This window comes from Diceros bicornis, chromosome 26, assembly GCF_020826845.1.
Source record: "Diceros bicornis minor isolate mBicDic1 chromosome 26, mDicBic1.mat.cur, whole genome shotgun sequence".
NCBI classification, from domain to species: Eukaryota; Metazoa; Chordata; class Mammalia; order Perissodactyla; family Rhinocerotidae; genus Diceros; species Diceros bicornis.
In genome coordinates, this window is record NC_080765.1 from 4,803,600 (window position 1) to 4,873,671 (window position 70,072).

General features: G+C 49.0%; 3 protein-coding genes and 1 pseudogene across 3 annotated transcripts in view; all 4 read right to left on the reverse strand.

Moving 5' to 3' along the window:
* Window positions 1-1,819: 1,819 nt before the first annotated feature.
* Window positions 1,820-7,849, reverse strand: SERPINE1 (serpin family E member 1). Its single transcript, XM_058569102.1, has 9 exons — window positions 7,666-7,849; window positions 6,733-7,004; window positions 5,860-6,093; window positions 5,125-5,319; window positions 4,320-4,518; window positions 3,184-3,284; window positions 2,980-3,066; window positions 2,529-2,612; window positions 1,820-2,209 (listed from the first exon to the last, which is right to left on the reverse strand). The coding sequence occupies exons 2-9, from the start codon at window positions 7,001-7,003 to the stop codon at window positions 2,172-2,174; spliced, it is 1,209 nt and encodes a 402-aa protein (XP_058425085.1). The 5' UTR covers window position 7,004; window positions 7,666-7,849; the 3' UTR covers window positions 1,820-2,171.
* A 21,572-nt stretch (window positions 7,850-29,421) lies between these two features.
* On the reverse strand, window positions 29,422-32,898 carry TRIM56 (tripartite motif containing 56). Its single transcript, XM_058569096.1, has 3 exons — window positions 32,798-32,898; window positions 31,861-31,955; window positions 29,422-31,752 (listed from the first exon to the last, which is right to left on the reverse strand). Exon 3 carries the CDS (start codon window positions 31,749-31,751, stop codon window positions 29,436-29,438), a length of 2,316 nt encoding a protein of 771 aa, XP_058425079.1. The 5' UTR covers window position 31,752; window positions 31,861-31,955; window positions 32,798-32,898; the 3' UTR covers window positions 29,422-29,435.
* Window positions 32,899-44,024: 11,126 nt separating this feature from the next.
* Window positions 44,025-46,854, reverse strand: LOC131422892 (small ubiquitin-related modifier 2-like; annotated as a pseudogene).
* Window positions 46,855-58,612: 11,758 nt separating this feature from the next.
* The window catches only part of MUC17 (mucin 17, cell surface associated), a 13,028-nt gene continuing 1,568 nt past the window's right edge, over window positions 58,613-70,072 (reverse strand). Inside the window, exons 4-10 of the mRNA XM_058570529.1 lie at window positions 69,918-69,976; window positions 66,741-66,892; window positions 65,892-66,054; window positions 64,699-64,860; window positions 64,416-64,513; window positions 60,482-60,561; window positions 58,613-59,105 (exon numbers count right to left, since the gene is read on the reverse strand). Coding sequence (XP_058426512.1) covers window positions 59,064-59,105; window positions 60,482-60,561; window positions 64,416-64,513; window positions 64,699-64,860; window positions 65,892-66,054; window positions 66,741-66,892; window positions 69,918-69,976 — 756 coding nt within the window. The 3' untranslated portion in view covers window positions 58,613-59,063. The remainder of the gene's footprint in view (window positions 59,106-60,481; window positions 60,562-64,415; window positions 64,514-64,698; window positions 64,861-65,891; window positions 66,055-66,740; window positions 66,893-69,917; window positions 69,977-70,072) is intronic.

A 70,072-nucleotide genomic window follows, 5' to 3' on the forward strand; every position in this document is an offset into this window, starting at 1 on the left:
TGAATACAAGCTTGTTACATACTAGGAAAAAGAAAAACTGGTAAATACCATGTAGAGACAGAAGATGTTGACTGGCTCCCTGGGGAATGTTAGGTGGGGGAACTGGACTTGGTCTGGGTTTTGAGAAGTGGGGAGTGGGGGTAGATGCAGGGCATGGGGGCAGTTGGTGGTGGAAGGGAATGTCATGAACAGAGATGGGGACCGACAGGGACAGTGAGCGTGAAGCAGCCCATCTGGGCGGGTGGAAGGTGTTTGGGGGAACCCTCTTTCCTTTGTAAGGATGATGCCCAGGGGGAGAATCATGCCCCACACAGCATGTCCCAGGGGCCTGCTTGCAGAGCCCTGGTGGCCAGTCCTGTGGACTCGCCTGTGGCAGGTCAGCGTGCCTGGGCCCGTGGGTGTATGTTTCCTAAAGATCTCTTTCACCCTAGAGGGTCTATGAACTGACAGGATTTTGCTTTTGTACTATGTGAAACGTGGAAAGTAAAGGCAGGGACTGTTTTGGAATATTCTTTTTATTTATTTATTTATTTTTTTAACGTTTTTACTTGTTTATCTATCAAAAGTGAAAAAGCACATAATGAACATGATTTTAAGAATGGCGGATCCCACACTGGGTCTCCTTGTGGGTACTGTGTGGCCGTCACTGTCCAATGCATGATGAAAAAAGAAACAAACACAAAGAACGAAGATTTTTCACTGAAGAGCACAGTAGGGGAGTAGGGTTCTGCTAGATTACATTCATTTGACATCTATGTGCAATTCTTCAATAAATTAGTCTGCATGCCATACCCCCAGCTACTTGGTTTTCAGAAAGATTATCTAACTAGGGTAGTTGAGCCCGAGTTTGCTGTCTCTCTCCTTCTTTCATTTTTTTTTCCTCTCTTTCTCTCGCTCTCTCACGTGTCCACTACTCACACACAGCAGCCGGAAATGACACATTGAAGTGAGTCACCAATGCGGCTGTGAGTCACCCAGTAATTGGGGAAAGTTCTGTCCTGCTAGGTCGTGCAGCCCCTTGCACTCCTGCTCCTAAATATATTGGAAAATTTTGAAACCACTCTGTCCCCACTCAAGTCCCTCTCACCCACCACATCCTTTTGGTCCCTAAAGTGGGCTGAAGTTGGATAATCTTAGCAGGGGTCCTAATCCATCAAGTGGAAAGGCAGGAAAAGGAGAGAGTGTTGGGGTTCTGGCAGCCACAAGGTGGCAGTGTGGGCCCCTCATGCTCCCCGCCCGGAGGGGCATGACAGTCAAGTTGGCTGACTCCTGAGATGCAATGACACAGACCACAAAGGAACACTATAAGCAAGTTTAAATAATACATTTTTCTTGATAGTCTTCTTTCTCTCTAACAAGCACACAAGGACAAGGATATGATAAATATTCAAGCACACCCTTGGCATCCCCCCTCCCCAACAGGAGATGGGAGCCAAGAACCAGGCACACATCTCACCTTTCTTCCTGTCTTCCTGCAAAATAAAGTTTGTGGGAAGCAAAACCTGCTTCTATGAGTAAACAAGTCACCTACACTCCAAAATAATATATGCACACTGTTTCTGGGGAGGGAGACGGCCAGGCGAGGGTGTGTCTCTGCACTGAGCGGGCAGTTGCTCTGCCAGTCCCCACCGCCTCTGAGCTGGGGAAGGACGGCCCTGGACATGAAAGTGTGTCTCTCCCATTGGCCTTCTTTGGCCTGCTGCCAGCCTCCTCAGCAGCGGCAGACAGTGCAAGAATGACGGCCATGTGACTGGAACACAAATAGTCTCTACCAGGCACACAAAAGCTCCTGTAAGCCTTGCAGTGCCACCCTGCCAGGGTCTCAATGGGGTCCGGGAAGACCTGGATGGGCAGAGCCACGAGCAGAAGCAGCTGCACAAGTGATTCTGCGAGTTTTACAGTCTGGTTTGGAGACCTTTAGGGAGTTGTGCTTTGGAGGTCTCTCCTGGGGTCTCCACACGGTGAGGGTTTTTCTTGAAGGTCCTCTTACCCACTCCTGGGAGAGGCTGAGGTCTGGGAGGCAGATTGAAAAGATTTACCATTTAAAAAAAAGCAAATGTCTTCTCTTTCTCCAAAAATATTAATTAAAATAAATTTTTTTTTTCTCCAGAGTTTCTTCTTTTCTAATACATCTGCAGTTCTGTCCAAGATGAGGCCTTCTTTTCCCACAGTCAGGGTTCCATCACTTGGCCCATGAAAAGGACTGTTCCTGAGGATGGAAGAATCATGGTAGATGAGAATTGGAAGGAACAGCACAGCTCACCAAGCTCGATGTTTACGGGTGAACTGAGATGCGAGATGTCTGGAGTCCCAGCTGCTTTAGCGACTAAGCTGGGACTGGGGTCCTGGCATGGTGCTCTGTCTATGATAGAGCGCTGCCTCTGGGGAGAGGAAGGGGAGCCGAGTCATGGATTCCTTGCCTGGAGTCCTCCTGGGGTTAGAGGGGGTGTCTATACCTGTCCGGACTGGTGCCCAGGGCGAGGAGATTTGGGGGGAGGGCGGTGGAGCATCACGGGTCTCCAGCTCACCTGTGGGGTTGTGCCGCACCACAAAGAGGAAGGGTCTGTCCATGATGATCTCCTCAGGGGCCATTCGGGCTGAGACTACAAAGGCTGGAAGAGAAGGGACAACGTCTTAGAACAGACGGACGTTGGCACTGGGGCCTGGATGGATCACAAGTGATCATGACACCAGCCTTCGTCTGGCAGCAGCCCTGGGGCAGTTTTTAGGAGGCTCGGTGGCTCTCCTGAAGATGAGCCTTAAAAATTTAGGGGAGTCCACGGAGGCCCGGTTTCCTCAGGAGTCTGGTCTCACTCACAAACATAGATTTATCTAAACCCTTTTAGGCATGTTGATAGCAGGTTCCTGAAGTTGACTAGCCTGTGAGAACGACCTGGGCTTGCCCTTGAGGGGCCTTTTCACGTCCGTCCTGGAAGCCTTGGGCTGAGCCTCGAGGGGCCCCATCTGAGCCTGACTCACCTGTAGAGGAGGACGCCACCGTGCCGCTCTCGGTCACCTTGATCTTCACTTTTTGCAGGGCCTGAGATACGTAGAGAAGCTCTTGATCTGAAACAACGGCGGATACAAGAGTAGATCAGCCGTGATTCTCCAGAAAAAGCTCCTCTGTCCTCTTCGGAGCCCCACAGTCCACCAGTATAAGGAAGTGAAAGGACAGTCTGTTACCTGAAAGTCTCGTGAAGTCCGCCTGGTTTGGCCTAAACATGTCGGTCATCCCCAAATTCTCCAGGGGCCTCCTGAGGTCAACTTCACTCTCCAGGGAGAACCTGTGGGCAGGAGCAGGAGGCAGCGCAAGCTCAGGGCACCTCTCCCAGCCCATACCAGCTATCCCCCGGCAGCCTGACAGGGTGGGGACTGGGATGAAAGTGGAAGAGGGTGGCTTGCCGTTTCAGATCTGTTTGCAAGGTGTCTCTCGCTGCTGGAGGTTTCTAATATTAATGAACATTCTTTTGCAATATCCCCACCCCTTGAACCTATGACTAATTATGTTCCTCAAATAAGGCATTAGTTGCAGCATAATTTTATCCAGTCTGGCTGGGGGGTGGGGGGCAAAGGCAAATTCTCCTGCAAGGATATTTGAACAAAAATCTGGTCTATAGACTCTGTTTCTGAGAGCTAACCCTGAAGAGGACTCAAACAGCGAGGCTTTGGGGCTCTCTGCTTCCCATCAGGGCATGACTAATTACCTCGATGTTTGAGAGAGAGAGAGGGTGCTAACCCACTAAATTCTCCTCTTTCCCAGAGCCTGGCATTATAGCATCTGGAAATTTGGGGTAAGTGTGGTGGGAGGCTTCCCTACAATTCTGGAATTACTCAGCCTCAGCCTAGTCTACCCTCTTTGCCTCTGCAGAAGGATTTAAAAATCTGCTTTGTTGGAAGCCCAGCTGGAAGCTGCTCCATCTGCAGACGTGAGTCCTATTGTCTCTATTGTTTGGATGTTGACTTGAGGAGGTGGGGGTGGGAGTGGAGAGCGTTCCATTCGTAAAAGGGTGTAGACCGGTTTAGCCACTTCCATCATTTCTCTGGCTCTTCTTTTGGTGGCTTTTGTTGCATATTCTGAGGGTGGGAAATGTGGGGGCATGGTCTGGAAAAGCCCCCACCTTCCTTCCAGCAGAAACAGGAGGAGGGTTGATGAGAGGGATCGTAATCAAACCCAGGCCAGGGTATTTCCCGTCAGCCTCCCACACATGTCCCTGCCCTGTATACGTCACGTTTGGGAAACTCAACATGGGGGTGGTCTATTCAGGGGAGAGGGGAGAGAGAGATGGAGGCAAGAGTGGCAAGAGCAAGGGGTGGCTTACTTGGGCAGAACCAGGAGGCGGACCACTCTGGTCATATTCCCTTTCCACTGGCTGATGAGCTGGGCATCCAGAATGTTGGTGAGGGCAGAGAGAGGCACCTCTTTTTCATAGGGAGCAGCAATGAACATGCTGAGGGTGTCCCCATGGTAGGGCAATTCCAGGATGTCGTAGTAATGGCCATCAGGGGTGGAAAACTCAGCTGTGAAGATCCAAAGATGGTGCATTGCGAATGGCTCCCAGCTCTTGTTGATTCTAACCCAGCACTGGGTTTTCAACTAGTCCCGTCCCCTCCACTCTTTCTGGAAGCCAGCTGTTCATCCTGGCTTTTGAGGCTCCCCCATCCACCACTCCTCTATTCAATGTTTTTATTCCCATTTCTTTTCTCTTCTGCCAATTCACAATGTCTTCTTGTTTCTCTGTCTCTTTCTGTCCTTCTTTACCTTCTCTCCCCTCTCCCCCACTCCCAGCCACTAATTCATTCCAATCCTCATCTCCTTAATCTCAACTTCCACACAGCCCTTCCCCTAGCAGGGTTTGTGGACCCCAGGTCATCATACTAGAAACACCTGAGGATGAGAGACAGGGGTCAGGTGGTCAAATGTGAGCCTGAGGGAATTTCTGGATTTCAGCTTCATCTTTCATGGGCTGCATGCAACTTTATGCTGCTCCAGCTGTCCCAGAGTCTCCTACTTGGGAAGTTCTGTCAAAGCTGGGGTGTGTTCTAGGGTTTCCCTCCCTGAGAGGGGAACATCCTGGGGTTGAGGTGCAGTAGTTGTGAGTCTTGGGGAAGGGGTCTTGCACTTACCGTAGTTGAACTTGTTGGTCTGAGCCATCATGGACACAGAGACGGTGCTGCCGTCGGACTTGTGGAAAAGGCCGTGGTGGGTGCCCGACTCTGGGAAGGGCGTCTTCCACTGGCCGTTGAAGTAGAGGGCATTCACCAGCACCAGGCGCGTCAGCTGGTCCACGGCCCCTTCGCCAAGTAAGTCACTGATCATGCCTATGGGAAAGCCAGGTGATCAGGAGGCTAGATACTTTTTAATCCCCTAGATGGTTCCCTTCAGCTCCCAGTCCTCAAATGGATGTGTGTCTGTTGAAGGGATCCAGTTGGAAGACAGACTAGTGGTTGCGTGAACCAATCGATCTGCTTTCAACCTGTTCCATCTTCCTAAGAGTCTCAGAAAGCCTTCCAGCTCAGCATACTTTCTTGGCCCTGGAATCTTGTCCAGGATCAGACCCAGAAACTTCAATCTTCTGTTCCTTTGTTCTCTAAACTGTAAGTCTTGAAGGATTGTGTGTGCTCCTTGTCATAGTTACTACTGTTATAAAACCTCACAACACTTTTTAGGGGTGTCTTTAGAGTTGGCTCATGAGAAGGCCTGATTATGAAAAACATGACAGTTGGATTCTTAAAGCACTTGACCTTCTGTCTGCAGAAAAGAGAATGCTGAAGGGGAGAGCCTGGGATTCATAGAATTTGTGTTTACGTCCCCTTTCTCGGCAGGCCCTTGGGATGGGCCTGCTTTCCCTGCCTGCTCACCTTTTGTGTGTTTCTTCACCCAGTCATTGACGATGAACCTGGCTCTCTCCACCTCTGAAAAGTCCACCTGCTTGACTGTGGTCTGGAACAGCCTGAAGAAGTGGGGCATGAAGCCCTGGACCAGCTTCAGATCCCGCTGGACGAAGATGGCGTCGGCGGTGCTGATCTCGTCCTTGTTCCATGGGCCCATGAGTTCCTTGTACAGTTGGCGGAGGGCAGGGGCCATGCCCTTCTCTGTGCCAAAACGGGGAGGAAAAGACACATTAAGCTCGTGTTGAGCCAAGGGCTCCCAGCCGGGATAACTTCCCCCATGAGAGGCCCAACCCTCCCACATGGATGGGACTCTTCTGCTCCCTCAGGGGTTTCTGGAGGGAGATTTCATTCCAAACCTTAATCTCTTCTGCTTTTCCCTCTTTTCCTCAAAACTCTCAGGTCCTAACCCTTTCTTTGGATTAGAATATTTTTCTCTGTTTATAAGTTATGAATCCTAAACTTTTTCTTATAGTAATAATAGGTATGCTAAGGATTTCACATGCATAAATCTATTTAATCCTTCCAGCAGCCCTTGTGGTAGGTACTTTGATTGTCCCCACTTTGTAGCTGAGGAGACTGAGGTTCAGAGGAGCTAAGGTTACACAGTTAATAAGTGGTGAGGCAAGGCTGTGTTACACCACATCCATTGGCCTGTATACCTTGTGACTGGTCAGGAGCCCAGTGACATGGGGTGTGGTGGGGAGGAGATGTAGCGGTCTCTAAGGCATGGTGGTACAGGAGTTGGCTTGGCTAAGCTGGAGTCAGCCTTTCCCCTGCCTCTGGTTGGTTACACCCCTGTCCTGTAAGTCTGACCGCCTCCCACTCTGCCCTGTCTCTCACCTTCAAGCTTGAATTGCATTGCTGCTTGGATCTGCTGCCGGGTTTCTCCTCCCGTTGTCAGCTGCAACATAGCCAGCACCGAGGCCACCCCATAGGGCGAGAAGACCACATTGCGGTCCTTGGAGGCCTGCACCACCTGCTGAAACACCTTCACTCCGAAGTCTGTGGCCAGTTGGGCTACCTGGGACTGGCGGTTGTACGAGGCAGACCCCTCACCAAAGATGAGGGTTAGGCCCAGGGCTAGGCAGGCAAAGACTGGAGACATCCCCATCCTGGAGCAAGTGAAAAAGGAACTCGTGAGGGAATAGTTCTGGAAGACTGGTGAGTGGGGAGGGGAGATGGCACCCCAGCCACGGGCCAGGCTCCCCTGCTGCTGGCGGGTGATAAATGAACTCGAGGACAAGATTCAGTAAGAAACCACGATGGGTTCAGATTCTGAGCCTTTTCCCCTCTGTCTCAGCCCCAGGGCATCTTAAGCCCGTTGTCACCTGTGGGAATCTTGGAAACTGCTGGCACCACCCTCCTGTACATCTCCCTTCCCCTCCAGGAGGCTGAAAGGCTAAATTATAATAACATCTCTGGTTTGCATGATGCTTAAATTCTCTTATAATGCTTTCACAACTGTTGTTTCATTCAAGTTAGCAGGCCTGAAAAACCCCTTTCCTGAGGCGGGAAAGGGGGGAGCATCTTGATGGAGAGGGACGGGACGGTCGAGGCCCTTGTTTCTGGTGGCGGGGTTGTTGGTGGGGCCTGACCTCCTTCCCGGCTCCCCTCTGATCATTCCTAAGGCCGAGACAACTCGAGGCTGCAGGTCTCCAGTAGGGGTGGGGAAACAGAGGAAAAGTGGGGATCTAGGGTGGAGGAGATGCTGGGGAGAGGTGCTCTCCACCTTAACCTGAGCCAAGAGGTGGAGAGAGTTTGCTCTTCTCTTACCTGAAGTTCTCAAGGTGCCTTGTGACTGGAGGTCTGTCCTGCTGCTGGGACGATTGTGGCGATCTGGCTGCTGGAGGAGTAGCTGTGGCTCCCGACAGTGCTCTGGGGCCTGCAGCCAGGAGCAGCTGTGCTCCTCAGGAGGCTGCAGCCTCCTTTTATACCAGATGTGAGCAGGAAATAGATGAACTCATGGTTCAGCCCCACCCACTTTCTGGCTCTAGAAGTCTGAACAGCCGGCCGGGCCCCTCAGCACCTCCCTCCCTCCGCAGACTTGCTGTGGCGTGTGTGTGCGTGCTGCTCTGTGTGTACGTGTGAGAGGGCTCAGGGACAATTGGGCAAACCCCCATTGTCTTCACCCAGGGGCCTTCCCTGATTTCACCGCCCTCTGCCTGTGTCCCTCTCTGTTATGCCAGCTTGACCCCCGGCAGCACCAGACGGCCAAAAATGCCCAATGTCTGGAATTACCTTCCCCAGTGCTCAGCTTGGGGAAGAACGGTTCACATTTTCTCCTTTTCCTTTGAGGAAACAGATCACCACAGAGTTATCAAAGACACGAACGATCTTGTGGACTTTTTTCCGCCAGCGCCGTCTATCCTGTGTGACAGCCACCCTGGGAAGAACACCCCTCCCTCCTCTTGGCCATGTCCCAGCAGCCAGAGGACAGGGAGCGTGCCATGTGGGTGTCTGGGTTAGACTGTCTAGGACATGATCCTGGCAGAGGACTCCCTTCCGTCTTTCCCTCTTCCCTGCCGAGTGCCTGCCAGTCCTCAGGTGATGCAGGGCTGACTCCCCGACGTGTCCAGACTCTTGAGGTGCCCCCAGGCCTCTGTTTTATGTCAACAGCCCTGTCTGGCTGGGGTTTGAGGTGTGCTGCCTGGGGTGGTGGAGGCTGAAAGGGACTGGGGTTAGCAGGGCAAAGCTTTGGCAAGCAATCGGAGGCCCATGTGTAAGTTGCATTTTTTTGAGCTGCAAGCTGTGATGGGGAGAACTATGCCTTATCCTTTTCCTCCGGACACAGGTACTTGGAGGGCTGGAGCAGAGGGAGTAGGGATAGAAGTGAGGGCCTCAGTTCGTGGCGGGTTTGTGGGATATGCTTCTAGGGCATTGGTTAGGGGGGAAGAATGACCCAAGAATTCTATAGAGGGTGGAAATCAGCTAGAGGTGAGTGCGTAGGACCAGTCTAGTGCATTTCGGGGCTTGGTGAGCTCGGGCACCCTTGGCCATGAGGCCAGGATGTTGTGGACCGAGGGGTGACTGGGGTGGTGCCAGAGGAGTCCTGCAGTGGTGGAGGGGGGGAGATGGTGCACTTGACCTGGGGGTCCACACACTGTCACGCTCTGTGTCGGTGGGGGGGGCTAGGCTGGGAGTATCCATGGAGACAGCCGAGGGCAGAGTCACAGGATGTTTAAGTGGGTGGAAGTGTCGGGATATTTGTTTTGGATATTTTCAGTAAACAGATACCAAGGGCAACCACAGCTGGATGGCTGTCCCGATTTTACTCTGCCTCTGCCTTTGTTTTCTCGGTTGCCCCTGGGAGTCAGGTGGGGATGCGGGGTGGCAGGGAAAGAGGGGGAGACCTGGGTTGGAAAGTTAAGATCACCGACCCTTACGGGGGTAAGTCACTGTTCCCATGTGACTCTTCTTGTTTATGTCCTTTTCCCTTTCCTAGTTGTGGTTTGGAGTCCCTGAGAATGTTAGCTGTGGGGAGGAGGCGCTGACCCTGACCTGTCTCAGGCGGACAGGACCGAGTGCAGCCCCCAACCATCTCCTACGCCCAGAAATCCCCCAGTGCCTTGCCCGCCACCCTTGGGAGTCAGAAGGGGATAGGGACCTGGGAGTCCAGGTTGGGAGAGCCCAGCCCCGAGTTGAAAAAGCAGCGGGTGGAGATGCGGCCAGAATCGACTCCCTCGAGGCGCCCTGCTGCGGACCTCTCCAGCCACTTCAGCGGAGCCTCCTTCCCTTCCTCCATGGCTATTCCAGGAGCCGCTGTCCCTCTCCTTGCCAGGCCTCAGCTGTAAAAGCCTCTGCTGTTTTCTCTGGATGTCCTGGGCCCTGCCAGGGCGGTGACCAATTCCATCCCCGCTCCTGGACCTCATGGATGATCCTGAGGCCGTTCCAGAAAGGACGCTCAGTTCCCGGGCACGGGAGGGCTCTGTGTCCTGTTGGGGAGAGGGAGGTGTGCTTTACTTTGGAAACAGAAGGGCTGACTTACTAAGGGGTCTTTTCCCAAACTGGAGGGGACCTGTAGGCATCTGGTGGGTGTGTATTAGACACTGAGGCACAGCCTAGTGTAACTGGGGCCTTCACTGGGGTTTCTGACTCTCCCTCTGACTTTCTGATGAGCTGGGGCCACTAGATGATCAAAACTCAGACTTGACTGCGGCCCCTGCCCCTCCTTTCCGTGAAATGGCCTTGCCTCTACCTTGTCTGCCCTCTGGAGACCTCCCACACACCAGGGTGCAGGCCGATGGCCTGCTGCCCTCCAGCAGACCTCCTGTAACACCCTTCTCAGAAGCTGGCCTGACTCAGGGGCTGTCACTTTCCCTCCTTCCCCTGAACCCCAAACTAACAGCCTTGACCCAATCACCTCTTTCAAGCCTGGGCTCTTTTGTAAGGGGTCAAATGGACAGAAAGAGAAAAGTCCCTGGTGTTGAAATAGCTGGATCTCTGATTCTGGGAGCGTCAGAGATAAGAGGATGAGTTACAGGGCTGTGGATTTCTGGGGGAAGTTCCAGTTGGAGCCAACTGGGAAAGATGTTTCCATCTGCCCCTCCGCAGGTGGTTCGTGACTAGACCAGACTCACGCTTTCCGTGACTGTCCCCCACCCCTGCCTGCAGCCCCGTAACCCTGGTTCCTTTTGGGTCTCGGCGTGGCCTCCAGCCCTTCACTTCCTGCCCTCCAGCTGCCCTCTTGCCCTCTGCTCTTCCTCCTTGCTTCTCCGTTGCTCTCCAGCAACAGCCACCGCTCTCTGTTTCACTCTCCCTTTCTCTGCGACTCCCTCCTCTGGATCTCTTCTGTGCAGCCCTCGGTCTCCGGGTCATCTCACACTCCTTCCCTGCCGCTCCCTAGTCGTGGCCACGTGAGCTCTTTCCCTGTTTTCTCATTCTCTCTCTTTTCCGCTCTCTATGACTCAATCCCTCTTTCCCTCTCCTCTCTTCTTCCAGAAACCCTTTTACAGTCAAATGCTCTGCTCCAAGGCTTCCTGTGGGAAGAGAGTGCCGCCTGCTATCAGTTACACAGGCTCCTGGAATGTTGGAGCAGGCCTCTTGATTCTGGGTGATTTCACTGGGAGAGCCGGGGGTGGGAGAAGGACAGGGTCCTGCTCACTCACAGCACTATTTCTGGCCTGGTTACTCTCCAAACAACACAACACCAAAAATAGCCTGTATTTGGGCTGGACGGGCTCTGTCCCTCTTAAGAGTGAGCTGGGGAGAGTGTTCTGAGTCGTAGCCTCCTCTTGTTTAAGATCATGGCTCTGGGACAGCCTGCGCAGGGTCCTTCCTCACATGGCGCCATCCTGACTTCCCCCTCCTCTGCCTCCGTAACCCCTCTCTTCTGCCTTCTCCAGCCCTCGCCAGCCACCTCTCCTTCAACTCCTATAACACTAAAACCTGCATCCCCCGACGTAGCCCGCTTGTCCACAGTGGCTTTTTTCTGCAATTATATCATAGAGTTTCAGAGCAGAAAGGCTCTAAGAACCATTTAATCCAGTCCTTTGAATTTGCAGGTGAGGGCCCTGAGGTCCAGAGAGGCTACGTGATGTGTCTAAGGACACACGGTGACATACCATAAATGGGAGAACAGTGCTCATTAGAGCAGACAGACCAGCCTGGTCAGGGGTCTGACACGTAGATGGTTATGTGTCTTTAGGCAAAACGTAACCTTCGTGAGCCCCAGTGTTATTTTTAGATAGGAATTTACAGATAGGTAGATGATGGTTTCCATCCTTCAGGGTTGTTGTGAGGATTAAATGAAATATTGTCTGTAAATGTCTGGCATATTCTAGGCTCTCACTAAATGGCAGCCACTCTTGGTTGGGGCAAAGCCAGGAGAGGAACCCAGACAGTCCCAGAATGGACCCCACCGACATTCGATATGTGTCTTGATCCCTCCAGCATACCAGGAAGCAGGGGGTTTGTTTTACTTGACCTGCTCTTCAGTCTCAGCCCTCTTGACCCATTCTCGGCCACTCACCTCTCCTAGCTCTTGTTGATTCCCCTATAAAACCTCATCACACTTGAACCACTTTTATGCACATCCCTTGTCTTAGTCATTTCTGTACTTATGCTTAAACTTAGTGGGCCATCCAGCACCATGTCTCATTTACCCTTATTTCCCAGGGGGAGATAAGGGGATGGTATCCCCTCGGGAGGCCTTTCATAATGTCAGAGTTCAATGAGCACCGAAGACCCGCATGGCACCCAGGCAAGAATGAGCCTCCTCTATTGGAGGAAAGAGGCAGAGGGAGCGAATGTGGCCCAGTGTGGCCACAAAGGGAAGTCTGATGGTCAGGGAAGGGTGGAGTGTGCGATTTCTGGGGTAGATGTGACCACAGAGCCTGATGGTGTCAGCCAGAATGAGGCGGCACAGGCCTGCAGGGCACCCCCGGGGCACGCTGTCTGGCTTCTCTTTCTCCTTCCACTTCTCTTTACCCGCGTATGTGGTCCACTTCTCTTTACCCGCGTATGTGGATTGTCTAACTCTGATTCACTTCTTTCCTCTTTAGCAGAACTTGTTCCTCATTCTCTACATTCCTGAATCTCCCTTTATAACTTTCTCTGGACACATCCTGTTTTATTTTACCCTGGTAGTTCTGTGAATCTTGCCTTCCCCAGGATGGCCAAATATTTATTGACCATCAATGCCCAGTGGTGTGATTCAGAGAAATACAAACTTCTCCCTTCCCTGAAGGAACGAACACACTGAGACAGAAGATTAACGTACATGCAATAATTACATAAAAACATAAAACTGTCTGTATGCTAAGTTGTAAGACTTCAGCTACTGGAGTATTGGCTCGAACGTGGAAGGAAGGCTTCCTGGAGAAAGAGGGACCGGTGCTAGGTTAGGAGGGAGAGGCAGAGAAACAGGGCATATAGATGGGGTGGGTCAGGGAGGCACAGAGCCCTGTAGGGGAAGGGACTAAAACGCTCCCATCCTCTCTCCACATGTCTTCATCTCCAGGGAGCCATCTTTTCCCTTTCTGCCTGAAGCAGCCCGTCTCTGTCCTGCTCTCCTTGTGGGCTTTCGGGTTATAGGTCTCTGCTCTTTCTGTGTCCTGTTCCCATCTCCTTGAAATAGACGTTCTTGTTCTAGGCTGCATCCGGGCTCTGGACATGACTGTTTTACTGAGCAGATTCCCAGAGAGACAATGGGGAACATGTGGGTGGCGGAGGACCCAGCGACACAGCAGCGTGGGTGATATAGCATAGATGGAATTTGTTGCTGGAGAGCCAAGGACGTCCCGCGTCACTGGCCATTCCTTCTGCCTTATCCCCCGCTGTATGGAGGCAGACCCTCTCTGCGTGTCTTCGTCTGAGTCACCCTGAGGTAGCTGGGCTGCCTCAGTGGCTTGGCGGACAGCAACGCGGTCGGGCTGCTGGCTTGCTTGGGTCGACGGGGCCCAGAGCCCTTCCTGCCCGCATGGAGATTTTTGGCTGTCAGGGCTGGGGAGAGTGGGCGCAGTGTGTGAAGGAGAGGGAGCAGACCTCCTGGTCAGGGAGGTCCTGGGGACGGCTGCCTTCCCCGCGTCCTCCAGCACAGCTGTTCATCAAGCAGCTTCTGTGGATTTCTTCCAGGATGGGTTAGATGTGACATTCACAGACGTCGAGGGTGAGCACTGTCATGTCTCCAAGGAGCCTACAATGTGGTCACTGTCCTGAGCAGCACCCTCTACCCCTGTGCAGGCTGGAGGCCACACGGAAGGAGTTTCCCCACACCCACCTCCTCATCCCCTGTTTCTCACACCCATTCCCTTCTCCAGAGCGCCTTGATCCTCCTTGCCACTGCCCCCAACCCTCACGTCCCCTCGGAGCCCTGCGTTCCTTCTCCAGATCCCCACTGCTGCCTCCTTCTCCTAACCTCAGCGAGCCCACCCTGGTTAGGAAAGGCAGCCCGAGGAGACCCACCACCACCAGGAGATTCCTTCCCTCCCTGTGAAGTGTTCAGTCAGACTTGCTTCCTGACCCAGGCGTGTGTGCTCTCGACACAGGATTCCTTGATGGTCACCACTGTGACCAGGCAGTCCTGGCTCCAATTATCCGGGTGGTCGTGAGCAAATCATTTTCCCTTCCTAGAGCCTCAGTCTCCTCAGACACCACGGGTCCCAACGAGATGCTTTCCTTAGAAGGAGGCAGCTGCGGCCCGAGGACTAGCAGGAAACTCCGGGCAACTTCTTTCACTCCCCAGAGCCTTGGTTTTCTCTTCTGCAAAGTGGGAAGAATGATGCCACTTCTATAACAGCGTTGTTAGGATTAAAAAGATGGCATGAATGAAATGACCAATAGCATCTATCCATAGAAAGCGAGTGAGCATAGGTTTCCGTTGACTTTAAAAGTGGCATCTTTTTGTTTCTTGTGTGTCCTCTGTGGTTTCCCCTGGGTTCTTCAGGGTAGAGACAGGGACTGGTGCTAGAAGGGGGTTAGCTAATCAGGTCCTCAGGTAAGGAACCCCAGAGGCTCAGCAGATACAGCTGGGCAAGGCCCCCACTGGGGCAAGGAAGGCCACCAAGGGCTTTGGCCCACGTCTGGCGCTGGCAGGGCAAGACAAGGCTTCCTGTGGATGCCTGGCAAAGACATTATTACCCAGTCATGAACTTCGATCTAAAGCAGATGCTCCAGGCTGCCTGCTGTGCCTCCTATTCCCAGGACCCAGAATGATAGCATGCCCTCCTCCTGAGTTCCAAGCCTGGGGGGCCTTGCTGTGCGCCCCCCCCCCAATCTGTGTCAGGAACTAATAGGGCTGTGTGAGTAAGGGCTGATGCACGCAGAGCGAGTAACTGTTAATTCACATCACAGCTCTGCCTTTGGGGGTCTGGGGCTATTGGGGTGAGGGGAGCTGAGGTGGCAGATATGAGGCAGTTCAGACCTGACAATGGGCTCTGAGGCCCCTTCTGCTCTGGGGCTGGCAGGGCAGGCTGACCTGGGGTGCATTTAACACCCCAGGAATCAGACTTTGGCTCTTTCTTGGAACTGGCGTGTGGGCTAGGGTCTAGGACAGGAGAGGGGAGGCATGAGCCACCCCCCTCCGCACCTTCCCTTTCTCCCCACCTTGCACAACCCCACAGGAAGTGCCATGGGCAGGGAAGTTGGGACAGGATGGGCAGTCCTGCCCAAGACACTCCCTGCCAACACACTCCCCTCCCCCGCCCTGTGACCATATTGGAGATTGGCCTCAATCCTGGCCTGTCTGTCTGGGCCCCTTGCCTTTCTTAGAGCCAGGAGTGTCTTGCATCAAATGAGTAACTGGTTTGGGAGTGTGAAGTCCAAGGTTGTAGGGTGTGTCCCCATCCGTGTGGAACCTCCTCACTTGTCCACTCCAGGCTTGCTCCCTGGGCCTACACTGCCCACTGCAGGGGACAGGACTTGCCCGCGCATGGTGGACACACAGCCCATGGTGGACACACCACCCATAGTGGACACACTCAGGCCTCACAGAGAAGACCCTGAGGTCCTGACCAAGGAGGAGCGTCAGCTTCCCTTTCCTGCTTCACGCTTTGCTATCCACAGCCCCTGTCTTCTCCACGTATGGCCGAAGTCCTGGCCAGTGGCCAGCCCTGTCTGGACGGGAGGAAACAGGAATGTGAGGAATGGCGGCGGCAGGAGTAATGCAGAACACTGAGTCCTCAAGACAAAAATTCCACCGGAAAGAAAACAATGTGCAGGGGACAGACTCACACTCCAGGGAGCAAGGGGGCAAGGAATGAGACAGGGCCTTCCTGCCCCAAGCAGGTAAACAACCCCCAGCCTGGGGAAGCCCCACCATGACCTGTCTTCCAGGTATGGATGCTGGAGTGGAAGGCTGGAGGTCTGGGGCCTGCTTTGGAACAACTGGAAGATATGGTCCCCTGCCCCCTCTCTGGCCTTCCAAGGCAGATGAGCTCCTACGGGGGGACAACAGGGTCCCCTGCCAAGGTCAGGGGGAACACAGGGAGGCCAAGAGCTGAGCTGAAGGAGCATCTGGCAAAGAAGCCCAGCTATGCTGAGGCTGGGATAGCCACAGCCCCTAAATGGTCAGTTGGCTGCTGGAAACCAAGAAAGACAACTCTCAGTTCTAGGGCAGGATGGCAGAAGCTGGAGCCTGCCAGAGCTCCCTTAGGGATGAAGGAGGTCAGGCCAGGTCGGAGTGGCCTGCCCGGGGCTCCCCATTGTGTATAGTGCCAGAGGGGGAAGTCCCTTCCTCTTTCAGGGCCCAGACCCGGCCAGCATTTAGGAAGAGCAAGTATGAGGCAAATCCCAGACCTGGAGAAGAAGCCTGCCTCTGGCAAGGACAGAAAGAAACACCCCCAAGAGGGCTGCAGTGCCCCTAGGATCGCCATCTCAGCTTCCCGTGCTGGTAAGGCTGGAGGAGGGATTGAGGCCGAGGGTCTGGGTTTGTGGCTACCCCTGTTAATTTATTTAGGTGGTTTCTGATCTGCGAATCCATTCATTTCTAAGGTGTTAGGTCTGCATGCCTTTTTGTTAGAATTTTAGGAAAAGTTCCATTCCCCAAAACGCAGCAGTAATGTTGGCAAAGGTGTGCGGGGCAGCTGCTGTCTGCCAGGCTGAGTTTGACACTCCTGGCCTAGGTCATTCTCGTAAGGCTCCGAGACAGGCGTGGTGCTATCCCCATTCTACTGATGAGGAAACTGATACACAGATGTGTGGGGTCTCTTGCTCAGGGTCACCAAGCTAATGAGAGGAGCTGGCTCCAGTGCCCCCAGTTCTTAACCAGCCTCTATTGTGTTTTAGTGCCTCAGCTGTCTCCTACTTGCCCCCTTGCACGCCTGTCCCCTAGCCCCCCAGCCCAGGACAGGTCCAGGCTCCTCCCTCACTGTGTGTCCCACTGCTCCCCTGCCCGTCCTTGACCCCTCCCTTCAGAACTCCTCTGATCCAGGTCTTATCCCCTCCGTCCCCCCAAATCTGCTGCTAAGCAAGGAGCTGATTCCAACTCGGGTCCTAACCATTGCCTGTTTTAAACCCTCCCGAGTCATACTTGCTTTGGGATTGTGACGTTCTCTGACGCGGTCCAGTGGTTCTCAGCCCCAGCTGCACATTAGGCTCACCCAGGAGCTTTTGAAAAGTCCTGAGGCCCAGGCCCACCCCTGATGATTTGAATCTTGAATCGGAATCCTAGGATACTGAGATTTGTTTTATTTTGTTTTACTAGTTTTTCAGGTGCCTCTAGGTTTGAAAGAATGATCTTACAGCACATGAGCTAATGACGTGCAATTCCAGGCACCTGCTACCCTGGGATGGCTATTGGAGGCAGGGGCCCTCTTATCACACTAGAAGGAGGCTACCTGACAGGCAGAGGCTGGTCAGTCTTCCCTGAGGCCTTGAGCCTGGGTCACTCGGTGACAGAGAGCTGCAGCCTCTGGAGATGGGCGGGCAGGAGGACAGGCTGTGCTGCCCTCTCCCCGTCTGCTCAGTGAGCCCCATTAATGTCTCTGGGCTGGTGTTCTGCTGACCTTGGACGTCAGGCCCGACTCTGGGATGGGAGGAGAAGGCAGAGAGCAGATGAGAAGCTGGTCCAGGGCACGGAGGGACTGTCTTCACCTTCAGGGCCCGAGAAGCAGGAATAAGCTCAAATGCCTTGAAAGAGCTACCCATGAAATGCTCAGGAAGGCTCCCTGGGGGAGCTGGCCTGTGAGATAGACCTGGAAGAATGATGGTCATTCTCATAATTGTCATCTGCAAGCATTCGTGGAGAGCTTTCATTGCGTTTTCTGCCCGTGGGGCGTGTAAAGGTGCTGGTGCCAGAGATATGGCTCTGGCCCTGGAGGGACTTAGGGCCCTGTTCTGGAGAAAGCCAGGGTTTATAAAGATAAGGAATTCCAAAGAGGTTTGTGCCAAGTGCCTCTTGAGTGACACATGGGATCAGGCATCTAGCCAAGGGATGTCTGAGGCCTGGGGCAGGCGGGGAAGAGTCCTGGGCACCTGGCCTTTGGGATAGAACAGAGGAGTGTGGAGGGAGGGACATTTCAGCCTGGAGAAGCAGAGAGTTGTGTGGGTAGGAGGTAGAAGTCTTCTGGGTAGAAGGTGCCGGAAAAGGACACCAAAGAGCAGGCCAGGGGATCTGTTCCGTGTGTGGGAGCCTGGAGGAACCTCCCTGCTCCCTGCTCATCCCCCATCCGCCCAGACCTGCTCTCTTAGTCAGTCCCCATGCTGGGCGCCCCTCCCCCTGCAGCTCTGGGGCGGCGATGAGGCCCCCGTTATTCACAGCCTGGACCGACAGCTGGCTCCCTGGGGCACACTCTTCCCCAGGGTGCAGCCCTCCCTGCCAGCTCACCACCCTGTGGGGCTGGCCCCAGACCCAGACAGCCTCAGTCAGCAAGAGTTTGGGGCCCTGCGGGCGGGGACCTCGCCTTCCTCCTGAGTCCTCAGCCCCGCACTAGGCAGCTCTAAGCATCGGGTGTTCTCGGGAAGCAGAGGGGCAATTGTCCTGCTTCCCAGGTCTAGCTCCTTCAGAGGGGACACCAGTGGAATCACAGAGAGACCAACAGGGGAGCTTTGGGGTCTCGGAAATTTGGGGGCCCCCTTCTGATTCTCAGTGCCTGCCTTAGACCAGTGCTAATGGAAACCATTCTGCTTTGAATGTTTCAAGTGTCTTGCCCTGAACCGAAACTCAAGGAACAGGGCTCAAGGGGCCTTTGTCCCCAGTCCCTCATTCTGCCAGGAACTGGCCAGACTCCATTGTGTCGTCTGCCTGTGAGAGCAGCTTCCTCAGAGAAGTGGGGGCGGAGGGGAGGCAGCAGCTGAGCCCAGATGGAAAGCCCCTCGCTCGGGAACTCCCTCTGATCACTTCTGAGAATCCCAAGAGGCTTGTAGGTGAGGGGAAGAGGTCATGTTGTGTCTGGCACACCGGGCTGGTTTCCGGGCTGAATCAGGCCCTTGGTCAGCACAACAGGTGGACGGCACAGGGCTGTCCCTCCTGGTCTGGGACGGAGGCTCCTTACCCTCCCTCTGTGGCACGGCTTTCCTTCCCGGCAGACCGTTAGTTCTGGACGGGCATGTTTGTGTGCGGGGGGCAGCAGAGACTGGCATCTGCCAGGTCTGTATTAACTGCAGGGCCTCCTTGAGTTTCTCCACAGGCCAGTTCATGTAGCGGGAAGATCAGCAGAAGTGTGGGTAAAAGAGAGAACCAGGAAGACATTCATAACTGGGTCAGGATCTCGATCTGCCACATCTGTCCCCCCTCCATCTGCACCACCTGATTTCCGTTTCCCCCACTCATCTCTTGCTTCTGGAATGTTCCAGCTCCTCTGCTTTTCTTATTAAATCCACTGTCCACAGAGCATCCCAAGGCCCAGCAGCTTGGATTCTACCTTTCCCCAAAGCCTTCCCAGCCCAGCCCCCTCCAGGCTACCCTAAGCTGTCTCTCCCTTGAACTTGAACACTCTCACGATCAGACCCACACAGTCAGACACCAGTCAGCACTGGGTGGTTCTTTGACTGCATCACATACGTCCATTTTGTTTTCCCTACCGGGTTGTTTGCCATTTAGAGGCGGGAAGCCTTTGGGTCTACACGTCCTTCCTCGTCCCTTAATGCTGCCCCACGTGGCAGCCAGGCACCTTAAGTTAACATCGCCTTCTGAGAATTCAATTAGGAAGAAACCCAGTTTAGGAGAGGATATTAGCCCTCCGTAGAAATTACCTAGGAGACTGTCTGTCTGTGAATATCCCAAATTCAATTAAGGAGACCTGGGGGAAACCTCAGAGGGGCGGATAAGACTGCGATTACATTTTAGTGAACTAACTGCATTGTCTTCTGCCTGAGGGAAAATGCCAGCACAAGGGGAAAGCTCCTCCTCATTAAAAACGGGGGATCCAGGCAGACCTGACGGTGCTGGGTCTCTAGGCTGTGCAGGAGAGTTGCTGCCCTGTCCCGTAAACATCAGGGGCCAGGCCATGGGACAGATGTGTCCTGAGGTGCACTGATGCCTCAGGCTGTCATCCAGCCGTTAAGATCATCCAGCGCCCTGGCCTTGTTCTGATTCCACTCTCAGTAATTACATTCTGAGGCCCCAGGAGAGATGTGTCCAGGTGCCTGGGGATAGTGGCTCTGTCTGTATATTAAGAAGCCGACATGCTGGTTCCGTACGCTAATTCTTTGTGCGTCCAGGTCATGTTAGTTGGCCCCAAGACTGGTTTGTCCATGGTGTGCACACATAGTCAAGAACCAGGAGCTGGGCTGTGATGAAGAACCACAATAAAGCCACCTCATCTGGATGACCAGCCACCTTCCCCAGCTGGCCATGTCTTCCCCTGACATTCTTGCCTTTGCTGTTTGCATTGGTTACTCAGAGCCAGGGCCCAATAAATACTTTCTGCATGGTGGACTGACTGATGGGCACGGGGTGGAAAGAAACAGCCCAGCTCAGTGTTTGGTCACCGGCAGGCATGGGTAGAAGACCCACGGTCCCAAGGGTGAGGGAAGGAATTCGTGAGTGGATGTGGACTGAATTCTCCTACGTGGAGAGGAGAACAGGACAGGGAGGCACTCCTGGGGGCTCTGCTCCTCGCCCATGCCCAGCGTTTGCCCTTGGGGGACAGACTTGGCAGCTGTAATCCAAGACTAAATGTAGGAAATGAGCTTCAGGGAAATTCCAGTCTTGATTCTTTGATGAGGTGAAAGCTGGCATGGCATCCTGCCTGGGAACATCCTGGCAGCGTGTCCCCCACCCCTGTGTGCTTACAGACCACAGAGATACACCCACTTCCCTCATCTAAACACACACAGAGATGCCAGGCCCCAGCCACATGCAGAAATCCATGTGTGAGACATGGCCCTGCTCCTCCGACATCTGGACACAGATTCTCCCTGACAAACCGCAACCCTGCTTCCTCTTCCTCTGAAGATCCACTTCCAGCTGTTGCGCAGACACCCCAGCTTCCTTCCCTTCCTCTCCCACTGCCTCCCCGAGCCCTTGGATGGAGACGTATGGCCCCGTGTGTCCCTGAGCATGGCGTGTGTGCCCTCAGGTCTCTGCAGCCTTCCCCCTGCTCCTGATGTCCTTGGGTCTCCATTCTTTTCTCCAGGGGTCACGTGGGAACAAGTGGCTGGGCAGACGCCGACGCTAGCTGTGGCCAGCGTGGGGCCAGCTCTCCACCCCTCCCTGGTGGGGTGCTGAATATGAGGCCTTCTTGGGAAGTCACACCCCACTTCATCTTCTCTGTCAATACTTTTCTTTATCTCCCTTCTTACCAACTTCCCACATGACCCCATTCCACCCTGCAAAAGATATCTCTGCCCTGAAGTATAACTTCTCAACAGGAAAGACTCTTCCTGGCAGGAGAAACACGAAGGCCTGGGGGCAGGGAGGGGGACCATGGAGGCTGTGCCTGGCTCTCCCTGCCCGGGACCTACACAGCTGGCCTGGCGAGGAGACCCTGTCTTGGAGCCCTGGCACCTTGGAGTGGGTAGGTCTCTCCCTATGTTCTAGCTCCAGGCAGCAGGAATCCCACAGAAAAGCGATCTGGAGAGTTCCACCTTCCCCAGGCTTAGGCCTGGGAGCCCCCCATGTAGTCTGTGGAACAGCTCAGCCCTGCCTGGTTCTGCAGGTCCAGGGTAAGGAAGCCGGGCCCAAGCTCCGTAGTCCCCCTCCCTGCCCCCAGGCCTCGGTGGTTCTGCTGCCAGGAAAAGTCTTTCCAGTTGAGGACAAGCTGCACTTCAGGGCAGAGATATCTTTTGGGGGGTGGAGTGGGGTCATGTGGGGAGTTGGTGAGGAGGGAGATAAAGGGAACATCAACCAGAAACGATGAATTGGGGTGTGGCTTCCCCAGAAGGCCTTATGTGCAGTGCCTCAACCCGGAGGGGTGGAGAGCTGGCCCCAGGCCACCACAGCTGGCACTGGCCTCTGCCCAGCCACTTGCCCAGCTCCTGGTGCTCTCGTTCCTCTTACAGAATCTCTCCAACCTCACCTTCCTCATCGTTAAACCGCGGATGCTGACTCTTGAGGGCACCAAGTAAGATAATACACGTAACATGTGTAGCAGGTAGCAAGGGGCCTGGCTCAGAGTAAAAGCTCAATAGATACCATTCATTCATTCATTCATTCAGTATCTACTACATCCCAGGCACTATTCTAAGGGCGTAGGACATATTAGTGCACAAAAGAGGCAAAATGCCCTGTCCCTCTTGGGCTCTGATTCTACCCGGAGTAGATATTTCAGGCTGAAACAAACAATAAACAATATGCAGGATAAATAATTAAATGAAATACAGACATGCGTCGATTAACGACGGGGACACATTCTCAGAAATGCGTCGTTAGGCGATGTTGTCGTTGTGCGAACATCACAGAGTGTGCTTACACAATCCTGATGGTATAGTCTGCTACACACCTGGGCTACATGGACTGATCTTATGGGACCCCCGTCGCACATGTGGTCCAACGTTGACTGAAACATTGCTATGTGGCACATGGCTGTAGTATGTTAGAAGGTTAAAGTGCCGTGCAAAAAAGAGAAAGTACAGCAGAGTGAGATTACTATCTTTTTTTCCCACAATTTAGGTAACTTCCCTCTTATTCACGTCTCCCCGCTAAGGAGGATAACCTCTTTTTGCCTCGGGGCTGCTTTCCCAGATAGAGTTGCCAACTCCTCCCAACGTTGCCTCTGACATGAATGACGGTGACTGGTGACTAGGTTTCAGCACAAATTCACTCATCTGCTCTTTCAACCAACAGATTTTACGGAACACCTGACTATGGAATGCGCAGCATGAATCAGCAGTTCTTGTCCTGAGGGTTTTGCAGGTGAGGAAAGGGCTGCGGGGAATAACATAGGTGAGAAGGGCTGCTGCAGGTGAGAAGGGCTGCTGCGGCAGACGGGTGGGCTGTGCGCCCTGCACCGTGACCCGTGGCCTCCACGCCCAGCCCTCCGTGGATTTGTGGCTGTTCCACCTCGGCTTGCTTTGGCTGTTTTCTTTGGTCAGTGATGGACTGTCCCTAACTCACTGTTGCAGGGACAGAAAATAGACATTGTTCTTTCCGAGGGGAAGAGACATTTTCTGAGTTGGCCCTTGAGCAAAATCGATCCGAGAGCCCATCCCCACCCCCACAGCAGGGAGGGACGCTGTGACCATCTGTCCACTCGTGGACAGCCTGGGATGTGTCCCTGTTTCCCTACTCCTAGTGTGGCCTCTGCTGCCCTCATTTGGAGGCAGACCTACCCCGGCAGAGCAGAGAAGGGGAGAGAGCCCTGTAGAGTCTGAGGCCACAACATCTTGCCACAGACCGGCAAGGCTATGCGGAAAGAAGGCGGCCCAGAGGCCTCTGGGGCTGTGACTTCTCGAATGCAAAGGAGGAGAGACCCAGGTCTGAGGGAGCAGGCTTGGCCACCCGGCTAGGAACCCGAGGCCCAGTGTGTCTGACCACAGGAGCCGAAGACACTCGCCTTGGGGTTTGGAGCTGGAACAGGCCGTTCTCCACAGTTGCCGCTGCTCACATGGACCTTGGCGAACTCTCCCACCCTGGCCCCTCAGCTGCTGAGTCATGCTCCCCAGGGTTCGCAGAGGCGCCAGTCCAAAGCCAGGCTGAGTCATTAGATGATGAATTGCAGAATTCTTATTCAAGCGGTCACCACAGCAGTGGTGGGCCCTGATCCCCACCCCCTGCCTCCCCACCAAGCCTCTCAAACATTCTCTCCTCAGTTGTCACTCCTCCTCCATCTAGAGGGACTCTGACAGAGAGCACAAGACGTGCTAGGATGTGCAGGCGTATCTCTGAGCTTCCCTTCCCAGGTCTACATTCCGGGCCTGATTTAGAGATGGGCCCTGGTCTGTCAGCTCAGGAAAGAACCTCAGATCTCATTTTGTTCAGCTCTCTCCTTGATGAAGGAGGAAACAGAGACACAGGCTTGGGATTCAGAGTTGGTTGGAAGGGCAGCTTTGGAGTCAGAATCTGAATCTACTTGTCATGAGCAAGCCTTTCCAGGCCTAGATTTCCTTGTCTGTAAAATAATGTTAATGATTCTACATGCAGCGGTTGAGGCTCCCGGAAGTCGATGGGTGTGAAGCACAGGCAGGCGGGCACCGGATGACTGTTTGATCTCTGTATTTGATGGGAGGCCAGAGGCTGTATGAATTAGAAATAATCCTCTTCCTGCTCAGGACAACTCAGAGGGGTGGGGCAGGAGCTCCTTGAGGGGCTCTGGAGACTAGGTCAGAGGGGGTGGCTTTGGCCAGAAGGCAGATATTCCTAGAAGCCTGATATCTCACAGTCCTGCAGGGTTCACTGTGGGACTGCAAATGCAGCAAGCTAGAAGGGGTCCGTAGACACTCATTTTGTTCCCCCAAACCAGAAAACAAGCAGAGACCAATGTGGTGGGCAGGGCCACCCTGACCTGAGCTCCTTGCCCACCTCCTGCGCAAACACCTCCATGCAGTCACGCCCTACCCAAGGGTGCATGCATGCAGTCCTGCTGGGCCAGAGCACCTGCGGCCCCCACTGAGGGTTAGCCTGGAAGGTGTATCTCTCTGTCCTACAGGCCAGAGTGGCCAGGACGAAGGTGGGACCACAGATGGTGACTATGCCCGTCACCCTGCTCCTGCAGCGTCCCCAAGGATTCTGTGTTGGCATCTTTGGAGCCGCAGCGGGGGTGGCCATGATTCCTGGTTCCCTTCGCTGTCTGGGCCTAGGTGTTGACAGTTCCCCATACCCACGAACCCATCTGAGAAAAGGTTTGAATTTTTCAAAAGAATTTATTAAGAAACAGAAAAAAGATATAAAGTACACAATCAAAGGAATGAGAGTTTACAGCACAGATTCTTCAGCCCATGGCAACCAAGGAAAATTTGCTGGGCTGACATCATGGGTACCAAGGCCCCGATTCTGTTTTCAGCCCTGTCTCTCTTGGCTGCTAAGCCAACCAGTTCAAACTTTCTCCAGAGACAAGTCAGGTTGCCTTCCCAAACCTACTTCTTGATCCCCTCTCTGAATACAGGCCCTTCTCTACCTGGTCCCAAGGATTCCTCACTGGGCTTCAGGTGAGGTCCAGCCTGACCCTCCTGTACCTTCTCCACTCCTCCAGTCGAAAGCATCTGTGGTCCCTAGACCTATGTTTGCTCCATTTAATCAAACTATACTCATGAACCAGTTGGGTAGGCTGGTGCTGCTACCTTTGATCAAGTTACCTATTTTCCTAAGCCTGTATCTGAACTTGGTCTTTCTCCTGCTAGGAACATCTTGAGCACTCTGTCTGGCAGCTCTCTGCTCCAGCTAGTCCAAGACTGCTTTCTCCCCAAAACAGAACTCTGTGCCCCAGTCCAATCTCCTAGCTCCTTTATGGGATAGCTCTAGTTCTCCGCTGACCTGCCAAGGAGAGAAGGTCAAACTACCTTGATCTTGGCATCCACCTACTGAACCCCGCCCAGCTCAGGTCACAACCTCCCCAATTTCCTCCGAAGATTTCTGACTTCTCTCTTAGACTTCTGCCCCTTTGGAATTTTATCTCTGTAGATTTATGATACGACGTGGCTTAACAGATACAGTAATAATAAGACTATAGTAAAAGAAGAGCTATTCCCTCCTAAATTATATTTTCTCTAAATTATCCACAGATTGGGCTACTCTTGCCCTTGTGAACTTCTTCTAAATGTCTATAGTTATCAGCCCTTGATTACTACAGTCTGATTCTCGGCTAGCTTTTAGGAAGAGCGTTGAGTCTTAGCCGGCCAGCCACCGGTCCCTTCTGCTCCTAAGTCACTGTCATGTCTTAGAATATGGCTTCAAATAACTGCTGGAAAGCAAAACAAAACAGTCTCCTCCAAAGAAGATGGTTTGCGGGTAACGACTCTACCCAGACATGCTTGAGCAACATGTGCATATAACATTCCCACTCAAGCTTACGCTGATGGGAGAGTGTTAGGTCAATACAAGTCAGCTGAACTTTTTCCTAACCAATTCCTCGGATTTGAGCTTTATGGTAAACAAAATACTTCTCTATGCTTCTCACCCAGTCCTCACTACAACCCTGTGAGGTGGGCATGGTGGATATTATTATCCCTATTTTGCTAATATAGAAACTGAGGGTCAGGGATGTCAGGGAGCTAGACCCAGATGACACAGCTATTTAGTGGAAGAGCCAGCACTCAACCCAGGTCTCTGCTACCTCAGTCACTTTCCTTTCTCAGGTGCAAAGAATATGAAAGAGGTCGTCTACTCCCTTTCTCTCTACCCGAACGCCATTCTCCTCTCACCAGGACATGTACAACCTGGAAAGTTCCACGTAGGAAAAGGAATGATTGATCAAGTAAATTGTCATCGTCCAATGTGGGTGGGGTGGGAGGTGTTGTATCTTTCACAACGTTCCTCATTTCTCAACATCTGTATTTTAACCAAAAACTCTTTCTTTTGGTGCTGAGTGGCACCTTCTGTGGGATTCATAAGGATTCCCACGTGACAGTTAAGCTGCTGGGGATTTTACCTCCAAATTCATGCTCAATGCTGTACTTCTCATCCATTTCACATTTTGCCAGTGTTCTGGGCCTTCCCACGCCTACCTCTTAATAAGGAAAATTTAGTATTTCTGTTCATCTTCCAATGCCCGGCTTCCCAGGATTCCTACAGCTTCCTGGAAAGCCACATGGCTCCTGCATCTCTGGAGCATCTGCGAGATTCTCTTCTTGCAGCCAGGTGACATTTCCTTTCTGAAGGTCTCTGTTCCTGCTTTGCCTCCTGGCTGAGCCACTTGGCTGGAGCCATTTCATCAGCCAGGCCCTCTGCCTACGGTCCCTGTGCAGCTCTGCAGAACTGTTGTTCCAACCTGAGCCCGTGACCCCCAGACTCTCCTCTATACACATAAGCAGGGCATCCCAATCTCATCTCTTTTGTGACTCAGAGCTGAGCCACCCCCTGGGAGGCAAATGGTGGACTGTGTCCAAGGTGCTCCCTACTGGAGATTTCCCACAAGCCAAGGTTTTGGACAACTTGGTTGGCTGGGGCTGTGGCATTTGAGGTGGGAAATCTCTGGAAAGAGTCTTACTATTGTCCCATTCCTTTTCTAGGTATTAATTCATTTTACACACACTTACCGAGCACCTACAATGAGCCATCACCAGGCTAACTCTACAGATAGAGCTGCAAAGAAGACAGACCCCCCTCCCCCCATGCAACTCATCCTATACTAGTTGGTTCTGTAGAAACTCAACTTGGTTTCCAGTTGGTCTGAATTAGTTGGTGAACTCAACAAGACCTTCCCTTGCCTTCTGGACGTTCCACAATGATCCAATCCCCCGAGGGGACCTCCTGACCTCTACAAACCTTCCTAGGGTGAGTTCCTTGGTCTCACCAGACAGGCCCCGCCTGGATGCCCTTCCTCCCTGCTGGCCCTGACCAGCTGGGACTCTCCTCCTGACTCCTGTCCCTCCTCCGACAGGACAGTCTCATTTGTTCTGACACATTCATTCGCAAATCCAGTAGCTATTCTTGAATATCATTCACAGAGGTGTATTTTTCTGAAGTAAATATTCCAGCATATATGTTATTTAATGGACAATATTAACTGAAGTAGAAATGTGCCTATATGAATAAGAGCACAAAATAACTCAAAAGAACCTAAGCTCCCCAATCACTGACTATTTACAAATTTTGAACCTATTTCCACTCGGTAACTATTCAGACATACTTCTATCTTATTGCTATCATTATGTGATCATAATTCCAAGTTCTCCTTTTATTTTTTCGCTTATGATTGCATCATATAACATATTCTTCTGAATAGTTTTCATAGCTGTCATATATGAAGGCAGTAGCTCACTGTCCAGACAGACCACAGTCTCCTTAGCTGTCCCCCCAACAGCTGAGCAGTTTCCAGTCAGTGACTGTAATATATAGGGTGGTCACAAATACCTCTGTGCAAATACTTTTTTCTTTTGAATTACTTTCCCAAACGTATTCCCCAAAGTGAGATAACTTAAGTCTTACAATCATTTTTTTTTTTTACTCTTGTCAAGAATTACCAAATTGCTCTCCAGGAAGCATCATTTTATAGTGCCAGGAGTCTATTTCTCCACGACATATTTTTAAAATGTATTTTTGACAAAAGCAAGCAGTTGACTTTATTTTATTTTTACTTTACTAGTCCTGGCCTGAGTGCTCCTCCAGGGTGCACAGCCTATGTGGTCCTTTGACCAAGTCGTCTCTTACTCACTGCACACACTGGAGACTCGGCTCCTACTCAGATCAATTCTATGTGGTTTTCTCATCTTAGTGGTTTTCCTTTAATCTTCATTATTCTTTGCTGTGCAAATATTTCAAATTTTTATGTAATTAAATTTTTTCATTTGACATGGATGATTTCCCCTATCACTTCAATTAGCAAGCGATGACCTCTCTGGAAAAGGATTTTCTTTTCCCTACCCCTCATGCCCTGCACTTTCCATCTAGACTTGTCCAAAATCCCTGTGGTTCCTATGAACACTCCATCATCCACAATCCCTAGGTTAAGATTCCCTTTGGTTATCTCTTGACAGCCCCTGGGTAAACGTGTCCACCTCATTTCCAACATTGCCTCGGCCCCTGCAAAGGACCAGTGGTCCTGGCTCACCTCTGACTGGATCCCTTCCTCCAGTTTTCACTTTTCTACCCCGCTACCAACTTCTCAGGTTTTCTGGCTAGCTTGGCCTCCAACCCCCCACCTGGCCTGTAGGGCTAGGTTGTTTCCCCCAGCAATAGTGGCCGACAGAAGGACAAAATTCCTTCACCCTTTAGTTCAGCGAAATGAAGGCCGAAATTTCTCAAAAAGAATTTTGCTGGGAAGCTAAAAATAGACTCCAGGAAGTGTAAAGACATCAAAACAGAAGAGATTTTACATCCTACATAGGTCTTGCCTCATATTGGAGGGCCCACGTGGGGTCTCCCCTTCCCTCACACTCAGAACGCTGTTGGTTAGACTCCAACCGTGCGAGGTTCCGTTTGCTAGTGACATTCTCTTCACGGACTCTGAGGGAAACACCTCTTGGCCTCAGCTGGTGTCTGTACTCGTTCCCCTACAAGGCCCACCCTGTACTTCACTGTGGGACGCCATTATCAGAGGAGCCTCTACTTCCTGGCCCCGCTGATGGAAGACGCCATTTATTGCCGTTTCGAAGTCCCAGGCCTCCTCTGACCTGTGTGTTCCTGTTCCACTCTGAGGGGAGCAGGCTTCTCAGCTCTCTTCTGGAAGGCACACATCTGACAGAACTGAGCCCTTCTTGGCTCAGAGGACTACTTCTGCCCACCTCCTAAGACGCCCCGGGCCACTCCATCAGGAATGGTTTTGAAGAACGCAAATCAGGACAAGCTTACAAATCTCAGAAACCTAAACTATAGAGCAGCGGTGGTGCGGCCCCCACAGCTCCCAACACCCCTCCTCCCCACCTCAGCTTCTGAGAGTTATGGTCCTGCCGCCACCCTTGGTCCCTATTCCTGCATGCCTGAAGAGGGCTTAGCAGTTTGGCACTTCACATTGAAAAGCTGCCCACCCCTGCCCTCCGGGAAAATGCCCTCGGCCGCCACATCCCATGGGCAGCCCTGCCTCCCTCCTCCCACCCCAATCCCACCCCAGTCCCACCCCAGTCCTAGCCCTTTAACTGTCAGGAGAGCGGACCCGAAAGACGTGGATGGTCCCGTTACTGAGGGACACGACCAGGTACCTGCCGTCCACCATGGTGGTCACCCGGGGCTTTTCCAGGCCATGATAGGCCGTCAGGAAGTCGCCAAGTAGTGACCCCCTTGGATCCAGGATCACCACCTTGTTGACCTCACGGAGGGTCAGGAAGATGTAGCCCTTCTTATCCACAGACACAGAGCCTGGCTGGCAGCCGTGCAGGCCTGGCCCCCGGTACTCCCCGATCACCTGCCCCAGCCCATCACAGACCACCACGCTATTCTGCTGCCAATCCGACCCCACGAAATTGCCCTGGGGGCTGGTGGTCAGGAACACCAGAGCCCGCAGGCCCCGACTGGCCCTGCCCCCAGGGATAAACCGGGTGGCCAGGCTGCCTTCCATGTTGTACACCTCCACGTGGCCTGACACGCTGACAGCCACCCGGTCTCCGCTTGGCATCGCAGCCACGGCGTGGCTGGCCTGGGAGAGACTCAGGGCCCGGCGCCACCGCACCTCGCCATCGGGGCTGATAAGATAGAGCCGCGCGCCCGCCGAGAAGGCCACTGCGCCCTGCAGGGTGGCCACGCTGCACGGGGAGCAGCCCTCAGGGACAGGCACAGCGCCCTTGTAGTCGCCGTTGAGGGAGAAACGCTTCAGCGCCCTGTTCTGCTCATCTGCCACCAGGATCTCCCGGGGGCCAAAGGGACAGAGTCCAGTGATCCGGGGAGACCGCCTGTCTCCGGGCATGCGCGTGGGGAAGCTGCAGGAAAAGATGGGCCTGGGGAGGAGGCCAGAGCCCTCCAGGTTTGGCCCGGGGGCTGGGCTGGGCTCCCGGGAAACTGACTTGAGCCTGCCTTTGAACTTCTTCTTCTTGTTGGATCTGCCACCCCTCTGGGTCAGGGCTCCTCCTTCTTCTTGGGGCATCTGGGCTCTGGCCTCTTTTGGGGTCTGGGCTCCATCTTCTTGGGGCGTCTGGGCTCTCTCCGCCTTTGGGGTCTGGGCTCCATCTTCTTGGGACGTCTGGGCTCTGTCCTCCTTTGGGGTCTGGGCTCCATCCCTCCTCTGGGGCTGGATTCCACCTTGTTTCTCTGTCTTGGTGCCATCCTCTCTCCGGCTCTGGGTTTCATCACCTCCCTGGCTTCCAGCTCCATCTTTCCCAGTGTCCTTCTGGGACTGCTGCTCCTCAAAGGAGAGCCGCAGCAGGTGGCAGTTCTTGTCCAGGAACCCGGGATGCAGCTCCAGCTGGGGCAGCAGGCAGGGGCTTGGCCCAGACATCCAGGGACAGCCCTGCAGCTGCCGGAGCCTCTGAGCGATGTCCCCCTCCAGCGAGAGGATCTCGGCCTCATGACCCAGGCTGAGCACCCGCCGTGCAAAGGTGGCCGCGGCCCTGGCTACCTGCTCTCGGCCCTCTAGCTCCCCCAGCCTCTCCCGGGCAGCCTCCTCAGCGGCTTCCACGTGGGCCCGCAGCTGCCCCAGCACCTCCTGCTTCTGGGCCAGAAGGGCCCGGAGGACCCCCTCGGCCGCCTCCTCCACCTGCGTCCCCACCCTGGCCGCCTGCTCCCGCAGCCGGGCCAAGGCTTCCTTTTCCGCCATCCTGGTGGCCTCCAGCTCGGCCAGGTTGTTGTCCACGCCCGCCAGTAGCTCCTCAAGGCCTGGCCTCCGGGCACGCACAGCCTCGGCCAGGGGCAGGCAGGGGTGGTCCAGGTGGGGGTCCAGGCGGCACTCCCGACACAGCAGCTGGGAGCACAGCTGGCACAGGAAGCGCAGGGCCTCCCCCGGGTGCTGGGGACACTGGGCTGCCTGGCGCTCCCGGGCCTCCTCGTCATACCACCCTGCCCTGTAGCCCACCAGGTCCACCACTCGGTGGGTGTGGGTCTGCCGGGTGCAGCGGTGCCCGTCGGCACAGGCCTGGCACAAGTCATCGGCACAGTCCAGGCACCGGGCTGTGGCTGGCCCCCCTGCGCTGGCCCCCCCCATCAGGGGGCACAGAGCGCAGGCCGGCTTCCCCGCACGCAGGTCTCCACCGGCTCGGGCCCTCACCAGATCCAGGAGCCCGTTGACAAAGAAGTTGGTCTTGAAGGCGGCCACACCCGCTGGTGGCACGGACACGGTCTCGCGGCACTCAGGGCATCGCAGGTGGCCGTCTTCGGCCAGCTGGGCCAGGCAGTCCTGGCAGTAGGTGTGCAGGCAGGGCAATGTTTTGGGGGCCCGCAGCTGCTCCAGGCAGATTTTACAGGCCAGGAAGTCGCTGTTCAGGGCCTCCAGCAGGGAGGGCGAGGACCCCTGGGAAACCATGCTGCAAGCGAGGGGTTAGGGTCAGAGGGCAGAGGGTACCTCCACAGTGCTCCAGCCTGCCCTCCTGCCTCTTCCCCATCCTCAAGCCCCACCAGGTCTGGAGTCTCACCTGAATGGCCAAGAACTTTCTTCTGGTCTCCCGGGGCCTCTGGCCACTTGCTCTTGAGCTAGAGAGGCGCCCTCCTCCTCCCGCACATTTAGCAACTGTAACAAAGTAAATGCTGCTTGCGTGTGTCAGGCGCTGCGAGAAACGACAAGACCAGGAAGCCCCCGGCCTTAGAGAGCTAACAGTGTAGGGACCAGTGCCCCAGTTGACAGGCCTTGTGACAGGTGTGGTCTGAGCCCCGTGGGAGTAGGTCCTGGGGTCCTGCTGGGAGTGGGGTGCTGGATGAGGGGCAGGCAGAGAGGACTCAGTGGAGAGTCCAGGTGGGTGGAGTCACCTTGGCAGTTGGGGCCGTATAAGGGGCCCCACTTCTCACGGCCCCATACACCTGTCTTCTAGACCCTGGGAGCAGCATCGAGGGTAGTGGGGGCCCCACCTTCTGCCCCGACTTCCCTGAAGCGGGTCCTGGAGCAGAAGGAAGGAAGGCTAAGGGGAAGGGGCTGTCTTACTCTCTCCTTCTGGCTCAACCAGTGGCCTTTGCCTCATCTCCTAGAGTCCTTTTCTTTCAGCCTTTCCTGCTGCAAGAAACCTCTGACTGGTCAGCGTTGGGTGAGGTTCATCTGTGAACCCCCCAGCTCCCAGCACAGTGGCTACAAAATACTTGATGAAGATACTTGGGGCAATTTCCCCCAAACTTCCGGAAAGTGGGGGCTGGGAAGAGAGCTCAGAGAGTGGGAGGGGGTCTTTCCCCGGGAAGCCTCAGACCTCTGGCCCCGTGGGGTGAAGTGGGGGTACCCCTCCCAGCCTCCACTCTCCTGCCTTTCCGGTCCCTCTTCCCCCCTCCCCCATTCCCTTTCCTCTTCCTCCCGCTCCCTCCCTGCCCCCACTGCCTCCCTTCCCCCCACTCACTCCAGATCAGTGCCCTCCCTGACGCCCTGCTTACCCCTTGGGCTCCAGGACCCGGAGTTCGGGGGCCGAGGTCGGGACGCCGCTGTTGCCCGGCTCCTGAAAGAGAAACAAAACTGAAACTAATTGTACTTGTGCAACTTCCGTCCCCGGCCCGGGACACCGACTTGCGCGGCCTCAGGCCCCGCCTTCTTCCCTACCCCAGCCTGGACCTCTTCCTCGGGGGGGGGGGGGGGGGGGGGGGGCACCCCGGGGGGGGGCACCCCAGCAGGGCATGGCCCCTCCAGCAGGCTCCAGGGCCGGGCGGCTGGAGCCGGCTGAGGGCCGCCGGTCAGTTCCAGCCTCCGGAATCGCTCAGCCAGCTGAGGGTGTTTGTCGCAAAGGCCGGGGAACTGCCTGAGGATGCGTCCTCTGAGGCGAGAAATAAGAGATCATCTGTGATTCTGAGAGGGCCGGTAGCTGGAGCCCGGTTCTCAGGCCAGGTTTCCAGCGTTGCAGCTTATCTGCAAATCCAGTCCCACGTGAGGCCATTCGTGCCATAAACCTCTGCTGAGCAATGGGAGAGGCTATGGGAACCAGAGAAGGGCCTGCTCTGAGGGGTCAGCAAAGGCATCCTGGTGGAGGCGTCCCTTGAGATGAGTCTGAAGAATGAATAGGAGTTTGGGGGTCGCTGGAGAACACAGGGAAGGGAGTACCTGGAATCGGGAAGAGCACGTATGTGGATACAGAGGAATGAAATACCACGACTCTCCTGGATGGCTCCAAATAGCTTGGGATGGTTTGTGGGAAGGGGACATGTGAGTGGTGGCAGATGGGGTTAAAGAGGGAGGCAGCGGCCAGATCACAAAGGGCCTTATGTTCTATATGGAGGAGTCTGAGTTTTATCCAAAAAGCCAGAAGAAATCACTGAAGGATATTTTCCCCAACATCTTATGAAAATTTTGAAGCACAAAGAAGGTGACAGAATTGCAACGAACACTCATATACCTACCACTTAGAGTCTACAGTTAACAATGTTGACTGTAGTGGATTCATCGCGTGTATGCATCCTTTTATCCACAGGGAAGAAATCTAAGTAGGAAACTGAACCAGTGAGAGCTCACTGTGGCAGAAGCCAGGAGACAGAGCTTGACTACAGAGTCCAGGTGGAAAGTGGAGGGGTCTGGGCTGACTCAGTGGCAGTAGGGACAGAAGGGAGGGTGGAGGATGGAAGCCGCACGTGTGAGCCACTGTTGAAAGCAGAAGAAGCCGCATTGCTTGTGATTGGCCCTGGGGAGGGAGGTGAAGAGAGGGCAGGACCTGCCCCTGAGCTTTTGCAGGTCTGGAGGTCAAGAGGGAGGGCTAGGCTGGCCACACCCAGGCTTGAGACTCCTCCAGTGTATCTGTGGTTTGATGAAGTCACTCAACAGTGTCCAAAGTGAGAAGAGCAGGGCTGAGCTGGCACTGTGGGCAACAAGACATTGAAGGCAAGCAGGGCAGGGGCTGGGCCGTGAAGGAGGCTGAGAGGTACTTGCCAAAGAGGCGAGTGGAAATCCAAGAAAGAGAAGGTCACAGGAGCCACACCGGAGAGCATTGCACTTCCAGAAGGAGGAGGTGGTCACGGCTGTCGCATGCTACAGACCGGCTGGTCAGCCAAGATGAGGACAGAAAAATGTATTGGTGCATGTGTGCCCCTAAGTGTGTGCACACACCTGCACGTGTGTGTGGCCTCTGTGTGTGCTTGTTTGTACACATTCAAGAATGATTTGTTCAATGCCTACTGCATTCCAGACAGCGTGCCATGTGCTGTCAAACATACAAAGATATGTTCCCTGTCCATAGGGGGTTTATAACCTAACAGGGAAGGTGAATTCTGTACATGTTGCAATATGAGACAGTAAGACCAATGTCATATTCAAATGTCAAAATAATCATCATCATGGCTTCCTTTTATAGGGTATTTTCCATGAGCTTGGCATGGGGTGTTGTAAACATAACCTGATCTAGTCCTCACGATAACCTGGTGAGATAGGTATCAGTTTTGCCTCCATTTTACAGATGAGGAAACTGAGTTATAGAGAGAATAAGTCACCAAAGATCACATAAAGTCCTGGGACACCAGAGAAGAGGGAGAGTTTGCGTTCTCCTGGAATGGTGGTGGTATCTGGAAGTCAGGAAGGCTTCCTGAAAGAGGTGGCATGACAGCGGCTGTCCTACCCCGCCTCCCCATACACTGAACAATTGCTTATAGTGCCTAACGTGCGCAGCCAGCCCCAGGAAGACCGTGTCTCCATCGAGGACAGACTCCTGAGCCGAGTGATAACTACAGCCCACTGATAAGCATGACCTTAGAGACACATACGGGGAGGAGGAGCTGGAGGGTGTGGGGGTTCTTCCTGGATGCTGAGGGTTTCTCAGGATGGCCCCAGGAAGGCCTCTCAAGGTGGGTGGTCTGATAGGACTGGAGTGTGGCTGAGTGGAGGGAAGTTGCAGGAGATGGGGGCAGGCAGAACTAAATTTAAAATTTCCTGTTGATATGACGTACAACTATCTGTTGGGGCTTTGGGGAGAAAAAGGAAAAAAAAAAAAAGGAGGAGGATTGTCAATAGATGTTAGCTCAGGGTTGGTCTTCCTCAGCAAAAAGAGGAGGATTGCCATGGATGTTAGCTCAGGGATGATCTTCCTCACAACAACAACAACAACAACAACAAAATCAATAGCTAGGAGCCGGCCCCGTGGCGTAGTGGTTAAGTGCTCACGCTCCACTGCTGGCAGCCTGGGTTCGGATCTCGGGTGTGCACCGATGCACCACTTGTTAAGCCATGCTGTGGCGGCGTCCCATATAAAGTACAGGAAGATGGGCATGGATGTTAGCCCAGGGCCAGTCTTCCTCAAGAAAAAAAGGGGAGGATTGGCAGCAGATGTTTGCTCAGGGCTAGTCCTCGTCACAAAAAAAAAAAAATTCCCGTTTAGATTCCTATAAGGCCTTCAGGTAATGGGGGGCCCCTGTACGATTTTCATTAGGCAAGTTTGGACTTTGTTCTGTAGGTACTGGGGGGAAGGTGTGCAAAGGTTTTTAATCCTAAATTATACAAATAATAAGGATAATTTAAAATAAAATTTTAAACACTCATATCATCATTGTAACGAAATAACTTTTCCTATATTTCTTTCGGTCTCTGTATGAATATATTTTACATATTTGTATTTATAGTGTATTTGTCTACTTATATAACTTAATGTTATATCAACCTTTTCTATGTTTCTACATATTCTTCATAGTTATTATCAATGGATGTATAAATTATATACTGTAATTTACCTAACTATTTAGTGATATGCTGGTAAGCCACCTCCCCCACCCCCATTTGGAGTGTTTGCCAGTTTCCGTAATGTGATATGGTGTGAACTCTCCCACAGGGGCTGATTTCAGGCTAGCAATGATTTGACAACCAGCTGCAAAATTCCTAAATTTAACCATGAGCTCTTAGGAGCCAGTACTCTTTGGAAGATTTTAGGATCTCCTTTGTTCCCAGCATTGTGAATTTCACAATGAGTACATGGCAGTAGGCATTTAGTGGCTCTTTCAGTCTCGAAATATGTGCCCTTCGGGTCTGGGAAATTCTGAAGTATTTTTGATCCTTTCCCCTCCTTATCCTGCGTCCCCCTCCGGAACTTCCATCGTTCAGATGTTGCATCTCCCAGGTGGGTCCGCTCATTTTATCTCTCCTCTTATTTTCCATTTCTTTCTTTTTTTGTTCTACTTTCTGGGAGATTTCTTCAACTTAAACCTTCCCGCTCTTCTTGTGTGTTTTTCAAATCTGCAGTCCTGGGCTTTAATTCATGAGTTCCTCTTTTTTGCACCTATTTTTACTGCATGGAAACAATATCTTCTTTTTTTTTGGTTTTGATGAGGATAATCAGCCCTGAGCTAACATTCAATGCCAATCCTCCTCTTTTTGCTGAGGAAGATTGGCCCTGGGCTAACATCCGTGCCCATCTTCCTCTACTTTATATGGGACGCCACCACAGCATGGCTTGACAAGCAGTGCGTCGGTGCGCGCCGTGGATCCGAACCTGTGAACCCCGGGCTGCCAAAGCAGAGTGTGTGAACTTAACCGCTGCACCACCCGGCTGGCCCTGGAAACAGTATCTTCTCATCTCTCTGAGGGTATGAATGACAGTGTTGTGTGTGTGTTTTAGTTTTCCTCTCCTTGCATAGTGTGTGTTATCTCCAGTTGTTGTTTCCTCTCTCCCTCCCTTCCTTCCTTTCATGTGACTGTAGTATTTACTATTTTATATTTTAAAATTAACTTTCTGAGGTATAACTTACATACAACAAAAATCACCAATCTAAGTGTATGGTTCAGTGAGTTTTGATAAATGTATATAGTCAAGTAATTACCAGCTCAGCCACGATATAGTACGATATGAAATGAGGAAGTTGACATTGGTGCAGTACCATCCACTGGACCACAGGCCTTATTCACATTTCACCGGTTTTTATGTGCACTCAGGCAAGTGTGTGTGTCTGTGTGTGTGCGTGTGCTGTGTGTGGTTCCATGCAATTTCATCACAAGTATAGATGCATGTGACCATCACCGTAATCCAGATACAGACTTGTCCCATCAACACAAGGAAACTTCGTTCCCCCATCCCTAACCCCTCGCAGCTGCTGATCTGTTGTCCATCTCTATAATTTTGTCATTTCAAGAATGTTATACAAATGGAATCACAAAGTATGAAACCTTTGAAGATTGGCGTTTTTCACTTAGTGTCCTTGAGATCCATCCAAGTTGTTGCATGTATGTCAATAGTTCGTTCCTTTTATTGCTGAGTAATATTGTTACTGAGCAATGGGCTCACTCTGCTCACCGACATCTGAGCCAATTAATCACAACGAGTTAGGGATCAAGAAAGGAATTTTAATTAGATTAGATTAACCGGCAAATCGGAAGATGGGAGACTAATGTCTCAAAAAACCCATCTTCAAGGATTACAGAATCTTGAGGCAGTTATATAGGGAAAATCGGCAGTAAGGAGGGGGTCCAAGGATGTTGGTCTCCAGGCATCACATTGTTCCATTCTTCTGTCAGCTGTGAAGGGTATCTTAGAGGTATGTTTCCCACCTGTGGTCAGCCTATTCCTGGAGAGAAACTCATAGAACAAAGTTTTAATTTATCAAGCTATCAGGGAGTACATACATAAGTGGAGGCCATAAATCAGGAGAGCATGTGAAATTTTTAGAGTACATGCAAAGCAGCGAGTAGTCACACAGAGGAGGGGCTGGGGTCATTTAGTGTAATGAGATGGCCTCACTTATGCTTGCTTACAATATTCTGTTGTTTGGGTATACCACAGTTTGTTTATCCATTCTCCCATTGGACGACACCAGATTGTTTCCAGTTTTTGGTTACTACAAATATTGATACAATGAACATTTGTATACAAGTTTTGTGTGAACATAGGTTTTCATGTCTTTGGGATAAATGCTCAGGAGTATGATTGCTGGGTTGTATGATGAATATAAGTTTAGTTTTACAAGAAACTGCCAAACTATTTTCCAGAGTGGCTGTACCATTTTACCTTCCCACTAGGAATGTATGAGAGATCCAATTTCTCCACATTCTTGCCAGCATTTAGCTTGTCATATTTTTTATTTTAGTTCTTCTAATAGGTATGATATCTCATCATCGTTTGAGTTTGCATTTCCCTAATGGCTAATGATGTTGAACATCTTTTCACGTGCAGATCGGCCACCCATATATCCTTTTCGGTGAAGTGTCTGTTCTTTTGCCAGTTTTTTTTTTTTTTTTGATGTTTTAATAGTTTATAACATTGTGAAATTGGGTTGTACATTTTTGTTTGTCCGTCACCATATATATGTCTCCCTTCACCCTTTTGTGCCCACCCCCAAGCCCCATTGCCCCTGGTAACCACAATACAGTTTTCTCTGTCCATGTTTATATTCCACATATGAGTGAGATCATACAGTATTTGTCTTTCTCCTTCTGGCTTACTTCACTTAACATAATACCCTCCAGACCTATCCATGTTGTTGCATATGGGACGATTTTGTCTTTTTTTATTTTGCCAGTTTTTTTAATTGGATTTTTTTCTTTACTGTTGAGATTCAAGAGTTCTTTATATGTTCTGGATAGAAGTCATTTGTCAGATTTGTGATTTGCAAATATTTTCTCCCAATCTGTAACTTACATTTTCATCTTGATAACAATGCTTTTGGCAGGGCAAAAGTTTTTAATTTTGATGAGTCCAGTTTATCAATTTATTCTTTTATGCTTTGCCGTCATGCTTTGCTGTCATGGCTAAGAAATCTTTGTCCACCTCAAGGTCACAACGATTTTCTCCTATGTTTTCTTCTAGAAGTTTTATAGCTTTAACACTTGCATTTACGTTCTTGATCCATTTTGAGTTAATTTTTGTATATGTGTTGAGGTAAGCGTTATTTGTTTATCTGTTTGCCTATGGATGTCTCGTTATTCCAACACTATTTTTTGAAAAAAACATACTTTCCTCTTTGAATTTTTTAAGTACCTTTGTCAAAAATGAATTGAGCATAAATGTAAGTGTGTATTTCTGGACTTCCTGTTCTATCCCATTGTTCTGCTTGTCTATCCTTATGGCAATGCCACATTGTCCTGATTGCTGTAACTTCGTAGGAAGTTGGAAATCAGGTAGAGTGAGTCCTCAACCTTTGTTCTTTTCCAAAACTGTTTTGGCCATTCTAGGCCCTCTGCACTTCCAGAGACATTTTAGGATCAGCTTGTCCATGACTAAAAAAGCTTTCTGAGATTTTGATAGGGATTTCATTGACTCTATAGATCAATCTGGAAATAATTACCATTATTAATACTATTGAGTCTTCTAATCCATGAACTTAGTATACGTCTCTCCATTTATTTAGTTCTTTAAATCTCTCAGCAATGTTTTTCAGTTTTCAGCGTACAGGTCTTTCACCTCTTTTGCTAAATTTGTTCCTAAGTATTTTATTCTTTTTGATGCTATTGTGAATGGATTTATTATTATTTTTGTGTGTGTGTGAGGAAGACCAGCCCTGAGCTAACATCCAATGTCAACCCTCCTCTTTTTGCTGAGGAGGTTGGCCCTGGGCTAACATCCGTGCCCATCTTCCTCTACTTTATACGTGAGACGCCTGCCACAGCATGGCTTGATAAGTGGTGCATAGGTCCACATCCAGGATCTGAAGCTGTGAACCCCAGGCCGCCAAAGTGAAGCATGCAAACTTAACCATTATGCCACTGGGCTGGCCCAGTGGAAAGGTTTTAAAATTATTAATTCATTTTTTTACAGGGTATTGGTCAATTCAGATTTTCTTAATAGAGGCAGTTATGTTAATTTGTGTGTTCATAGGAATTTGTCCATTTCATCTATGTTGTCTAATTTGTTGGCATAAAACTCTTCATAATAATTCCTATAATACTCTTGATTATTTAGGGTCTGTGGTAATTTCTCCTCTGTCATTACTAATTTCAGTAATCTGTGTCTTCTCTCTTTTTTTCTTGGTCAGTCTTGCTAAAGATTTATCAGTTTCATTGATCTTTTCAAAGAACCAATTTTGGTTTCACTAATTTTTCTCTGTTGCTTTTCTAGTTTCTAACTCATTGATTTCCAGTCTGATTTTTATTATTTATCTTCTTCTACTTAGTTTGAGTTTGATATGCTCTTCTTTTTCTAGCTTCTTGAGATGGAAGCTTACATTATTATCTTAGGTCTTTCTTCTTTTCTAATATAAGCATCTAAAGCTATACATTTCCCTCTAAGCACTGCTTTAGCTGCGTTCAGAGGTGTTCTGGTAAATGTTTAACTACTAGGTCTGTGAGGGGAGAAAAAGCTCTGTTTTATGGCATTTGCCAATTTCAGTGGTGTAAATATTCCCACCATGATTGATTTTAAGCTGTCAAAGAGACAACATTGAACATGAAGTTGGGGAGGGATGTGCATAATAGGCTCTCATGAGCCAGTACGACCTGGCTTCTGCACAGCACTTCCTGTATCTCATCAATTTTGATATTTATGTTTTTATTTTCATTAAACTCCAGATATTTTCTAACTTCCCTGGTGATATCTTCTTCGACCCATGGGTTATTTAGAAATGCATTGTTAAATTTCCAAATATTTGGGGGTTTCCCAAGTTTCTTTCTTTTGTAGATCACTAATTTAATTCAGTGTTGTTGGAGAAAATACTTTGTATGACTGTAAGTGAGCACAAGTGAGGCTATCTTGTTATGCTAAATGGCCCCAGCCCCTCCTCTGTGTGACTACTCGCTGCTCTGCACATACTCTAAAAAATTCACATGCTTTCCTGATTTTTGGCCTCCACTTATGTATGTACTCCCCAATAGCTTGATAAATTAAAACTTTGTTCTATGAGTTTCTCTCCAGGAACGGGCTGCTCACAGGCGGGAAACACACCTGTAAGATATCCACCACAGGCTAACGTCTGTGCCCATCTTCCTCTACTTTATATGGGATGCCACCACAGCATGGCTTGACAAGTGGTGCATTGGTCCACACCCGGGATCTGAACCTGAGAACCCCAGGCCACCGAAGCGGAGTGCAAGAACTTAACCGCTACACCACTGGGCCAGCCCCCCTAAAACTTCCTTTCTTGATCCCTAACTCATTCTGATTAATTGGCTCAGATCGCCACAGGCAGAGCGAGCCCATCGCTCAGTATCATGAGTTCAATCCTTTTAAATTTATTCAGACTTGTATTATGGCCTAGCATGTGGTCTATCCTGGATGACATTTCATCTGTGCTAAAAAAGAATGGATACTCTGCTGTTGTTGGGGGAGTGTTGGGTATATGTCTCTTAGATCAAGCTGCTCAAGGGCTGGCCCCGTGGCTCAACGGTTAAGTGCGTGAGCTCCGCTGCTGGCGGCCCGGGTTCGGATCCCGGGCGTGCACCGACGCACCGCTTCTCCGGCCATGCTGAGGCCGCGTCCCACACACAGCAACTAGAAGGATGTGCAGCCATGACACACAACTATCTACTGGGGCTTTGGGGGGAAGAAATAAATAAATAAAAATAATAAAAAAAAAAGCTGCTTGGGCCGGCCCGGTGGCGCAAGCGGTTAAGTGCGCGCGCTCCGCTGCGGCGGCCCGGGGTTCGCTGGTTCGGATCCCGGGCGCGCACCGACGCACTGCTTGGTAAGCCATGCTGTGGCGGCGTCCCATATAAAGTGGAGGAAGATAGGCACCGATGTTAGCCCAGGGCCGTCTTCCTCAGCAAAAAAAAGAGGAGGATTGGCGGATGTTAGCTCAGGGCTGATCTCCTCATAAAAAAAAAAAAAAAAAAAAAAAAAAAAAGCTGCTTGATAGTGTTGTTCAAGTCTTCCATATTCTCTTTTTTTTTTTCCTGAGGAAGATCAGCCCTGTGCTAACATCTGCCAATCCTCCTCTTTTTGCTGAGGAAGACTGGCCCTGAGCTAACATCCATGCCCATCTTCCTCCACTTTATATGGGACCTGCCACAGCACAGCCTGACAAGTGGTGCACTGGTGCGTGCCAGGGATCCGAACCCGGGCCGCCAGCAGCAGAGCACACGCACTTAACCACTACGCCACAGGGCTGGCACCATAGTCTTCCATATTCTTATTGATTTTCTGCCTTGTTGTTCTATTAATTACTGACAAGGTATTGAAATCTCCAACTATAATGGATGAATTGTCTATTTCTTCATTCAGTTCTGTCCGTTTTTCTCATGAATTTTGGGGCTCTGTTGTTAGATGCCTATACATTTATAATTTTTATATCTTTCTTTTATCATTAGGAAATGTTTCTCTTTGTCTCTAAGTATATTTCTTTTCTTATATATTAGTATATATTAACACATGAATGTAGCCACTCCAGTTCTCTCATGGTTACTGTCTGAATGGTATATATTTTTTTCATCCTTTTATTGTCAACGCACTTGTGTCTCTGAATCTAAAGTATGTCTCTTATAGGCAGCATGTAGTTGGATCTTCTTTTGTATCCAGTCTGACAATTTCTGCCTTTGATTGGAGTGTTTAGTCTATTCAGGTTTAATGTAATTATGGACACAATTGGGTTTGTGTCAGTCATTTGCTGTGTTTTCTATCTGTCTCATATCTTTTTTGTCACTCTGTTCCTTCTTTATTGCCTTATTTTGTGTTAAAAATATTTTTAGTGTATTATTTTAATTCCACGGTTGCTATATGTTTAAACTTATTTCTTACTGATTGCTCTAGGGATTATAATATGCATCTTTAACTTATGAGAACCTATTTCAGGTTAATATTGACTTAAATCCAATCAAATATAGCAACATAGCTCTATTTTCTCCCTTTCTTTTTGCTATTTTGTCAAATATATTACATTTATATATGTTAAAAACCCAACAATACAGCCTTATAATAACGACTGAAAAAATTCATTTTTTTTATTGTGGTAACATTAGTGTAACAATTCCATTTTTAAAAAACGTTAAAGGAAATAAAGATATAGATCAGTCTTTTGTGCTTACCCACATGTTTAGCATTTCTGGTATTCTTCATTCCTTCCTGTGACTTGAAGCTATCGTCTGGTGTCCTTTCTTTTTGATCTGAAGCACTTCCTCCTGTAGAATAAGTTGGCTAGCAACAAATTCTCCATTTGTATTTATCTGGGGATGTCTTTATTTTTGCTTTAATTTTTAAAACATTTTAAATCAGAAATTTATTTAAACAGCAATATGCTTGACTTGAAGAGAAAACTACCTAGGATCCATTTCTTTAAAAGCAATTTATCACTACTTAAAGACATATCACTGTACATGTGACAGCGACACACAAAAAAAGTTACAAAATTGTCCTTGATTTTACAATGAAAAATGAAAAACATTGAAATTCTCCAAACAAGATATGCAAGAATTTTTTTTGTTATTGCTTCTTTTTAAACAGCAAGAGCTAATAACTTATTGGAATAGAAAGATGGGAGTTAAATGAGCATGTTCCTAATGGAGAAAGGGAGTATTTTCAGGAAAACAATATTTTTCCCTACTTCATCTGCATTTGATGTTGATGAAAATATATCATTGGCCATTTAGTTTAAAAAAAAAAAAAAGCAAGATGCTTGTGCACATACCCAGTCACTTCATGCACAATAAAGGGATGGGGAGGGGAAAATGCAAGAATAGAGAAAACTATTCAGGATGCAGTGCAGCCAAATTGCAGTTTTCTAATTAAGAATGTTTTCTTGGTCGTGGAAACCGAGTTCTGGACTAAAGTAGTGGGTTCTCTTCTCAGTCGATATTTCCTGTCTGCTTTAGGAATACACCAATTGTATCTTTGCCCTCTGCTTCCAACAATGCAGGCGTGTCTGGTCATGGATCGGCTGCCCAGCAGATCAGAATCTGATCTGCCTCATTGACAAACCTTGACATTCACAGTAGGCTTTCATTAGCCTGCTAAGTGGTATATGTCTCTTAATCTTAAAATGCACCCCAGAACCACCCTGCCCACCGCCTTCACATTAACATGGCCATTGTCCTCGGTCTGGACTCCTCTCTTGGATCTTTCATCATAGCAAGTATAGGAGCCTCCTCAGTTTCACAAAGGAGATACCAGATCCCCACCAGATGGGCACACAAGCAGTGCCATGAGCAGCAGAACAAGTCACTTTCGGTTCTGAAGGCTATTTTCTTCTGCCTCTTGCCCTCTCTCTTCTCCTTCCGGGTTCCACATTATATGCACATTTTTACACTTGACACTGCCTGACAGTCTCTGAGGCTCTGCTCATTTTTCTTCACTCTTTCTTCTCTCTGTTCCTTGGATAGGACAATTTTTATTAATTAGACAATTTTTATTTATCGATCTTCGAGTTCACCAATTCTTTCCTCTGCCATCTCAAATTCCTCTGCCATTGAACCCTTCTAATGAAGTTTTCATTCTAGTTATTTTACTTTTCAACCACACAAGTTCCTTTTGGTTCTTTTTAAAAATAGTTTCTTTTTCTCTATTGAGGTTTTCTATCTTTTTGAGTCACTGTCATCATATTTCCCTTTAATTCTTTGGAAATATTCATAATGCAACATCTGGGCCCACTCAGCGCGTTTCTGTTGACCACTCTTTTCTCCCAAGTATGAGTCACACGTGCCTGTTTCTCTGCGAGTCTTGGAATACTTGGTGCTGAGGGTTGCTGCTGATGCTGCTGTTGCTTAGCAACTTGACAAAACTTAACCTGTGGGTTTTGTTTCTCCAGTGATGTGTGGTCATTGACATCTCTACTTGGATTTTCTGTTCTGATTTTTTTTAGCCTGACTATGGGATCTCCCTCATGCCTGCATAACTTAGCTGTCTGTCAGTCAACGACTTGGGCGGAAGTTGTGCTCAAATGCCCGGGGCCATTCAGGCCTCCACCTTCCGCCAGGTGACCTGTGTGTGGGCTGGGGGCACATCTGGAGTTCAGCCACACTCGAAGCTCCTCCGCTTTCCTTTCTGCTGGGGCTCCTGGGGTCCCCAAGGAAACCAAAGTGCAGGTCTAACAGGATACGTAGCAGTATTTACATCCCAGACAAGTATCGTTTAAAAGAACCATTAAATTCTGAAGGCAGCTATGCTGTAAAATCGTTTTAAATGAAATTATTGTTTAATATTCACTTAAAAGTAAAATTATAGTGTAGACCCAGCCTGTGGCCCTGGCCTTGGTGCGTCTGCCGTCTAGCAGAGCCGACAACGTGGGTGTGCTGTCTGCTTTAGATCTGTGTGGATCCTAAACCCATCAGGCTGCAGGTGTTCACTCTCGCTGAGAAGCGTAACTGGTGCTTATCTCCTGCTCCAAAGAAATCGTTCCTCTGTCCAGCCGTCCAGGAGAGACTGGTGGCAGTGTCCAACTTCCTGCTCACCTTCTGGATAACAGAGCTGCCAAACTCAGGCCCGATATTCTTGTTGCTGTGAAGGTGGGATTCAATCAGTCTTATAGCAACCAGAGTTGCTCTGAGTCACTCAAAAGCCGTCTGGTCCCTGGCCAGCCAGCCATCATAGCCCAGCGCCAAGGGCCTGGGGAACGGATGCCTGGTGACAGCAAGACTTGCGTGACAGCCCGAGTTGACAGTAGCCTCTTTTTACCTTTTATCCTCCTCAACCTCTCTGACATTTTCCGTATTTATTTTTTTAAGGTCTCAGCCTCACAGTAGCAAGGAAGGTCACTTCTTGGTAGTCAGAACCTTATAACTTCTTCTTCTTCTTCTTCTTCTTTTTTTTGTGAGGAAGGTCAGCCCTGAGCTAACATCCATGCCAATCCTCTTTTTGCTGAGGAAGACTGGCCCCGGGCTAACATCTCTGCCCATCTTCCTCCACTTTATATGGGACACCGCCACAGCATGGCTTGACAAGCGGTGCAACCGTTCACACCCGGGATCCGAACCTGGGCTGCCAGCAGTGGAGCGCGCGCACTTAACCGCTACGCCACAGGGCTGGCCCCCAGAACCTTATAACTTCTATATGGAAATTTTCTAAAGGAATCTTGCCTTGGACTTTTAGAAGCGTCTATTATTTGCTCTTCTATCCTGAGTCTAGGACCAAGGCCAAGAAACTCCTTTCACTAAATTTCACCTGCAGTGCCTATAAGTCAGGGTGAAATCCTGTCTCACAGATATTCCCATTTTATAAGGTTGCAAAATTCTGTGTGCTTTAAGAGGCTTACATGTGTTAATTTACACCTCTGGTGGCACCCACGTAAATAATCAGGCCAAAATTAAATGAAGCCTTTCTGACATTTGAAACTGTTGATCACTCCCTTCTCAATACTCGCTCCTCTCTCTGCCTCTGCCCCTCCTCCTCCTCCCCTGACAGCTCCCCTCTGCTCTTCCGGCTTCTCTTCCGCGGCCTGCTCCCCGGCGGCGGGGCGCCCCGGCGCGCCGCAGACCCGCAGCGCCGTCCGCTCTGAGCTGTGTTTGCCACCCAGGCCCACCAGAGGGAGCTCTGTCCCTGCTGAAGCTGACTGCTCCAGGACCTGGACGATCGCCGCGCCGCTGACTGGGGCAAACCGCCTAAGCTTGTTTCTGGGCTTTGCGGGTGCCCGTCAGCCCGCGGGTTGCTCTCGTCGGTCGTCAGAGGCCCTGGGCGCCCCATATTCTATACACGCGGCTCCTCTACCTCCTCCTCCTTACGCCAGGAAATCCCCCTCCAAGTTCCCCTCTGCAGGACCTCAGGTGCAAAATCTAAAGGAGCACCAAAAAAACTCATTAATCAACATAAATATTTTAAAAGCAATATTTTTTGAAAAATAAAAATTAATTCAAAAAATCCATAGTGAACAAAGTATCAAAATTTTAAGTAAAGATAGAATCAGTGTTACTGATTTTTCCTTTCTCCCCCAGTCTCATATATCTCTGCCTGGCACTGCTGGGTTTCACCCCCTACCACTGGGTCAAGGACTTTGCTTCTGTATTTGCCTCTCTCCTGCAGTATCACCTTTTCTGTCTCCCCTGGATTCTTCTTTAGCATATTTTCTATCTTAAAACAAAAGAAAATCAGTCCCCTGCTTGACCTCGCATGCCCAACTATCAGCTATCGTTCTCCGTGTTGTTCTCCATTTCCCCTGGAACCAGCTACAATTAGGCTGCTGTTCTCCACACTCCCCGGAAGCTGCTCTGGCCAATGTCACCAAAGACCTCCACCTTGTCTGTGCTCCTCTTATTTGGCCGTGGCATCTGGCAGAGGAGGTCACCCCCTCCTTGAAACTCCTTCCTCTTGGCGTCTTTGCCTCTCAGCTCCCCGGTTCTCTTCCTACCTCCCTGCCCATGCCTTCCCTGGGTTCTCCTGTCTTCCTGACTCTGAACATCAGAGTGTGTTCAGACCTCCTCTCTGTCCACACTGCCTCCTGGGACGACCTCATCCAGTCCCATGGCTCTAAATGGTGTTATATCCTTGATGGCATGGCAATTCCCAATCCTTCATCTCCAGGCCAGACCTTTCCCCTGACGTCCAGACTCATGCCCCACTGCCCTACTGGACATGTCCATTTGTAAGCGGAACAGGCATTCCATTCTTAATATGCTCCTGATTCTTAATATAGCTCCCCCCATCCCAACCTGGCCCCCAACACAGGCATCTCCATCTCTGTAATGCAATTCCATCTTCCAGTTGCTGAGGCCAAGCACCTTGTAATCATCCTTAATTCCTCTTTTTCTTTTCTTTTACTGAGATATAATTGACATATAATATTCTGTTAGTTTTAGGTGTACAACATAATGATTTGATGTATGTATATATTGAGAAATGATCACCACAGTAAGATTAGTTAACATCCATCACCACACTTAGTTACAAATGTTTTTCTTGTGATAAGTACTTTTAAGATCCACTCTCTCAGCAACTTTCAAATATACGATACGGTATTGTTAACTAGAGTCGCCTCTTGATCCCTCTTTCTGTTGCATTGTGTATGTGGTTCCTCAGCAAACTTGTCGGCTCTACCTTCAGAATGTATCCAGAATCTGCCCTCGTCTCCCCACCTCTTGCCCGAACCACTGCAGTAACCTCCTCGCCGGCCTCCTGTTTTCATCCTTGCCTGCCTTTGATATTTACAGAGAAATGTTTTATGGACTAGTATGTCATAGGTTTTCATAATTGCCTCATGTGTGTTTGAGAAAAATGTATATTCTTTAAATTTCTGGGACCAGAATTTTATATATGTCCACTAGATCACTCTTATAAATGTCTTGTTCAACTCTTCTCTGTTCTTAATGTAATATTTTTTGTCTGCCTGAGATATGAATCACCAATACATGCTTTTGTAAATATCTCACGAAGGCTATGAATTTGTCCATTTCTTTTTGTAAGTCGGCGAGTTTGTGATTTATACGTTTTAAGCTATAGTAAATCTATACACATTTAGAATTGTTATATTTTGCCAGTAAATTGAACATTTTTACCATTATGCTAATATCATATGTTAACATCAGTCGAGCCTTTATATTATTATAATGCTTTTTGCTTTAACGTCTTTCTGGCCTTCAAAACCTTAATTTCCCTTTCGTATCTTTCTCCTAAGGAAATATCTATCTTCAGCTTAATCAGAAAATGGAATATGTGAATAAACTATTGATGAACATGAACTAATGACAATCATAGTTTTTTACTTGAGAGTATTTTTATGCCCAAGACACAGAGACCCCCCCCCCATACTTTGAGAGCACGCACGGGCCATTCACAGGTGCTGACCACATACGAGGTTACAAAGGGATCTGAGTAAATTCCAAAGGTTCTGACTGAGAGAGACTATGGTCTGTGACTGTAGTGAATAACATTAAAAATCAATAGCAAAAGGCTAACACATCTAATTTGTTTGGGATTTAGTTCAAAAACTACACATAATTTTTGAATCAAAGATTGAAATCGTGGAAGCAATTCTCTTTCCCTTTTCTGTCTGTCCACCTGGACTTCCAGGTCCCCCTTTCCTTTGCCAGAACTTTCTCCTGAGGAAACTCTCTCCTCAGTGGATTGGCCTGTCATCCTCTATCTTGCTTCAACTGTCCCACTGCTCCAATTCTGAGAGTGAGACTAGCTTAACTTTCCTTCTTGTGGTAGATTGACTTAAGTAAATACATAAGTTTATTTGTTTATTTACATATTTTGACTTTTACATTTAACTCTTCTTAATTGAAGAAGATGCAATGACTCGATAAGGTAGCAACATGTCAACCAGAACAGAGGCACCTGCCATGAACTGTCAGTTTCCCTCTCTGGGTCCCCACCTCACGATAACCACTGCAGAGTCTGTTTGTTTCTTTGTTTTTATTTACTTTAACCCATGAGGTATAACATATGTAAAGTGAGTAAAGCATGACAATAATAAGTGCTGCTACGGGCTGAATGGTGTCCCCCTATTTATATGTTGAAACCCTAACTCCCAGGACCTCAGCAGGTGACTGTCTTTGGAGATAAAGCCTTTAAAGAGGTGACTAAGTTAAAATGGGGTCATTAGGGTGAGCTCTAATCCAATCTGACTGGTGTCCTTATAAAAAGAGGAAATTTGGACCCAGATCTAACAGAGGGAAGACGATGTAAAGACGCAGGGAGAAGGGGGCCATCTGCAAGCCAAGGAGAGAGGCCTCAGGAGAAACCAACCCTGCTGACACCTTGATCTCAGACTTCCAGCCCCCAGAACTGTGAGAGAATAAATTCCTATTGTTGAAGCCCCCCAGCCTGTGGTATTTTGTTACGGGAGTCCAAGCAGACTAACGCAAGTGCTTGGCTGGAGAAATGTTCACATGTGTACACGTGCATGTAAGCACCACTCACGTCAAGATATAGACTGTTTCCATCACCCCAGCCCTCTCTCAGCCCATCCTCACTCCCCAAACATCACTACTATTTTGAGTTCTATCGTTTTAATTTATTTTTGCCTGGTTTTGAAACTCACATAAATGGAAAAGACACCAAAAGACATGTACAAAAATGTTTATAGCAGCTTGATTCATAATAGCCAATACTGGACACAACTCAATTGTACATTGAGGCAAGTGAATACACAAATTGTGGTGTTCTATATCATGGAATACAACCTAACAATAAAAAAGAACAAACTACCGATACCTGAAACACTGTGGAAGAATCTCAGAAATATTCTGTTGCGTGAAAGAAGCCAGATGCAAAAAAATATATGTTGTATGATTCCATTGATATGAATTTCTAGAACAGACAAACTAATCTATGGTAACAGAAAGCAGATCTGTGGTTGCCTGGAGCTGGAATGCGATGGAACTTGACTGCAAAGGGGCATAAGGAAACTCTTTGGGGTGATGGAAATATACTGTATCTTCATTGTGGTGGCAATTACACAAACATACACATTTATCAAAGCTTATTGAGCTGTGCACCTACAGAGAGCATATTAAAGTGTATAAGTAAATTATACCTCAATAAACTTTACTTAAAACGAAAAAACAATAGCCAGCTTTGCAACTTGAAAAAAGCAGCTGCCTGTGACCAAGATGAAAACCTACATGGTCCACACTTGCTTAAGCCTAAGACTTAAAGATACTCAAAAGCCAGTCCTGGTTTATTTCCCAAGTTCAGAATTAATTGAGAGAATGTAGGACCCCAATGAATGGAGACAGAGATATCCACTTGATTTCTGATAAAGGCTAGCTGAAGGCTAGATGTAGCTAAGATTTGTGACGAAGTGGGTTTGTTAACATTCTCTGCACCCTTCCCCAGACCCGGCCTTGGGACAGCCCATCTGCCAGAGGGTGAGGGGACTAGAGGCACTTGCTCATGACTATTGCCTGACACTGCCTGGGGGGAGAGGGAGAAGAAAAAGACACGTGAATCCCATTGTTTAAAGCTTTTTAATATGTGGCGCAATATTCACACCATTTAGACAAATGGCTGTCACTTACCATTACAAGAGTAGGAAGGAGGCGAGATCCAGGAGTTAATACCTAGTGCCGATCTCACCACAGGGAAACATGAGCACTGGGGAATGAGTGTTCCCATCAACGGGATCTATGTGACTCCCTGGGATATTGTGACTTATAATAAGAAATATATATTTGCTTCCCATTTCTGGCACAAAGGTCCTAAAACCCTTGGAATTTCCCAAGTGATGAGAGCCATAAAGGTGTCTTTTGTTAGATTAATGAGGTGACTTTCGGAAAGCACCTAAGATTTGGGGTGGTTGCCTGGAGAACCAACCAGGTGATTAGAGGGTTGGAACTTTTAACTCCACCCCCCTGACCTCGGGGGGGGGGGGTAGAGGGACTGAGGACTGAATTAATCTCCAATGGCCAACCATTTAATCAATTATGCCTATGCAATGAAGCCTCTGTAAAAACCCAAATGACGGGTTTGGAGAGCTTCCAGGTTGGTGACCCAGAACACTTCCATGTGCCACTGTGCCACGCCCAAACTCCACGGGGACAGAAGCTCCTTTGTTTGGGAACTTGCCCTATGTAGCCCTTCATTGGCTGTTGATTCCTATCCTTTAATACCTTTGTAATAAACCGGTAATCTAGTGAGTAAATGTGTTTCCTGTATCCTGTGAGCTGCTCTAACAAATTAATGGAACCTAAGGAGGGGGTCATGGGAACCTCTGACTTAGAGCCAGTTAGTCAGAAGCACAGGTAACAACCTGGACTTGCAATTGGCGTCTGAAGTGGAGGGAGTCTGGTGGGACTGAACCCTTAACCTGTGGAATCTGATGCTCTCGCCTATCTCTGGGGAGTGTCAGAATTGAGTGGACTTGTAGGACACCCAGCTGGTGTCATAGAAATGCTTGTTGGTGTGGGGATACCCCCACACACACATTGGAGACTGGTGATCAAAGCCGCTACCCCCTTACAGAGAAAATGTTTAAACTCTCTTAAAGGACTTTAAAGAAGACCTAAATAAAAAGAGAAATATGCTATCTTCACGGGTAGGATGACTTAACACTGCAAAGGTGACAATTCTCTCTGCGTTGCTCTGTTAAATTCAATCCTAAATTTATATGGCAAAATAACAGTCCTTACACAGCTAAGAAAATGCTGAAAAGGAAGAACGAAGGAGGACTCGCTCTACCAGTCTAAAAAGTATTTTATAAAGCCATGGTAATTAAAAAAAACACCAAAACCACACTGATACTTGTGCTAGGGCAGATAAATTGGGCAATGGAACAGAAGTGAGAGCTTGGAATCAGATTTGTGTGAACGTGGCTACTTGGCATAGGGAGGAGGTGACACCACAAATCAGTGGGGAAAACGGCCTGTTGGTAGATGGTATTGGGAAAATTGTCTCACCATATGGAGCAAATATCAAGCTAGATCCTGTGGTAGGCTGAGTAATGGCCCTCCAAAAATGTCCACGTCCTAATCCCCAGAACCCGTGAATCCGTTACCTTACATGACAAACGGGGTTTTGTAGATGTGATTAAGTTAGGGATGTGAGATGGGGAGAGTAACCTGGATTATCCAGGTGGGCCCAGTCTAATCACAAGAATCCTTCAAAGTGAGGAACCTCACCTGTGGTTGGAGGGAGAGAAGGTGATGGAAGCAGAGGTTGGAGTGATGTACTTTAAAAATGGAGGAAGGGGCTATAAGCCAAGGAATGCGGGTGACCTCTTAGAAGCTAGGGAGGAAACATTCTCCCTATCACCTCCAGAAGACAAAAGCCCTACTGACAACCTTGATTTTAGCCCCATAAGACTCCTTTTGGACTTCTGACCTCCAGAACTGTAAAATAAGAAATTTGTGTGGTTTTAAGTCACTAAGTTTGTGGTAATTTATTACAGCAGCAATGGGAAACTAATACAGATCCCTAACTCACTGTATACAGAGGTGAACTCTCCAAAGGGTCAGACTTAAATGTGAAAAATGAAACTACAAAACTAACAGAAGACAATGTAGGAGAATATCTTTGAGGTTTTGTATAGGGAAAGACCTTTTGAACTGGATCTCCAAAACAGAAACCGTATACGGGGAAAAAAATTTTCTGTTCAACAAAGCACTGCAGAGACCATTAAGATACGAGGGTTCAGCTGGAAAAAAACACTGACAATGTCTGAAATTGACAAGGGATTAGTATCCAATAAACGCCTGTAAATCAATTTTAAAAACACAAGAACCCAAAGAAAAATAGACGAAGATTATGAAAGCTAAATGGCTAACAAGAATTTTGGAAGATGCTCACTGGTAATTGGTAATTTTGCACCCATCCAATGGCGGGATGAGGGAGACACAAGAACTGGTGGGTATAGAGATGGGTACAGCCATTCTGGAGAGCCATCCAGAAAAGCAGTGTAACTGAGTTATGTGTAAACCTGATGACCCAGCAATGCATCTTCTGGAGAAACTCTCACGTGGATAGATCTTCAAAACCTATAAAAAATAGAAATAGAAAAAGACGAGATCCACAAAACGCATTCACATACATAATTTTAAAACACTTGCATAGATAAAACTGCACAATATAATTTTAAAGGCAACATTAATATATTAATGTGTAATTAATATATATTTAGCACATTGTAGTGGGTACTGATGGAAGAGGGGACAAGATAAGCACAGAGGGACAAACCTGATGAAAGCTGAGCCTTGTCTGGACTACTGACTATGGGATGATCTGAGATGTGTGACCAACTCAACCCTCTGCACCTGAGGTCCAGTTAAAAGTCCTCTAGGAGAGCAGTTCTCACACCTTGGTGATACCAGAAGCACTTAGAGCCCATCCTGTGTCAACACACTTGAGCCTCTAGGTTCTGTGATGGTGATTCTGATCCTCACCCAAGCGTGAGAATCACTGTTCTAGGAAAAGAGTGGTGTTGTGGGTTGAACTGCGCCCCCATGTCCCCCACACCTCCATTTGTATTTTGAAGTCCTCACCTTCAGTGGCCCCAACATATGACCTTATTTGGAAATAGAGTCATTGCAGATATAATTAGTTAAGTTGAGATGAGGTCATACTGGAGTAGAGTGGACCTTAATCCACTGACTGATGTCCTTATACAAAGCAGAAATTTGGGCGCAGAGACATGCACACAAGGAGAAACCCATCTAAAGATGAAGTCAGAAATAGAGGTGATGCATCTACAGGCCAAGGAACACCAAAGATTGCTGGCAAACCACCAGAAGCCAGAGGAGAGGCACTGATCAGATTCTTCCACATGGCCCCCACAAGGAACTAACTCTGCTAAAACCTTGATCTTGAACTTCCAGCCTCCAGAACTGCTAGGGAATAAATTTCTGTTGTCTCAGCTGCTCATTGTGTGGTACTTTGTTATGGTAGCCCTCGGAAACTAGAGGTTGACCCCTCCTTGCGGTGTGTAGGAGGTCTTGATCTGGTGCCTGGTGAGTGAGTCTTAGGGGTCTGCTAGACGTGTGGGGCTGTTCCTGAGAAGGGCTCACCAAAAGGGTTCCTAGACTCAGCCTGCCTTCCAGGTTTAAGAGCGAAGCCACAGCAAAAATCCTTGGCTGCTCTAGCATCAAATCAGGCATCTCTGACTTATTAGACCAAATCTCAGGCCTGGATATTCTCAACACGGTCTCTGCAGTGCAGACAGCACCATTCCAGTAAGAGAGGAAGATGAGGAGGAAACAGCTGAGGGCTTGAGCCCTCCCAGGAAGGTTTCATAGCTCAGCTCTGGGTCTGAGAGTGCCCAGGAGTGTCTTCCCTTTTGTTTCCATCTGGTCTACCCTATGGCAGAGAAACAGACACCTCTGGTGCTGTTGAAAGAGGCTCCCACCCTACCCGGGCAGACAACCTCCATCCTCGTGGAGGTGTCGAGGGAGAGCTCGCTCTGCTAGCAACTAGGACCTGGTGGTGTTGGACCTGGTGTTGGAGAGGGAGCAGTCTGCTTTCCCAAAAGCTTGTTCACATAGTGGGCTTTCAAACTAAGCTCTCCCAGTGCAAACCTACCTCTTTCCGGGTGGGTGGCCACAGGCAAGCCATTTAATCCTTCAATTCCTTGGTTTCCTCGTCTGTAAAAATGAGACAAGGGTCCTTGCCTCATAGGGTTGTTGGAGGATCAAATAAAATAATGATGTGCTTTCAAACCTGTTTCATGACTGGCACATATGAGAATGATTGCATTGGCAAGCCTGGAGGCCAGAAGTTACCTGAAAGTGGGGCACCAGCCTCTGGCAAGCCCTGCCCACTGGTCCAAGGGCTAGGGGCTCCCTCTCCATGCACACCTATAACCCTTCCAGGGCAGGCTGGGTTGAGGTGCCCAGGTTGGAAAGCCACATATTTATGCACGTCCACTCTTGGCTTCAGGCCTGGCATTTATCAACTTCTCACAAATGGCTGAGCTGTAACTGGAATCAGGACAATTTTGGAAGTTGGAGATGCCACCCGGCAGAGGCCCTTCAATGGCCGTAACTGTTGTGGAGAACAAAGTCACTCAGTGTTTACCAGACATTATGGGTCCTCTTTTCCCATAGATTCAAATTTTTATTCCTATAGAAATGGGGGGGGGGTAGGCAGAACCAGCAGGCTGCAGTTTTATCTCACAAGCCAGAACTACAGAGTTCCTGCAGCCGCCCTATGAGAATCTTGTGGTCTACCACTAAGATCAATGCTGCTGAGCTCTGCTCACGACCGACACATCCAGCAGAGGCTGAGTTTCTGAAGGTGGGCCTGAGAGGGGGTTGCTGATGGCGGATCTTGAGCCTCTAACCTGGCCAGCGCCTGCTCTTTGGCCAGCACCCAGTGAGGAGGTGCTATGGGCACCCCAGCTCTGCCCGCTGTCCTTGCCCTCGCTCCTGGCTTCCCCACCACCCACGCCTGCATTTCCCCACTATGACTAGCCTGGTCGCTGCTTCGGACCCACTCTCACTCTGACCGGGCGTTGGACTTGTTTTCTCTGGGTTTGCTGCTCCATACACTTCTCTGGGCCCCGGGTGTTCTTGACCTTAGCAAACCTCAGCTCCTGGGGCTCCACCTTGATCCTGGCTAACCTGTTCCGCCCACCCCAACGTCGCACAGCTTCCCCACCCTTGGGTCTCTCCAGGAGGCACTGAGCTAATCAGGCTGATTATCGCTCAGGTCCAATTCCACTTTCCCTGACTGCAACACGTGGTAAATTTCCTTAGCCGCCTGGCTCCCCTGTGAGCCCTGCCTCTTGTCAGGCAGCCCAACTTAGGAAGCCGCCAGCTCCCCAGCCTGCTGTATCATCGCAGATGAATCAGGCCCGCCAGAACCTGGGGGAGTAATCTAAACGGCATCAACGGGGTCACATTACCCTCAGCAGAAAAACACAATTGTCATGTCTTTCCAGGTCTAGTAAAATCTCTGGGGTTCTAAATGCCAAGACTCTTACTGTTTTCCAAAAGACTATGCTCTAATCTGCCTGCAAGAGAGCTGAATTTTAGAGGATGCTTTGGAAAATGATTTCCCTTGTCCTACACGTTTTGCAGGTGGGCTAATGGCATGAGTCTTAGTTTGTCCTCCGGGAATGATCTTTGAACTTCCAGCCTCATTTCACACTTGCCCCATCCCCAGTGTCTCTGGGTGACTGAAAGTGACCCAGAGACGGAGGGAGATCAGGATGCTGTGTTGATTCCCAAACTCAGGGCCCCTGTGATGGAGAAAGAAGCTCTGCTGACTATTCCGTCTGTCTTGATTCCTTCCAGAAAGAGCGAGGCTTGGCCGTGGGAGGCAAGGAGAGAAGAGGAAACCAGAATGTACAAGTACTCATGGCGTGCACAGGCGTGCATGTTCTATGGCCCCAGAACATGAGGCTTTCCACAGGACAGAGATAAGCATGTATGAAGCAATTAGAAAACAAGTAAGAATTGGATTATGTCATGTTGACACATGCCCAAAGGGAGACCAGAGAAGGATGGGATGAATGCGACAGAAAACATCTTTAAAAACTTTGTGGAGGGGTTGGCACGGTGGCGTAGTGGTTGGGTTCCTGTGCTCCATTTCAGCGGCCCAGGGTTCATGGGTTCAAATCCCGGGCACGGACCTACACACCACTCATCAAGCCATACTGTGGCGGCGTTCTGTATACAAAATTGAGGAAGATTGGCACAGATGTTAGCTCAGGAAGATTTGTAACAAGCTTTAATAGCATCTTCTATGCACAAGGCACTGTGTCAGCTCTGTGGGGGTCTGAGGGGAACGAAGCCCCATCCCCACCCTGAGGGGACAGATTGTGGGGAAAATTATGAATGTGACGTACGATGTATACACGACAGTATTAGGGAGTGCTATGGACTGAATGTCTGTGTCCTCCTCAAATTCCTATGTTGACATCCCAACCGCCAAGGCGATGGTGTTAGGAGGTGGGGCTTTTGGGAGGTGACTGGTCATGAGGGCGGAGCTGTCCTGAATGGGATTAGTGTCCTTATAAAAGAGGCCCCAGAGAGCTCCCTCACCCTTTCTGCCTATGAGGACACAGAAAAGACAGCTGTCTATGAACCAGGAAGCAGGCTGTCTCCAGACATGGAATCTGCTGGCGCCTGGATCTTGGGCTTACAGCCTCCAGACTGTGAGAAATAAATGTCACTTGTTTACAAGCCCCCCAGTCTATGGAATTATGTTATATCATCCCGAACGTACTAAGACAGCCAGGTTTAGGAGCTGAGGATTTTGATGTCAAATATGAGAATGAACCGGGTGAAGACTAAAGATCTCTCATGGGGGAGGCCAGGAGGGAATGGCTGTGAGAAGCTGAACGGTGTCTGCAGATGCTCCAAGCGTCCACGAGGGGGCAGCAGAGCCTAGGCTCTTTCTTAGGTTAAGGTTTAAGTGGGGTGGCCTGTGGCAGACACCTTCCAGAACAAAATGAATCCTGAGCTGCATGGCAGGAATCATAACAAAGTACCCTGAAATTGTTAAAGATGACAGTGATGAGGGGGACTTCATAAACAACCTAATCCTTATTCCGCAGAAGGCAAGCCTGAATCCAAATGGTCAAATATGATTTTTTCCAAATTAAACTCAGGGAGTTGATGAAAAAGCTGGAAATAGAACCCAGGACTGCATCTCTTCAGAGCTAAAGAAAGAAACATGATTCTCTCCTCGTAGAAAGTGAGTCCCTGTATCGTGCGAGTAAGCGAGTGAGTGTGTGCGGGTCTGGCCTCACAGCATCCTCAGTGGCCAACAAGTGCTGCTGGGGAATGTCAGGAGATGGCGCTCTTCCTGGCTGCAGTTTTACTTGTCATCGTGAGGCCAAACTCATCAGAGCCTCCATCCCGGAGGAGACTAGGAGAGACAGCTTGGCAGGTGAGAATCAGGAGATAGTATAGGGCATCGACACAGAAAGGTCTGGGACCCCTGAAAACTTAGTGAAATTGCTTTTGCTGTTTTTAGTTATTAGATACATATATAGTATTTATTTGTATATATTATATATATATGATTATATTGACTAACGAAAAATCAGACCCCGTAGATAAAAAAACTTTTAAAACATCCATAATCCTATATACTCAAAGAAAAATGCTATATATTTAAAAACACATGTTTGTCATGAAGATGGGATGCAATAAATCTTATAACAGCATTTTGTATCAAGTTCAGTCCAGTGTAAGCTACCTCCTGGTAAACGAGTTGATTGGGGCGCTGTCCTTGGTGCTGAAGCAGGCAGGCGGGAGGAAAAATCTCCCTGGAATGAGCCAGTGGACCTCGCCTGAGATCATGACAAGCCCATCGGAGCCTCCATGGTGTTTTTATTTGAGAGTTTCCCAGCATTGTGGTCTCTCTCCTTTTCCTGCTAGGTAAGTGCAGGTAGGTATTGTTTCTCATCGGTTTCCTGTGGAATGCTCTCAATGGGGAAATGCTCCATCAAGCTTAGTCAAACTGAGGTCTCCTCACTCTCAGACCCCACAGCTTCATGCGAAACTGCCTTTGCCTTAAATCGATGTCATGATCACCTGAGGCCTCTTAATTCTGATCTGGAAAGAGAGAGAGAACCAGGTGAGGGCTGGGCTCATGAGGAACCCAGGATTTGGAAGCATACGAGTCTTGGGACTGGGGAAGTGCTCAGCTTAGAACTTATCCTATTGCCTAAAGTCTAGCACAAAACAGCTGTGTCTCCCCCTTCCCTCACCCCCAAGTTAGGTAGGTGTAAAGGTATCCTGGCTAGGGAGTTCATCTTTGCCCCAAGGTTCTCTCTAGGGAGCACAGTGCCTGAAGCCAGTTACATTTCTTCTGAGGTGTGAATACTTTGAGAGTGTTTCTTCTGCCCTCAAATACCATCCAGTTGAAATAAAATTAAAGTGGTAATCAATGAGTGGTCACCCCTTGCCGAGTGACGAATTTTGGCCTCAATCATAGTGGGATAACCTGACATTATGTACTTCTTGAGGTGATGCAATAACGTTATCTATGATGTACGCTTAACAAAAATGTTTAAGTTGAGTCTAATCGAGCCTCTAGACATAACTGCCAGTTTACAGGAAACACAGAGCATTGAGAGACGTTAAACGACACCATGCAGAAATAAAGATGAGTCCAGAATGTGGGACATTCCTTAAGACAACAATCCTAGACTCTTTTTAAAAAATCAACGTATTAAAAAGGCAGGAGTCAGTTCTAGATTAAAAGACCAAAGAGACACAACAAAAGTCAGTGAGTGAAATTTGTTGTATTCACGTTCGAAAAAACTAATAATAAGAGATGTTCTTGGGTTAATTGGAAAAATGGATATTGGATGATATTGGGGAATTATTATCAAATCATTGGGCATGATAGTGGTATTTGGAGGAGTGTGCTGAAGTGTTTAGGGATCAAGTGTCATAATGTTTGCAACTGACTTCCATGGCTCAGCAAAGCTTTGGGAGTATATATATGTGTGTGTATATACACACACTCCCCATTTTCATTATATATATATATATATATATATAATGAAATGAATTATGTATGTGTATATATAATGAAAATACAGTAACATGTTAAACGTTGTTGCTCTAGCTAGGGTATATAACTATTTACTGCACTATTATTTTGACTTTTATGTGACTTTGAAAATTAAAATAACTAAATAAATTGGCCACTAAGGACATATTTAAAGTGGAAAAGGAAACCTCTGAGCCTGAAACCTCAGGGGTCTAGGGATGGTAGATCCCACTTTGCTGCCTAGCTCTCCTTCTCCCCCACCTGCTGCTACCCTGAGTTATGTCCATTTCCCAGCAATGCAGGCTGGATGATCACCTGGACTAACAAACCGTAAACATGACTTTGCTTTCCTGAAGATTCTACCATGGAAGGAGGCGAGATGGGATCTCAGGGCAAGGGGAGGTGAGCATCTCATCCATGCCCCTCTTACCTTGGTTTCAGAGTCTATGTGGCCCAGGGAGGGCTGGAAGTTACTATAGACGGAGTCCAGGTGGACATAGTTCTCTTGTTCTAGATAGAGAGAAAACCCCACGGAAGCAGATGGTTAGGAAGACATGTTCTTGCCTCTCCCTCTAATCCCACCCACTGCAGGGTGAGAGGTGCATCCTCACTTCCCAGGAAACTGAAGACTTGCAAACATGACAAGCTACTTTAGCAAATGATTTGATTGGTTCTCAGATGTGAATTGAACAAACAGAGAAAAACCACAAGTGCTTTGCAAGTAGCTTCTCAGGTTCACGAAAAGCCCGTTGAGATTTGGCCTGGATTGAGGGTACCATCTAACGGCTTTGGGATATAGAGTGCCTCAATTTACGGAATATGGCTTTTCTTTCATTTAGGGTTTCTACAATGTTTTTAAATAAAGTTTTATCATTTTCCACTGAAAAGTCTTAAACAAATTTTGTTAGATATATTCCTAGATACTGTATAAATTTGTTGCCGTATAAGGGGTATTTTAAATTAAATGATCTGTTTGTTGCTGATGTGTAGAAATGCAATGGATCTTATCAGAATTGATCTTATATCTGGCAACTTTGATAAATTCTACTACATCTAGTGATTAACATTCTTCTGGGTTTTCTGTGTAATACAACCATATCATCAGCAAATGACAGATTTATATTTTCCTTTTCAACCTTTAAGCCCTTTATTTCTTTTTCTTTTTTATTATGATGATTAGGACACCCGGGACAAGGATTAATAGAATTAGTGATAGAGCATCTGTGACTTGCTCCTGGTTCCACGCAGGGGCTGGCAAACTATGGCCTGTGAGCCAAATCCAGCCTGACATCTATTTTTACATGGCCCACAAGCTAAGAATTTTCTTGTCACATTTTTAAGTGGTTGACAAAGTTTCATTGAATGCAATCACACTCATTCATTCATTTATGTATTGTGTATTGCTGCTTTCATCAGCAGAGTTGAGTAGCTGTGACAGAGTGAGATCACATTGCCTGCAAAGCCCGAAACACACTATCTGGTCTTTTGTAGAAAAAGTTTACCAACTCCTGGTTAAATGGAATGACTTTTAATGTTTTATCATTGAGAATGATTTTTATGTGTTTATGTGGAGACCTTTACCAGGAAATGGAAGTTCTCTTCTATTTCTAATTGGTTGAGTTTTTATAATGAGCAGATAGGGATTTTTATTAGATGTCTTATTTCACATCCATTGAAGTGATTCTATTTTTCCTCTTATTCTGGTAATGTGGTGAATTTATAAATAGATTTCTAATCTTGAGCTAGCCCTCTTTTCTAGAATAAACCTGACTAGTCATGATTTTTATACCTGCTGGATTTGGCATGCTAATTTTTTGTTTAGGATCTTTGTATCTATGTTCACAAGTGGGTTTGGTCTTTAAATTTACTTTCTTGTACTGTCTTTGTCCGGCTTGGCTATAAACGTTTATAGTAGGCTCATAACGTGAATGGGAGAGAATTCCCTTTTTTCCAGTTCCTGAATGAGTTTGTATAAGATGATCAATCTCTGCTCTGTGAATATTTGGTAGAACTCACTTGTAAAACCATCTGACCCTGATTCATTTTGAAAAACAGTTTTAGCACCATTCTGGTTTTCAGAATTTTGCCTAAGTTTATGGATTTATTGGTTGGAAGATGTTCATAATAGTCTCTTATTATCTTTTAAATAACTGCTACAATCACAGTGACGTTCCCTTACTCATTCTTGACACTATTTGTACCTTCACCCTTTACTCTTCAACAATCTTAAGCAGAAATTAGTCAATTTCATTCATCTTTTCAAATGACCAACTTTTGATTTATTGACACTTTCTATTGTATTTCTGCTTTCTAGTTTGTTGATTTCTGCTCTTATCTTTATTTTTGCATCTGCATTCTTTGAAGTTATTGTGTTGTTCTTTTCCTAACTTCTTTTTTTTAATAATTTTATTTATTTATTTTTTCCCCCAAAGCCCCAGTAGATAGTTGTATGTCACAGCTGCACATCCTTCCAGTTGCTGTATGTGGGACGTGGCACCAGCACGGCCGGAGAAGCGGTGCGTTGGTGTGCGCCCGGGATCCGAACCCGGGCCGCCAGCAGCAGAACGCGTGCACCTAACCGCTAAGCCACGGGGCCGGCCCTCTTTTCCTAACTTCTAAAGTTGAAAAACTAGCCCAATAATTTCCAATCTTTCTTTTCTTCCCTCGATAAAAGCATTTTAAGGCTATAAGTTTTCTTCTAAGCATAGTTGCAGCTGCATCCCACAAGTTTTCATACCAAGTATTTTCATTATCATTCAGATCCAAGTATTTTCCAACTTCCGTTATGATTTCTTATTTGGTACATGAGTTATTTAGAAACTTTTAAAAAAATTTTCCAAAGATAAAGGATTTTTGTTTTTCAGAAATATTTTTATTATTGATTTCTAACTCTCTTGCATTGTGGTCAGATAATGTAGTTTGATTTAAATAAGTTTTTTGAAATTTGTTGAGACTTTCTATGGCTTTATGTGTGGTGATTCTTAGTTTTCTGTAAGCTCTTTTAACGAATGTGTACCCTCCAGTTGTTGAATGCAGTCTGTCTATGACACTTATATTAAGGTTGCTAATTATTTTGCATCAAAGTTCTATACTGTGATGACTTTTTGTCTGCTTGATCAATCAATTACTAAGAGAAATATTTTAATAATCTCCCACCATGTTGGTGGATTCATCAATTTTTCTTGTAGTTTTGTCAATGTTGCTTTATATATTTTGAAGCTGTATCTATACGGCACACAAGTTAGACTTGTTATATTCTCTTAACAAAGTATCTCTGGGAATTCTTTTTGCCTTCAAGTTTATTTGCCTGCAGTGAATACAGCTATATAGAGAACACTGCTGTTTGGGTTAGTATTTCTCTGCTTTGTCTTTTTTCATGCTTTGCTTTCATCCTTTCTCCGTGCTCCTGTTCTACACATGCCTTTCATCCACAGTGAATAGCTGGAGGTTTTTTTGTTTTTTTTTTTTTTGTTTTTTTGAGGAAGATCAGCCCTGAGCTAACATCCATGCCAATCCTCCTCTTTTTGCTGAGGAAGACCGGCCCCGAGCCAACACCTGTGCCGATCTTCCTCAACTTTATGTGGGATGCCACTACAGCATGGTCTGACAAGCAATGCATTGGTGCGTGCCCAGGATCCGAACTCCGGGCCACCAGCAGCGGAGCACGCACACCCACCTGCTACGCCACAGGGCCGACCCCAATAGCTGGAGTTTTTAAAAACCCATTCTTTTAGCTGGTGTGTTTAACCCATTTACATTTATTGTAGTTATCGATATGGTGGATTATTTGCTACCATCTTACTTGTGCTTCCTATTCGTCATACTCTTTTGTTTTCATTTATTCTCCTTTCTTGCCTTGTTTGTGGATTGACTAAAATGTTTTCCTCACTCCAATTTTCCCCTTCTTTAGAATTTAAAGACTATTTCTAGAAATGGTTTCATTCCATTTTTTCCTTCTTTAGAATTTAAAAACTTGATTTCTAGACATTTCAACATGTACATTTAACCTAAAAAAATCTACAGTTAATTACTTTACTGAGCTATAACTCACTGTCAATGAACTCACCCACTCCTAGGCGCTAATCTGTGTCCACATAGGCACAGTTTTGTGTTCTGGAGAAATCTACAACTATCAAGCAACCTGTACCTCCCCAGTGGTCTAGTTAAGCTGTGCCCATGCTTACACCCCATCTGGGGCCTTGCAGGAGCCAGTAGTGGAAATAGGGTTGCAGATGTGGAACCAAAAGTTTTGAGATTGAAATGCTTTTCCCTTTTGCTCCTTCAAGCCCCAGTGTCCTCCCAGGTGCCCTCATGTGTGTCTCCACACTTTGAGACACTTCAAGTCCATTGAGGATTTCTATTACCTTCACAGATGTCAAAGCCAATGTTTTGGAAGGTCCCAGGGGCTGGTCCACCATCCTCTTCATGCCACTTGTACAACTGAGTCACTTTGGACTTTTGCCTGTTGATAGAAACACCAGAGAGACCCTGTTAAGAGCAGGGAAGGGGACAAGGACCTGGGGACTGGCTATGTCCCTGCTTTCAGCTTCCCTACTTCCATCCCGAGGATGGAATGATTGAAGACGGATGGATGAGAAAAGGAGGAGGAGCTGGAGGCATGAGGAAGAGGGGGTGGCAGTGGTTCACCTTTTCACCTGTCTCTTGGAGCTGAATATGAACATCAGGAGGATGCCGAGGATGACCAGCACCACTGCACCTGCTGCCCCCAGGAGCCCGTACACCAGGCTTTTCTTGGTGCTGAACTCACAGGTCTCCCCACTGTACCATTCAGTCTCTGTGATCAGGCAGCTGAGATGGAGAGAGGAGTCAGGTGGGGAGAGGGAGCCACCCACACTCAGGGCCAGCCAGTGCCCACAGCCTCCCAGCTTCAGGACCAATCCCGACCCCATGGGTGCTTAACGAGGAGAAGGTAAGAAGAGTTCGCCAGGGTGCAGAGCAAGGAGACCCATGGGGATAAACAGAGAGGAAGTCCAGTTTCCATGGGATGGGCCTTCAGTAGGCCCAATCCCCAGCACTAGGCTTTAGGTTTTGCAGCCCAAGAGCTAGAACAGTTGGCCCAACTCTGGGGCTTGCCTGGGCTGCATCCAGGAACTAAAGACCCCGACAACGACTCTTTCACCCACATATTAATCATCCTCATTTTCAGCCCCTCTCTATCGAGACACACTCCACGATCCCTGATCCAGGGTGCACTCTACCTCTGCAGCTCCTCCTCTTCCCTAGAGACGCCCTTTCTAAGCCCTGTTTCTTTCCTCCTCGTGCCAGCTTGTGAACTCCTCTTCCAGGAAGCCTTCCCAGAATAACTGCTCAGGCCTTTGCCTATGTGTGACTCCTCCTCCCATACCTGGTGCTCCAGCTGGTCTCTCCCTGGTTTAGTTTCAGCGGGCAATGCCTCCCTTTGCTTTCCTGCTCCTGTGACTCGGCTTTTACAGGCTCTCCACCCTCCCTACGAAGGTGTGTGATCTTTCCCCATTTCACCAGCAGGGGGCGTTGATCTCTCCCTGGGATCAAGGCCCTGTCGTCCCGGCCTGACTAGGAGTTTTCCGAGGCTGGGGCCTGCCTTCTCCTTCCTCAGAGATAGGCATGGTCCTCAGCCTCGCTCGGCACAAATCCCGGGGAGGGGAGGGCAGCTACTGAGCCACCTCGGCCGTTCTGGACCTGGCTTTGGGGCTCTGGCCACGCGTGTCCTTTGTGGCTAGCTGCATTTGGGAAAGGCTGGGACTGACTCCATCACCTTGGCCTCCAGGCAGTTTCGAGGGGCGGGGCTCCCGGGGCGGCGAGAAGAACATCCGGGCTGGGGTAGGACATGCGACACTCACTAGCACCGAGGGCCACTGCCCCACAGCCGGCACTTCCCGAAGATGCAGTTTAAGGACGTGTTGTAGCCGGGCTCGCAACGCGTGATGCAGTTTGGTTGCTGGTCCGTGTACTCCACGAAGAAGTAGTCAGCAAGTGCTTCCCCAGCCTTCTCCCGGCATTCCGCTGAGGGGGCACGGAGGAGCGGCTGTGATCAGGAGGCTGGGAGTGCTGCCCGCCTCCTGCGCCCTCCCCGAATTCCTTCCAGGCACCTACCTTCAGGGTCGTATTCGGTAAATGAAATGTTTTGCACTTTGGTTGCAGTTGAGTTGAAACACAGTACCACTGTGAAGGAGACACATGAAGCCTATTAAAAGCTTGTTTCGCGGGGGGGGGGGCTCAGGTGTGTGTGAAGGGTGGGCGTGGGGCTGTGATGAGGGGAGGTGGGAAGCCCATCCTTGCAGAGGAGGAACGCCAGCCTCACATCCGGCTCTCCAGAACAATGATCCTCTGGTGTCCTGTGCCTCCCCTGGGGCCTTCTCCCATACCCACCTCTGCCAAGACCCTCACACCTCTCCATACATGGAGAAGCATCTACTTTGTGTAATAAGTCTCACTGGTCTTCATTTTCCTGCAGACTCTGGCACCCACGGGTTTTAGCCTGCTTGTACACCAGCTTCTGCACTCTCCTTTCAAAACCTTTCTTGGAATCTGCCAGTCTGAGTGACAAGCTTGGGGACGGATTCCTGGGCTCTCAATGCTCTCCTGCTGCCCCCAACGGCCTTTCTCCCCTCCCCTACCCCAGCGATGACAAAGCTTGAAGATTCTTTGAAGACCCCCTCATGCCCCTCCCCAGAAGCCTAGGAATTTACCTCCGCAGGTGTTATTTCTTAAGATGTGTTCTTGGGTTGTATTCTTGATTTTTGACTCCACCTCCTGGGTGGCCTTCTCCAAAACTTCCTTGTAATCTGGGGTGAAGTTGGCCTTCAGGATGACGTCATGCTCCACCTTCACACTGCCAGCACTGAGGAGAGAGGGAAAGATGTCCTTAGGGTCGTAATGGGTGCTCACCTCTCCAACCCCTTCCCCAGGTAGGCTGCGCCTTCCTGCTCCCATGGGAAGGCAGATCTAGGGGAGGACAGTTGAAAATGATGACCCAGTGTTTGCTGGGCGAAGGCTTATTCCAGGCAGCTTGCTAGGTGCTTCACCATAGGACTTATATCGCAACCTGAGCCTAAGAAAACCGTCTACCAAGGGAAGGCTCTGGGCAGCCCTGTGTGGAAGTCTCAGGGAAGGCTCAGGGACGAAGATGGACAGAGGGATGGGACCATGGAAGAGGTCATCCTTAAGGTACTATTAGATGTATTCAAGTAGGAGACTAGGCAGCTGCCGGCAAGGTGTCCTTAAAGGGTTGGAGGTGACACCAGGGACTCTTATGGGATTCATGAATTGGTAGGTAGCTCAGACTGTGAGCCTCCTAAGATTGTATGAAAAATCTAAAGGTGCATATGTACATATTTTCTACTCACACACATTTTTGTCAATTCTAAAAGGAGTCTCTGACACCTAAAAAGTTAAAATTTCAGTCAAAAGTCTTTCGCTACTCAATGTTTAAGAGCCAGGAGAAGTCAGGGGTCAGGCTACCAAGTGAGCGTGGCCTCGGATGATTTCACAGCATCCCTCTGCTTCCTCTCTCCTCCCTAACTCCGCATCCTCAGTCAGAGCAGTCACCCCCCGTGTGTGCAAAAAAGAATCAGAAATGCTTTTAAATCAACAAGTTCTTATTCCAGAATGCAAATTACTTCTCTCTCGTGGTATAGGGATTATTTGCACCCCAGGAACAAGTCCTTTCTGGGTTTAAAAATGCAGTAACAAGTCTAGCATACTCAAGGTCCCAATCCAAGATTACTAGGTGCTGGAAGTCAACAGCACTCTCTTCCCCTTGCATTGTCCTTAATGCTACATTCAGAGGCCTAAATATGAATAGCAGATTTGGAGGGATACTCATAGGATAACATTAGGATTAGAATAACATGTAGAATAATAGAATTATATAATATAATAGTATTTAATATAGCATATAGAATACTAGAATTATAATAACTCAGAATAACATCAGAGGTAGCAGGACCAGGAGATCTAGTTCAAGGCTGTCTTTCACCATAAGGATGCAGCCATCCCAAGAAGCCTGCTTGGTGGTGGCCTCAGGCATCTCCCAGGCTCTATCACAGTCCTCAACCCCATGTTTAGATCTCCCGTGGAGAAACGGAGCTTTATCGACGCCGTGCAGGTGTAGTGGGAGTTAGGAGATGAGGGATGAAGTCCTGACGCTGGCCCTAAGTAGCAGTGTGACCTTGGACCAGCCACTTGGCCTCGCAGGGCCTCAGTTCCCTCGTCTGTAAAATGAAGGGTTGGACTGGACAGGTGGTTCCCAGGGTTCTTCCTTCCACGCTTTCAAAGTGGGTGATTCTCACCTTTTATCTGCCCTCTCCCAGACCTCTCTGGAGCCACTCTCTGAGCAAGAACCACTTTCCTGTGGCATGCTTTCCCGGAGCCCTCAGGGCCCAGCTCTCTCCTCCTATCTGCCCGGGGAGAAGTACCCAGGGACGCCTTCGGGTGGACGGCAGGGACCAGGAATGGAAAGATGCTGGCTCTGCACCTGGTCCACAGAGCCCGTCCTCCCTCTCCCGCCTGAGAGATAGAGAGGGACAGGCAGAGATAAAGGATAAGGACTGGCCCTACAGACTCCCCGAGGGGCAAAAAGAGAGCCACATGGGGTCAGCACACGCCAGTCCTGGAGAGGAGCTTTAGGACCAGAAAGAAAAATGCTTTTCTCTCCCAGGGGAGCTGAGCTGCTCAGGAGCAGCAAGCAGTGCCCCGCCCGCTCCGGGGCGGCCCAGGCACCTGCTGTGAAGGCAAGCTGGGAGGGGCCTTGGGAACCCCACCTGGCCCCACCTTTCATTAGGGAGAGAAACTTTTGTGTTCGAATTAAGGGAGGAAGAGAGACAGAGGCTGGTAAACACTTTTTTCTTTCTGTGCTTTTTGTGCATTTTTTTCCCTATTGGTTGTAATAATTTTCTTTTGAAAATTATCAATGGCAACTTTGTAAACCATGAGAAAGGTTGTCTTCCTCATGATCCAGAGGAGGCTGGGGGGCCCATGGAAGCCTGGTTGGCCAGTACCATTCAAAGGGTTTCATCAAGTTGGGGAAATAACTGGGCAAAGATTCTGTGGGGGTGGAATCCTATCCTAGGTGAGTGGAATACAAAACAGCTGTGAATTTCGCAAGCTATTTGGCTTCATCTCTAAAGTCTAATGGGGTGACCATCACACCAGCCGTAGCCTCCAGGTGTTCTGGTGTGTGGGTGTTGCCAGCACAAGTGGACTTCTGCTTGAGTGTTGGCTCTACCACTCCAGAAATGACCCCTCAGGCAACTCACTGCACTCTCTAAGCTTCAGTTTCCTCAGCTGTACGTTGGGAACAGTCCTACTGGCCTCACTCAGGGTAGTTACGAGCTTCCAGTTGGAAAATATATGTGAAACTATAATTGTTGGAGGGTTGTTATGGGCTGAATTGTGTTCCCCAAAATTCGTATGTTGAAGCCCCAACCCCCAGTACCTCAGAATGTGACTGTATTTGGAGGTAGGGCCTTGACAGAGGTGATTATGTAAAAATGAGGCCGAGTGGGCCCTAATCCAATCTGACCGGTGTCCTTATATGAAGAGCAAATTTGTTCACACAAAGACACACCAGGGGTACACATGAACAGAGGAAAGACCCTGTGAGGACACAGTGAAAAGGTTGGTGGTTGTCTGCAAGCCAAGGAGAGAGACCTCAGAAGAAACCAAACCTGCTGACACCTTGATCTTGGACTCCAGCTTCCAGAACCGTGAGAAATAAATGACTGTTGTTTAAGCTGCCAGTCTGTGCTGTTTTGTTACGGCAGCCCGAGCAGGTGAGTACAGGAGGCAGAGTTACAGTTGTCTTTATGACTACTGCTTCCACTCCAAAGACCTTCTTTTTTGTATCTGGAGCCCCAGATACTCACCTCAGCCTTGTGATGTTGACCCCTTCATACTGAGGGATTCCAGAATAAACAATTTCCATCTGAAAGACAAGGGGCCACTGTGTTACCCCAGAGTCCCCACCTCGGGGCCACCAGGCTTTTCTGTAGAATCTCAGGAGGGTGGAGGATGGACCTGC

Coding starts and splice junctions, on each gene's coding strand:
- SERPINE1 (XM_058569102.1), bottom strand. CDS start 7,003: ATGGGGATGTCTCCAGTCTTTGCCTGCCTAGCCCTGGGCCTAACCCTC. Junction 4,519..5,124: donor GACCAACAAGTTCAACTACG/GTAAGTGCAAGA, acceptor GGATCTTCACAG/CTGAGTTTTCCACCCCTGAT. Junction 2,613..2,979: donor GGTGGCGTCCTCCTCTACAG/GTGAGTCAGGCT, acceptor CTTCTCTTCCAG/CCTTTGTAGTCTCAGCCCGA.
- TRIM56 (XM_058569096.1), bottom strand. CDS start 31,751: ATGGTTTCCCAGGGGTCCTCGCCCTCCCTGCTGGAGGCCCTGAACAGC.